The following is a 70,509-nucleotide window of genomic DNA, read 5'->3' as shown; positions in this document are numbered from 1 at the left end:
CTTTTCAAACGGAAGGATTGTTACCGCCACGAGGCGTCTGCTGCGGATCTTCTAGCAGACGGAGTATAATATAAGGTCGATAGGTAAAGGCGGACGTGGGCATCCGTTGAACGAGCTTCGTGGGGACCGGTTCCGGGGCCGGTTCCGTTTTCTGGGCATTCCTGGCCTGGAGTCCGCTCGTGGTGGTGATGTTGCGCCATGCGTTGCGCAGGCCCGCGCCGGACCGAGCGTGTTGTTACGTGGCTGAATGAGCAAGGTGCGCGACTGGGACAAGCGGGGGTCCTTATTAAAAGTCACATCGCATTCTTCTCTCCTCCTGAAGCAATCACCCGTGCGTTTGTCCCTCATCGCTGGCTGCAGCATAGTAGCTGATTGACATCATGTGACCTGTGTTTTTCATCGCCTGTGGTTGTTAATTCTGCTGTTTGCAGACATTTGAGTCCAGCTCGGTTTGCTTTTAAGGGACTAATGGCTTCGCTGCTCTAGGCTTCGTGCGTCCACATCGAGGCTGTGTTCCGGTCGTAGAGCATGAACGCTGGCCGCGGTTCGCCTGGCGCGTTGATGATGTAGCATAGTCTTTGGATCAGCGGTAATGAGAGTGTCGTGGGGGGCAGATAAGGTGTGCTAAAGACGGCACATTAAGGCTTTCAATATGCCTCTGACTTAAGTCACGGAGATGGCTTTTCAGCTGGGCACCGTGGGTACGGGTGAGAAGAGGTACGTGTGTCCCTGCTGTGATTTGGTTCAATGGTTTAGATAGCAAGTGAGCACTGGGGACTCAACTGCTCACGCTGAGTGTGGACAATGTGGCTTTCTAAGCTTTCTTAAATCTGTAAAGCCGCTAATTACGAGGCTGAGAACCACATGAATTTCCTCACTGTGTTTGGCCAAGTGCTAACAGCTAGTGTTTTTTGCAACCGTGTGTTCATTTGCAAGTACTGTGTTTTGTATGTTAACATTATAATAAAAGTCTGTCTGTCTGTCTAAATTGCAGTAATACAATGCACATAAGTTCACAATGTTGTGGACGTTGGAACATTTTGTGATGTTAGTCAGAAGGGGTTGATTTCTGTCTTGAATTGTATCTTGTGGTAGCGGATCTGTCCCAACACATTTCCTTGTGGCAGACCCATAGAGTTGCAAACATTCGCTGTCACCTGCCCATAAGTGGCTGAGGGGCCGATCTCACAGCCCCTGTGGGCAGTGTGTCCTGTCCCGGGCTTTGTGACACTGGGTCTTCTAGTGTTCATTAAAGCTGTGGTAGTTTTGGGGGGCGTGAATGGCTCTTGTGCTGACCTGGGGGGGACGAGCGATGGGGGGGGGGGGGTCGCAGCTTTGTGGAGTTTCCCGAACAGCTCATCCCAGAATTAGTTGACTGACGGAGATGCTGCTGACCTTTGCACAACGCAGGCTTCACTATTCCCCTACGTAACCTGATAAACAACAGCATGGAGACCAAACTGGTAAGATTTATATCAGAAGACACTGCGCATGATCAAAGCTGGCAGAGAAGTGACTTTCTTCCAAGCGTAGCACAAGGCTTCCGCTTCAAAGGGTCCCCTGTTTGGACGCTTGCCACAATTCCACCGTGCCGGCTTCCTGCGCCGCTGCTGTGTTTAACTGTGTAGTGTATTTTATAAACCGGCACATCAAGGGACTCCGAGGCGAATTCTTCCCAGGGAAATGTTTCGCCGCGTTGGTCTCCGGGCGGGACGACCTGAGCAGTCGCAAACTCTGCCTGAATCAAAAGGGAGCATTATTTCAACCACAAAGTCACCACTTTAAGCTAAAAACCTTCCAGTTCTGCGCCGCTTTCAGGGACACAAGCGCCCACAGCCAGAGGAGACCCTGGTCCCTGCTCCCATTAGCAAGGTACGGTCTTAAAAGCGCAGGGGACGGAAGGTGTTGACAGCGGTTGTACCGTGTAACGTTGCTGTTTTGTGGACGTCCTGTTGAGTAAGACGAAGGCAACAAGTCAACAGAGTGATGCAGTACTAATTCTGTGTGTGTGGAGGGTAAGGGTAGGGCAAACGTTAAACCCGTGTAACAGAGCAGTGTTCAACTACAAAGACAAAAGCATTTGCTGAGTAAACAAGAGCTTAAACATGGCACAGGCTGTATTGAGCCAACCAGAGATTATACAACAGAAACTGATTACCAAGTACATGTGATGTACTAACACTAACACCTGCTACCGTTTATTAACTTCTTTCAGACTTAATTTAACATTAACACACGGATGTTGATACTTTGATAGCAGAAAACACATGGTTTTCAGGATTTGGGCGCAAAAAAACAAGTTAATCAATGATTCCTCATCACGCTGGGCTCCTAAAAATGAGAGCATACCGTTTGTTTTTTTTTTTGTTTTTTTTTTTGTTGCCCCCAAACCCCCAGCTGCGTCACTATAATATTGTTTCAGCTATTTTTTTTAAATTAATACACATAGACACTCCCTTTTTTGTTTTTTGCCACTAATAAATGTTATAAATTATACTGTATTCATTTTTTCTGCCAGAACTGAAGAGAATCTTCCCATTTCATAAAAAAGATTTGTCCCTCTTTGGTCGTTTTTTTAAACCTTTTTTGTTTTTTTTGTTGACCGTGACGTGCATATGTTGCTGTAGTCCAGCTGCTCAGGTGTACTTTTCTCAGGAGGAATGCGTCCACACCTTCGTGGCTGTGGACATGAAACTGTGTGTGTGAATGATAGAGTGTGTCAAGTAAATATTCCACTTTTGGGACAAGAGGCAGCCTTATGAGCTGCGTGTGTGTTGGTGTTCGTGTCCTGTGACTGTGCTGTGCTGTGTTCCTGTTATGATCAATACTGTCACAGTGCTTCCAGAACACATCTCACCGTCGTTTGCTGTTCGAGGGCATTTTCTTGCATTTTGATCATGTTATTTATGTACGTTGGGCCTCGCCGCACCAATATTAGGTTTTTGATGATGAAGCTTGTTTGCCATAAATTCTACAGTTGTGTTGTGAAGGGCTTGTTCCCTGGCTCCCTTCGGTCCCTGTATGCCCCGCGGCAAACGCCTCTCGTCCGGGCCCTCCTCCCAATGGCCTGGAGTGTTACCCTCACTGCCACCGAGATGACGCTGTCGAGCGGGGCTTGCGGCAGGAGGAGCTCGGGGCTTTTTAAATTAAAAACGCCACGGGCTGCTATGTGGCTCCTACCCATACCCATCAGCCGTCCCCCCCCCCCTGCGTTTCGTTCCTTTGCCTTTGTGTTTTGCTCTGCATCGCATCCGGCTGGGTGGTACGTCCGGGGCGTTCATTTTGTGTTTGGTGTTCGGTCTGCTGTGGGCGGTCTGTAGAAATACTGGGACCGTATTGTATGAAACCTGAGGAAGCGGTAGAATAAACCTGACAAACTAAGGTCAGGGAAAAGCCAGGTCAAAGTAATCACGCCTCACGTTGTCTGTCACCTGTGGCCCAGTAGCTCTCGTAACTCAATGCAATCTGTCATTTCCAATCCTGATTGTCCCCTTTCTATTATTATTTTTTTCGATTAATCAAAATTCAACGTCCACTTCAAACAACTAAAACAAAACCTTTCAAGCACCTTTGTGAAACCTTTCACGTAAACGGATGGACGGTTGGATAGGATTTACTTACTACGACCTTTCAGGTGGGGCGTTGGTGGGGGGGTTGCCTTTTATTTAAGTGCAGCTCATGACAAAACAACAGCGTTCAGACCGTCCTACAGACGTCTGCCACGAATGAGGGCTCCGAGGGCTCTGTTCATTGAAACCATCTGCACACTGTCATACGACTCCTGGCCTGAACACAACGGCCCAACACGGCCCTGAACACGCACATATCTACTCGTTGTGCTAAATCAACTGGTTAAACAAGAGAGGACATAGTCAGAGAGTTGGTCGGGCCAGCAGTCCAAACGCAGCCCACGCACCTGCTTGCAAGCCGTACAGCATGGGTTGGCGACCACACGGAACGAGTGAACCGCCATCCCGGCACGCGTGGAAATAAAGAGCCCGACGGGTATGGAGAAAGGCCAAACTAGAGCAATAGGGCTTGTGAGAAAGTTGGGCCCATTGCGCAATGGAAGAACCTGCCCCCCCCATCTGCGCCGGTTCGGTAGGGGGCTGAAACAAGCACAAAAGAGGCCTTATGTGAAGTACAGTGACACGGGGGGGTCCAGACCAATACGAGAGCACGCGTTCCTCTTCATCTTAATACGCTTTCAAAGTTTAACTAAGGTAATATTTGTACAAACACCAAAATGAGCAGTAACGCCTGATAATGCTATTGATCCATATCCATGGCTCAACTTGTTTCCTGGGCTTTGAAGCTCCAATCTTGCGGTTTGTCCATAACACTAATCATTCATAGGCAAGTCATAGAGCAGGGGGGCGAGACAATTTATATGTTGTTGTGCTGTCAGAGGTTCCCTGTTTGTTCAAATCTTTTTGAAGCTTCATTTTGTGACAATCACAAACAGCCCTCACTTTGCTGGAATTCCCGCTTACAGCATCCTCCTCCTTAAATTCCCTTTCTGCGGCATGGTTCCAAACAACGATGACCAACACGCCTAAAATCGGCAAAGTCATCTGTGAACGGCAGTCCAACCACCCGGATGCCCTCTGTCAAACATAAAACTGTGGAGTCCTCTTTGTTGGCCTCCACCCTGCTAACAACTGGCCGCTCTGGTCAGCTACAGAATGTTGCACGAGTTTTCCCAACAGCAACAGTGGCTGCTGACACATAGGGGGAAGTAACGTGGAGGGTGTGTTGTGGCTCCTGGAAGGGAACTTGTTTCTCTTAAGGAACCCGTGGGTTGGTTGGTTGTGGGGTGTTCTGGTTTCGTTTTTTTTTGTGTGGGTTTTTGTGTGTTTGTTTGTGTGGTTTGTGTGTGTGTGGGTCCCGCCCATGTTCCCAGGAGAAAGGAGGGAAAGCGCGGGGGTTGTCACTCTTCTACGTAGCAGAAAAGCAGGTTCTCTAGAAGTGAGCGCACATCAACGGGTTGCATTCATTCACCCAGGGGGAGGCTGGTGGCATTCTAGTGGTTTAGGTCTTAATTTAGGTTGTATGGTTATCTGTCTCCATAGCTTTAAGGTTGGTGAACTAGTGCCTTACCAACTCTGACTGTAACCAATGGCAGGACGACTGTGCAGAACAACTGCTTGGTGCTAGTATTCGTATCCTTTTTTACCATCAGTTGCTAACAGATTTTCCTCAAGAACATAGATGAGACCCATGTCAAAACAAGACAAATCGTGCCTTTGGTAGTGGGTGGTTTTGTTTGTGGACTTTTTTTTTGGTTGTTTTTTTTGTGGGGTTTTGTGTTGGTTTGGTTCACTCATGTTTTTTCTTTGTGTTATTGTTCTCCTTTTTTTTTTTGGTGGTTTTGTTCTTTTTTGTGTTGGGTTGTTGTTTTTGTGTCTCTTTTGGCGATGTGTTGTGCGTTGTTTCGTGGGGTGCTTTTGGCGGTGCCTCGGTTGCCTCGATCTCTATTGGGGGGCCGTTAGGGGTTTTATTGAAGGCTTCCCTTGCCGGGAACGGTCACCTGTGGAGTTTCACCCACAGGGGTGCGAACTACAGCTCCCCTCTGAGCCTCAGGGATAGCTTGGAAACGCAGCACGGGTTAGCAGAGAACGGACTCTCATTCATGTGATATGATAATAAAAAACAACAGTGGCAGGGAAGTCTGAAACTTCCCAGAACACTGGCTGACTGTGCGTGGTGTGCTGCAGTACCCGGGTCCCCCTCCAGTCGCCTACATCCAGCGGTGTTGGTGAGGCTGCAAGTGTCTCCGTGGAACAGCAGTTTGGTGCCAGTGATGTTTTTAGGTCACCCTTGGGCCAGTTCTTTCTTCAGTCGGCTGGAGGAGATTCACAATCATGTTCACTCTGACCGGTACATCCATCATGATCACGTCACTTCTCACTCCTCATTCAACAAAATTGTTAATGGCTTCAACAATCAGTCCCATATTGAGAAACTAACTACAGAAGTAAAATGTTAAAGCCACTTTTTTACAGGGTTTCTATTAGAGCTTGCTCCTTGGCCAATTTTATTTTAGTTTCCTCCTGCTGTATGAAGTCAGTTTAAAATAGTAGGTCTTATTTCTTTTCTTTTTTAAAACATTTTTATTTTATTTTTTCTGTGAAAGTCATGTTGAAAGTTTCCCAAAAATATTTTCAGCTTTTGAAAGGAATGAAAAAATATGAAAGGCAGACTCAAGAAACAAAGCATAATGACGGGCGGGGAGCTCCACGAGCATCGAGTCTTTGACAAGGGTCTAGGTTTGGGCACCGCGCTGTATGACAGAGGCTTTTTTGCCTTTTCTGTCCTGCGCTCCAAGCATTGACTTGTTTTGTTTTTGAGGAAAGCGCCACAGCGAATATTGATTCCGGGAGGTTTATCACTATGAATGTGCAATTAAACATCTTAATTCCTTGACAACTGTTAAACATCAGGTCCATGGACCCTTCACCTTCTCCTCCTTCCCTCTCCCATTTTTCTTTCTGCTCCATCCAACGCTCCGGGGTTCGCAGTCCTGGAGACTTAATGTCCTCCAGGTGACAGAGCCTGTTTCCAGGGCTACGTCCGATTCAGTCTGGTGCTCTGCCGGAGCATGGCTGCCTGCTCGTTTCTCCTGGCAACTACTAACTGGCAGAAACCATCGGGAGCTGTTCGACTCGGACCCAGACCTCCTGAAGACCCCCGAGCATAACCCAAGCCCTGCCCACTTCGGCCAACACTGCCGCAGGTACTGATAACCGAGGCTGGAAGGTCCAATCAAACAGACCCTGTCCTGTCCACATGATGATGGGAACAATCTGAATCACCACAAAAAGCTTTATTGCCAGGGTCCTTAGAGCACTTTAAACTTGAAACTTGATTTGACTGGTTTGTGCAGGTGGTGCATGTTCCAAGAAACAAATCACAAACATGAAAATTACATTTAAAGTTCAGAACTATACAGTGAAGGAAATGGGTGTGCAGGTGCTCTAGGATGGGTGTGAAGTCAAATGATCTCACTATCGTCACACACGTTAATATTTATTATCTTTATTTTTCTGGAAAGCACAAATCCCAGTCCCCGTGGTGTATTTGTCCATTTGAACTTCTGCCTTTTAACTTGATAAAATCAGCTAATGGTGCCACCATTTAACAAAAGGAGGGTCATTGGTAGGGACTCAGCAATCAGATTAGCAAGTATCAAGGAACGCCTAATAGGTTTTTTATTACTAAACAACAAACAGTTTTGAACAGTTTGAATCCGTGGACTTACTGGTGTGCTACAACCTTGGCCCCCTGACCACAGTGAAACCATACCCCCCCTCCCTGGCATAGCCCAAAGAAGAGCCAGCCAGCATTCTTCCTCAGAGATTTATTAGATGAGAAGCTGATTTTTGATCCACGCCAGGGCCAGGTTTTTGGGCTGCCAGTTCAACCGAAACTGATTGCTCTTGTTTCACAATGAGCTGAAATGCAAAACCAGTCATCCTGCCTGGTAGAAAATGAGGTGGCACAGCAGGGATTCGAATAACATCACAGAAGTGTTAATGATATTATTTGATGATATGCTTTTCATTTTCCAGGACCTGCTGTTTGGTGTCCGGGAAATAACAACAGGGGTCATCACTACAACAGGAAGAGGATGGTGACCCTACACAACCTATCTTGGCTGTCCACGCTAATGAATACAAAGTGAGTTTTATGGACTTCTTCAGTACAATGCATCTCATTTTTTCTCCAGTTGGTGGTGTCCACCACACAAACATTACTTAGTAGCCAATCGCACTACAAAAAGGCTGGGAATCGACACTGTCGTCACATAGTGCTGAAGTAAGACGTTCTCCTGCATCCAGTTTCCTGGGCAGCTTAACGGGCTCAGTCTTAAAACGCAGCTCCATCGTCGCCACTGCAGCCTGATATACGACCACCATGGTTCAACGTTCACTTTCAAAGAGGAACTTGGAATCGCCGGAGCTTGATCCCATTGTCCCACCACATGACATCACCTTCTTTCGGCTTACATCTACTTCTCACATCTCCCCACGTGAGTCCAGCGCGGGTTCCTGTTTTGGTCTGTTCGGGATCTTTTGTGTCCTCTTAACTCCCATGAAATGGCTCATGCCAGTCACCCGTCCTTCGGTTCCATGTGCATCAGTGTGAGGGTTTGTTTTTTTTTCCTGTCTGGCGTAAGGGATAATCCCGACAAGACAGGAACAATTGACACCGCTTTGTAAGACGGGCACCCACCTAACACTTCTCGCTCCGACTTTTGCCAGTACAAGCAGCGCAGGGCAGCGGCAACACACTCCAAATAGGAAGAATAAATAAATCTGTTCCACAGTTAGAGGAGCTAGTCCCTAACAAAAGGCCACTTTCATTGAATCGCTGTTTTTGGAGGTTGTTGAGAGTCCTGTTATCTGTTTTATTTGCCCAGGTAAGATTCGATATGGAAATCCAAGTGGGGGCCTGGCTCTGGCTGCTGTGGTCACGGGCCCCTAGCCTCTTCCTCTCCTCACTCATGTCGGTGGGCTTGTGCCACATTGTTTGGACTGACGCCAAACACTCAACGGAGGGGTTAAAAACGCATCTCGCTCCATACATGTAAAACTCTAGAGCATGATCCCCGTGTAGTATTTTAGTTTTACCTTGCCAGTTACTGTTCCATTGGCTGCTGCTGGTGCATGTTCTGCTCTATTGTGTGGATGAATTCGCATCTGGTTTTTCCCCTCACTTCTACTTAGTTGTCATTATCACCTCTAATTTAAATGTCAGCAAATGTGTCCAAGGTTATGTTTAACTCCCCCTCCGCCACCCGACAGTTACTGTTTTTATTTTTAATCTCTAAATATTAATTATTTACTGAAGGACCAAGACCCGCACATGAACCAGCCCACTTCCTCTCCCCTGACTTTACATGGAATTTTGTGTTAATGTTTACAGCATGTTTGCAGAGTCAGTGGGTTAGTGATACTATAGCTGTAGGGAAATGTGGGGTGGGACTATGTGGCTGGGAGATCACAGCGTATGATATTGATTGAATTGAATGCTGTCCAACCATTGGGTTACTAGAAGCAGTCTCATGGCGTGACAGTGGCACAGCCCTGTTCCCACCACTGACCCGGTCGGACCCACGCACTGCTGTGTGGCTGTGCTTCCGGCTGTTAGCTGTGCAGCTGATTTTACCCCTTGTGACCCGCGTTTTCCCTCAAAGACCTGGCTCACGTTGAACATTCAACACAGTACAGTCCAGTCTAGTTAGAAGTGAGCTTTAAATTCCTTAAAAATTAAACAATAAATGTATAATTACCATATTTAGGACTGGTTATTATATTAGTATTATTTAATATTATTAGCTTGCAGATTCTCACAGCCAGAATCTCTTAAGGAAAAGCATGGTTCTGATGTTTTTCCTTCTGCAGAGAGATTTTTTCCGCTACCACCTGGTGGTGGTGATTGGCCTTGAAAATGTCCTATTCCTCACCAAGTCTTGTGTGTCCACACCCGTAGAGACCCTCGAAGTCAGCTGCGCATGCTCAGGGTGGGATGGAGCCCGGTTGGATGTGTGTTTACAGCATGTTCCCAGTAGCTCATGTATTGTTTTTGCTTTTCCAGGCTAGTAATGAGACTGGTCTAATCATGAAGAACATGGCCACTTGAAACTGTGCATCATCCTCATAGGATACTTCCCCCTGGTGCCAGCTATAACAGTAACAAGTCGCACGTTGAATCTGACTGTATGTTTTCAGCAATACTCTACAAAACCAAACGACACCTCTTCTCTTTTCCCTTAGACTGTTTCCACTGCGTCCTACTTGTCTTACTGTCACACCGTGCACATCAGGCCTAAGCAAACAGCTAATTCAATGGTGGTATCTGGCTCCTCTGGTTTCCTGTATTTTGTAGGAGTTTGGCCTCTTCGCTGTTTTGTGGGGCTGGTGTCCTGACTTTTCCTGCCCTGCCAGATGGTTTCTTCCTTCACCACAACAGTACTATCTATAGACCCATCCGCCCGCATGGAGTGAAGAACTCTCTCACACTCCACGCCACCTTCAGCCGTTCATAAGCCTTGGTAGGTTATTTTGTGTCAGTGAAGATCAACAGAACTAAACTCTGATTGAATAAGTTGTTTTTTGTTACAAGCCGCTGGAGCAGCCCAGCAATATCATTCTGTCCTTATGTAGTTTATGTATTTTATTAATTTTTGGTTTAATCCTGAATTAAAAGTACCCCCAAAACATGAACACAGATACGCATGGCGCAATAACTGAAGCTCACAGCCCTCAGGTCATTTTCGGTCTCAGCTCACACATTCCTTCCCACATAGTTTTTTCAGATTACTTACTGTTTTTCCCACATTTGGGCAGTTTTAATTAAAAAAAACCTCTTAGTTTCTATTGTTTGCCCCTCTTGTCCCAACATAATGAAGCCTGTTGACTATTCAGGGTTATGAGCAGCAGTAACATTAAACTGCTACATTTATGTAAGTATATTAAAAAGTAAGCTTTATTTGGAATTCCTTCCTATTTTGGTTTTACTTTAACTTTCATCCCCAACAAGAGAGCGGTTGATAAGCTCCTGAAATAAATTGTTATCCTTGTTGTTTTACTTTTTGCCACTGAGAGAGATTAATCATAAAACCAGTTTGCTTATTAGCAGGAAACACCTGCACCTGCTGTTTGGCCTCAGAGACCTACACACTTTGACCAAAAACGTGTTATGAAGGTAAAAACGCAGTGTTTAACCGGCTCCTCTCACGTTGGCTGACCTGAACCGCCGTCTTGCTCCTTCCCCCGGCCGAATCCTGGAGCCGGGCTGGCCTTCCACCCAAGCCTGGGCCGCTGCGTCCCGCCAGCCCACCCACGCCCCACAGGCCGTCTCCCCCACATCAACCCTGCATACCCCCGCCTTCAGGAACCTCCGGCTTTCCCAATAGGCTGTCGTGTTTGTGTACTTCCTGGCGCGCACACTCTGGCCGCGCGCTCAAAATCATGGTAAGAGAACAGATGCTAATCTTAGCGCGTACTAGGTCTGTTACGTCTCGTGCGTGGTCGTATTCGCAAAGAGACCTGTCAGAAGATTGTCCTGCTGCAGGACTTTTCCTGTGTAGCTTTGTTTACAATGACCTTTCACTGTTGAACCTGTAGCTTGTGTTTCACACGCTGTTTAAACGTGGAAACAACCTGCTTTCTTCTTCACATGTAGCTACATGTCGGAGACAAAGCCCAGAATACACAAGCTTTTAAACAGCTTTACCATGTTGAACAGGGAAAGAACTGCCTCTGTAACTATCTCTCGTTTAGTATTGGGATGCCCCCCTCCTTTTAGCATCAGACATTATATAATTATATAATTTATCTTCTATTAGGATGATTAGTAGTTCTGCAATCCGTGTTGTTACCTTTGTTCCACCAGGCTGGCACAAGTAATCTTGATCGCATCCTTGGGTCCTAATACTTGACCCAAGCCCGCATCCGAACATACCTGGCCGCTCAAGGTGGCTGAGCAGAAGCCCTCGGGGACCTGGGGTAGGCTTTGCCCCTCACCGTGGCGACTCCCTGTTTCCGTTCGTGGTGGGATCCCAACCACCAGCACCCTCAGCTTCATCCTGCAACCAGATCCCACTCCTTTTACCTGAGAACCATCACAGGCCACTATGCGCGGCTCGGGCGGGCCCCCCCCTAAACTCGCCCCCCCGCTGTGCCTCAGATCACCTTGGGGGGAGGATGATGAAGAGGTTTGAGGAGCCTGTCCTTAGAGGCATCTGGCCATCACTTTTCATTCTACTATAACTCACTTTGGCCAGATGTGGGGTTGTAAAGCCTTTTTGTAGTTGAGTCCCGTTTCTACTGGAACCCCGTCCGGCGTCTCTTACAAGACTTTCTGTCTGCTTTCAGGTAGCATCAGCATCCTAACTACCAATTCCTTCCCAGTCAACTGTCCACCTGAGCCCCCAATAGGCCATGACCAAGGCATCCTCAGGACACAAAGGCCATTCCGCCGCACCCAGCCCCAAAGTCTCATCTGATCCTGCAGACAGACCTCACCCTCTACAAGTTAGTACCTGGTCACTTACAACTGGAATCTGAAAAATAAAAGTTAACTTTTTTTACATCTGTCCTGACTAAAATCATATGTATATTCACATAACTAAATACAAATTTGCCCCTGTGTATCACTAGTAATCCTAATTAATGTCTTTTGCACCACATCATTTTTTCCTGGTTGAGACAAGAACAAGGAGGATTCTTGTTTGTTCCTCAGCAGATCTCCCGTACTGAACCAGCCGTACTAAACCTGGATGCCAGGCTGGTCAGATTCATCTTAATAGCCATGACATATAAACAGAATTTTAATTTATAGGGGTGACGCGGCCAAAAGATGTTGTTTGGTCTACAAGTCTTGTTTTTGTTCTGTTTTTTTGGAGGAGAATGTCATTGGTTTTCTTTTTCTCCTCTATTCACTTAATAGATAAAGTTTAAGAGGTATATTTTTTTATATTGATGAAAACGTTTTGTTATCGTAACAATGTTTTTTTTTTTTTTCTTAAAAAATTACGCTTCCACACAGGAAGTAAAAAAAGTTTGAAGTCTCTGCTTCGTTGTGTAAAGACACAGTGAAGGTGAGTTTCAAAATTATCTGAGCGTAGATAATGTGTGGGTTCTCTGGGCATTGTTGGGTCAGGGGCGTGACCTTCACAAGGGGCCATCTGGGTTTATGGCTTGTTTTGATGACCCTGAAAATCTGAGAAAGGCCAGTGTGCAGCTGTGGAAAACATGGTGCTACAGCAGGATTCAGAGCAGCTGCATCAGACGGGAGCTCGAGTTTGTACCCATTACCTTGGTTTTTTCATCTTGTTCTATTATTAAAGAGAATGGCTTTGATCTTTGGCTTTAGTGTTGGGGGTTCCGCAAAGCTACCACGTAAAGGCTTGTTAGGTGTGAATTTTCCAGGATGATCTTTGCTTCATAGAGAGTTCAATTTTTACTTTGCTCTAAGTTCTATCTTGGACGATGAGTTGATACTGAGTAAACCGTGACTCAAATAACTAAAAACCTTGTTTTCCAAATGTAGGTTTCAGCATGACAACATGCTGGAACCAATGAACTGGACACCTTTATGTTCATGGCAGCAGATTAAAGTCAATCAAACTATTACAGTTAATCATCCGGATCCATCCAAACTTTTTTATTTCATGTTTAAACATAACTTGAAGGATTAAAGTGCCAAGAAGCAAACAAATAAAAGTGTCACATTTGAGATTGAGTGTTTACACTTTTATTATTATCATTTTATATTATCACTTTTCATTTATAGTAAAAAAAAAAATATATTGAATAATAATAATAATAACTGTTGCTGTAAGTTTTACATTTAAGATAATTTCTTGATAAATTAGCTTCTAATTTGTTTATTTTAGTTTAGTTTATTTATTTGTGTTCAAATAGTTTTTGCACCTAAATCATTTCATAATTCCTTCAGTGAAACAGATTCATCATGCAGCATGTTTTAGCAAAAAACACACGATTAGTCCCATGAAATCACAGACAATCACTATGAAGTGTCCACGTGGCTCCACCTTCGTCATCATCATCCTCATCATCATCATCAGAACCCTATTTATCTCTGTTCCAACCTAAAATGACACCCACTCTGAAGTCCCCGTGACTCTGTGCCTGCCCACCCCCACCTCTGCACAACAATGAAATCCAACAAACACAAACATTTTCCAGTTTCACGCTGACGGGAGGAAAGAGGGCTCGTATCCCGTTACCATGGAGGTGACGTACCCACACGTCCTGCCTGAAGTTACTATCTAGGCCGACAGCCACCGGGTAAATGCTCTCCCTGCTCTTCCTTTGCAAAGCGTGCCTGCGGATTCAGTCACAAGCACTGAGGCCTAGAGAGTGTGCGTGTGTGGTGTGGTGGTGTGTGGTGTGTGTGTGTGTGTGGTGTGTGTGTGTGTGTGTGTGTGCGTGTGTGGTGTGTGTGTGTGTGTGTGTGTGTGGTGTGTGCGTTGTGGTGTGTGTGTGTTGTGCGTGTGTGCGTGGTGTATGTTGTGTGTGCATGCGTGTGTATGTGTGTGTGGTGTGTGTATGTGTGTGTGGTGGTGTGTGTGTGTGCGTGTGTGTGCGTGTGTGATGCATGTGTGGTGTGCATGCGTGTGTTGTGTGTGTGTGTGTGCACGGTGTGTGGTGTGTGTGTGCGTGTGTGTGCGTCTGCATGTGTGTTGTGTGCGTGTATGCGTGTGTGTGTGCATGCATGTGCGGTGTGTGGTGCGTGTGTGTGTGTGTTTGTGTGTGTGTATGCGTGTGTGTGTGGTGTGTGTGTTGTGTGTGTGTGTGTGTGTATGCGTCTGGTGTGTATGTGTGCGTGCGTATGTGCATGTATGCGTGTGTGTGTGTGTGCATGTCTGTGTGTGTGTGGGTGTTGTGTGTGGTGTGTGTGTGTGTGTGTGTGTATGCGTCTGTGTGTGTATGTGTGCGTGCGTATGTGCGTGTATGCGCGTGTGTGTGTGCATGCGTCTGTGTGTGTGTGTGTGTGTGTGTGTGTGTGTGTGTGTGTGTGTGTGTGTGTGTGTGTGTGTGTGTGTGCGTGTGCGCGTGTGCATGCGTGTGTGTTTGTGTCTGCGTGCGCGTGTTAAGAGGTGGAGACTGATGCCTCAGCACAACGGGGTCGATGATGCCAGGCAGAATTACTGGACCTTTTTTCCAATTGAACCTAATCCAATTCCAACTCGTGCCGCTGCCGCTGACACGTCAGCGCGTCACCGCGTTGCTGGGGGTGTGTGATGGTGGTACCTGCAGACGGGTTAGACGCGTTCGCTCTGGGACAGTGGACAGGAGGGACGCTGGGTGTCTGCATGGCGTGTGTCGCTGTCCTGCATGTGTATGTGCATGTGGACTGGGGGGTTCATGCAGCTCACCTCAGCGTCTCCAGAGCCAAACAACGGATCTCTGCAAAAGCTGCTGCCATTTCTGCTTTTACCGACCAGACCTGAATGTGGGCTTTTCTCATTTTTCAGCATTTAAAGGATCATTGCGGCGTTTTCTGCTGCGTGGCTGATTGACGATGACCAACCAGCTGCGTCAGTCTCACTCAAACTGAGTGAAAGGCGCCGTGTGGTCGCTTAAAGCTGCTGCTGCTGCATGCGATTTAAGAAAATTAGCGAGTTCTGGGATTCGTAAAAGCAGATGTTCATCTTATCACTAAACACTTAGTTGGATGATTCTGTAAAACCTGTGACAGTTTTTACTATTCTAACTTCCACACGCTACTGGAGAGTTAAGGTTAGACAACGAGTTAGCAAACAAAATACAGGACTTTGGTGTTTTGTTTGGAGCAGAATCATCCAACATGAGAGTTATTTCTTTAATTTAAAGGTAGATTTCTTTTCATTGACTTCAGTAATGTAACGTTCTCTTTTCAGTCCTGCTGGTGGTTTTCAGAATAAAAGCTTTATTTTCCACCAGAGTCTACTGCTACTGAAAATGAAGGTTCCAACTGTTGTCGTGGTTCTAACTGTGCTTTCTACCACCCCTCCCTCCACTTCACCTCTCCCTGGCCAGGATGATCCTAACTCCCAGAACAAGCTGGAGGACCCGGTTAAGGCCCCTCCCAAGGAGGACGACTCCCTCAACATCCACAACTCTCTGACACCCAAACACGAGAACCACAAGGTCCTGGGCGAGGAGAACTCCTCGGAGGTAAACTCACTGCAGAACAACATGATGTAAAAACAGCACCTCCCCAGCAACCTGACAACACGTCAAGGTGCGCCGGCAACGGAAGCCCCGCCCCCTCCCCGCTTCGCACCCGTCCGTTGCCGGGCGCCTCTTACCGGTCAACCAACCAACAAGCAACCAGCCTGACCACCAACCAGCCAGCCAACCCAGCGCAACACCTCTGACACGGCAACACTGCCACCGAGCGGCTCCGGCCGCTGCAAACACCTCCTCACAGCCTCCACCGCCCCCGCTGAGCGTGACCCCGCCCCCACTGAGCGTGACCCGCCCCCGCCGCCGCCGCCCGCACCCCCCCGGCCTACGCCCTGTCTCGCAGCCCCTCCCCTCTTGTTGCTGTCACACTACTCCCTTTTATCTTCCCTACCTGCACCACACACACACGCACACACACACACACACACACCACACACACACACACACACACACACACACCGCACACACACACGCACACAAACACACACACACACGCACACGCACACGCACACACACACACACACACACACACACACACACCACACACACACACACACCACCACACAGTGAAAATATTGAAACCATGCTTATATGTTTACACACACACCCTCCCCTGCCTGCATTGGTGTATTTTGTAAAAAGAAAGAGTCATAAAGAATCTAAAACATACGTAAACGTCATTGTAAAAACGTGAAGATAAAGCTACTGAGAGGTTTTGATGTTTGTCTGACTAATCCAGTGAGTATGTATAAATATTGGAAAAAATGCTCGGATTGATTCAAAAGAAGCAACACAATGTGTCTTGGTTTTCATTGATGTGATTTCTAATCCTTTGATGTACTTGTTTTTTTGGTTGGGTTTTTTTGTACTTTTTTGGGATTTTGAACAGAGAATAAACAATCGAGATTCCGACCGTTGTTGAAATAAACCTTTTTAACATGACCTCTGGGTCTCGTCTTTTCCTCAGCTTCTTCTTCCCCTTTTCTTTCCCCTGAGCTCCAACAGTCTGCATGGCTTCAAGCTCGGCTCTTTACCTGCACATTTACACTGGGTCAGGCGTCGTTACGTTCATTTGAGGTTCTAAGAACTAAACCGCGTGCACTAAAGGAAGTATTTACACCATGTGAAGTCATGTGCTGTAGGAACCAATCAGTAGCACAGTGAGTGACGGCAGCAAACAGCAGGCAGCCGTTCGCTGCTGCTGCAGGTTTCCTGTCTCCAGAGACGCTTCCAGCTCACGTCCTCACGCGTTCACGGCTCTGATCTTCATCATCTGTGTCAAACTATAGAACAACTACAACTTTGTGGCTCCAACCTTGTTTGTGGTGAGACTTCACCGAGTCCTGGGTCTGATAAGTGTTTGGGTCGCGTTCTGACCTTCACAGTAACGTTGCTGTAGCTGTAGCTTTGGCCTTTACTCCAGACATTTAACCCAGACCAGCCTTTGATTGGATCAGTTCATGCTTCATTCAACCTGAATGTTCCAAACCTTCTGAAGCACAGCTTATCTTCAAACTTCAACTTTTTCTGCATTTTATTCTGACAGATATTTTAATGAAGTACTATAATAACACGGCCTCCTGCTCAGTCCTCCCACACACATGCTCCTTAGAACCTTGTGTTCTACTCTGTTGAATGGAACAACTCAGCACACTCATACACACGTTTACATTCACACAGTCACAAAGCATCTGTCGCCTTTCACTGCTGTGATGCGTTTGATGCCTTCATTAGTCACTCGCACCTACCTGAGGCTGAGCTGATGGTTGCCACGGCGACAGGCAGGTCACCACGGCTCAGGTCAGTCAGACCAGCACATCTGAGATAAGTACTAGTTTAAGCTTGTTGGAGACAAGAGTCTTTTTAGAGCTTTAACTTCAAAATAGTTGCAGCAGTGTCCAGTCAGAGCTGTCCCCCTGTTGTGTAGGAACAAAACCTCCAGTGTCAACGTCCAAGTGCTTTTACGATAACAGACGACCTGTGAAATAAACGCTTTCACCCACGTGACAAACAACCTAGAGCTTCTCATAGTAGTGGGTTAAAGAGCAGGATTGTGGGGGTCCTGGTGGGTGGGGGGGGGGGGCTCTCCCTTCCAATGAATGACAAGAAAGGCGTGAGAAGGCAGAAGATGATACACTTATCTCCACAAAGCAGCAGCAGGCGAGAAGCCGTGATTATGAGCCCGTTTTATTCACACACAGACTCAGACTGAAGCGTGAGGCCAGAAGAACCAGCAGAGACCGAGGCAACAAGTGGCTTCACATTAGGACCAGAGACGGGAGCGAGGGGGAGGTGCCGTCACCCCCAGAGCATCAGCGTGGCTGATATCACAGCGATGCAAAGGAACGTGAAGCGCTGCTTAATGCTCAGTGAGACCGAACCACATACTGACCCAGTGACTGTGTCTGACTGTGTTTTCCGTCCAACCTTTTGAACGCACATTCTTTTCCTCCTCTCGCTTTTTGTATCTTATTCATTTGCTACTAGCAGTGATTTCAAACATTTTTACGCAGTGAGGGTGTCGTTGCCATGGAGACTAATTTTGGTGGTACAGTGCATACGGTGTATGCAGTGACCTATACACACACACACACACACACACACACACACACACACACACACACACAGGTGGATGGACGAGGCACATTGAATGACTTCCGATTTACTGTCGTCTCGTAACAAACCGTCACCGCTTTAGCCTCCATCTCTGCCTTTTTCCCGTTTCAAGGCTTTCCTGTTGAATCTGCTTTTCGCCCCACTGGGCCAGAGGCAGATTTACTCTGCACAGGTCACCAGTAAATCTGACGCACAGAGACAGACACTTACTCACACACCAGTTAACCCGACTGCATGTGTTTGGACCCGTGCAGACAACACAACAACATCAAGTGCTTTTGCCTTCAAAAATTAAATGCAGGTTAAACTAAAAATATAGAAACACAAGCAGCAAAATGTAATCAACTACCCAATATTAAAGCATATAATATATACTGTACAGTATATGTATATTTAGCATTATCTGGTGATACTTCCCCCAAACAATAAAAGCTGTAAATGTTTAGCAAATTCATTAGAGTACAAAAAAAGGAAATGTGGGTAAAAGAGAGGCTGTGAAAAAATAATTGGAAACCAGAGAACACGGTGAAGGCGTGTCAACATGCTCTCCCCCTTTTCTCTGCTGCTCCGAGTCAAACCTGCTGGGACTCGGATTCCTCCGCAGCCTGTGATTGGTTGACAGCGCGGTGGAATGATGGTTGGGATCCTGAAGGAACCGAGCCCATTGGTCGGTGCAGGTGCAAACAAGCGATGAATTCACACACATGCAAATGCACACACAGAGTCACGCGTGTGTGTAAAACACACACACACACACGAGGAGGCTTGGATGAACACAGCACGTGCACCTACACACACATGCACACGGTGCCTCACAAGCTGCGTGAAAGGAAACAGGAAGAAACCGGGGGGCGAGGCGGACTGAATGGCTCTGGCGCGGCCTGGTTTACTAATGAGACTCTGAGGAATGCTGCTGATCAGAACAGGACCCGTTGGCTTCTTTCTCATGGAAATCTAGCCATACATCACCAGTTTAGTCCCAGTTCTGCAGAACATGCGCGCGCTTTGGCAGCGAGGCAGCGCTTTGGCAGCGGTTCTGAGCGCTGACAGTGATGTGACCCAACTGTTTGCCTCAGCAGCCCACAGCTCGGTTCCCTTCACTACAAGTCCTGGCGTATTCATTATTTGTGACGGTTGCTGTGCGTGTGTTTATGGGTGTTTTCCGTCAGTGACCAGTTTGTTCCCGCTGTAAGGTGACCATCGACCTGGAGCTGCACCTCCCTAAGAGGTCCAAACCTTCCGCTGGTGCCTTGGCCCAATACGACATCTACCTCTACAGAGTCCCCCAGACCGACCCACGGCCACCCAGGACCAGGAGCCCCCGTCTGAACGGGCCCAGCAGAACCCGGGGCCGGGTGCTGCGGTGGAAGGACCACGTGCGTCCTGCTCCTCCCTGTTCCATTTGCAGCCGCCCGTCCGCGGCGCCGGGGCTCAACCAGCTCCGCTGGCCCAGACCGTGGACTCCCAAACCCTCCGCCCGGTGACCAGCTGCTCCTTCGCATCGCATCATCCCTGCTGTCAGTGAAGAGTGAATGCTGCATGTTGTTGGGAACAAGCGGAACATTCAGGGCAACTAAGAGTGCTTCATGTTGGATTGTGGGTGAAAACGGGTACATGATGTGTGAGTGTCCAAAGTCAATTAGAGCTCATTGGATTGTTCTGTGTCCCTCACCATCGACGCTGTGTCAGTGTTCTGGTCCTGGTTCCGTGCCTCGAGTTATAAAATATGATGTGTGTAAAATGTAAGAGGTGTGATTTTCACTGTTGAAGCCAGAACAGAGATAAACGAACAAGTGTCCAGACTAAAAACCATGAGAAACAATATACCAAACAAATAAACGTATTTATAAATACAGTGAAATGAATGTAACCATATACACACACAACACATGGAGACAAACTGCGTGATGAGGTATCGTCACACACTGATCAGAATGTGGCTGGTGCTGATGTCTGTTTGAGAGGCAAACGCTGCCACCCTGCTGATAAGAAGCCAGATCCTCCATCAAACGTGTCGTCCTGCTGATGAAGCGCCTGATGCTAAGATGGAAGACGCTGACTGAGGAATGCAGCTGTGTCCACGGACCAACACTCCCTCTGAAAACCTCCGTCCGTCACAAACCACCGCTGTCCGTGTGCCCTTTACATAAAACCAGATGTCTGGATATGATGTACACGTTTAAAACACACATCACCAGTGTTTGTGGCTTTTAGAGAATAGACGGTCTTCACGACTTGACAACAAAATAAATGATAAAATAACTACCTTCTTTTTTAACTAAAAAAGAACATATACGCTAAACCGATAACTACGGTTCGTGGTTTAAAATGATCATATGGTAATTTGATCTTTTTTATTATTCCTTACATTGATAACCTGTTTTAATGAACTGGATCCCTCGTGCTAAAATACATCCATATCTTTTTGTAATTTAAAAAAGGACGTGGCTTATTTCGTTGGAGTGAGACCTCCCGTTTGTCTTGTAGTCTTCGTTGGTAGCACACAGCTAAGTGTTAGCACAGCAGCTAACTGAGACACAACGTCTAACTATTACTTAAAATAACATTGTTGGCATCGTTCCGAACCCACTGATTAATGAGGCAACCGTCGCCGGTCTGACCCCTGACTCGTTCCCCGCAGCGCTCAGCGGGCTCACTTGTCACTGTTTAGCTTGTGTTTACCGTTAGCCAGCTCAGCTAGCTATGTACGTAGAGCTCAACAGCATCCTGAACTCAACTCCGGACACTTTCACTCAGGTAATTTTACTTCTTTCATTCATGCACAGAGGTGATTCATGTCGCACGTTGCTTTACGGGGATATGACTGTTGAGCTAATGTCAATATGCACTAGCACGCTTCCAACCTTTAGCTTTAGCGGCTACACTGCGCGTGCGTGTTTTGTGACATGGTTCTGTTTTACAGGGTGAATTCATCCTGGTGTCGGACAGACGGAGCGATGCCTCGTTTCTCATTCACCACTTTCTCTCTTTTTACCTACGAGGTGAGTTGTGACACCCGTAAGCATGTTGTGAAAACATGAAACACGTGTGTAATAACTGCGGGTCTGAGCAACAGCTGATTTGTCCGTGGTCCGTTCCAGCGCGGTGCAGAGTGTGTTTTCTGGGCCTGGTGCAGTCGTTCAGTCACTACAGTGCAGTCAGTCAGAGGCTGGTGAGTCCCACTCGTCATGATGTGTGTTTGACAACAGCATTATTACCACTGGGCATCACATCGATCCTCTATGTGATAAAGAACCCTTCACTTCAGCCCCTGTGAGTCAAAGTCTGGCTCTTCTAGGCTGAGTGTGTTCTTTAATCAGTGCGTGTTGTTGGATCTCAGGGTGTAAGTCTGACACAAGCAAAGGAGAAAGGTCAGCTGATATTCTTTGAAGGACTGAAGGAGTCGCTGTCTGTTTTGGTTCCTCGAGATGCTAATGGAGCAAGTCCAGCCATTAACTTCCTCAGGTACAAGTAACTATAATCACCTTTCTGTCTCATTACATACACATTTTGTGTATGTAATTACATACATTTAAATACACACATGTTGTGTATGTAATGTATAGATAGATAATCTATGTAATGTGTATGTACGCTTTGTTTTAAGGCTTTACTTCCACATCTTATCATCAGCAGCAGCACTTTTTTCCCCAGACCACTTTGTGACATGTCTTTCATTACCTGTATTTCCCTCATGTCTCCAACTTAAGGGATCCCTCTGTCGGCCTGCGGAGCTTATATGAGTTCGTCCGTTCCAGTCTGAGCAGCTTTAACAGTAGGGAAAAGGCGGCAGATGGGGCAGAAGAGTGGGGACCTCCAGTGCTGCTGGTGGATGATCTCAGTGTTCTCCTGAGTTTGGGAGTCAGCGTTGGGGCTGCGCTGGACTTCAGCCACTACTGCAGCGCCACCGTTTGCTCACAGCTACAGGTCAGACTGACGTATATCAGGTTGACGATTCTCATGCAATCTAACTGATCAATTTTGAATGAACTGTGACTGTAGGGGAACATGGTGATGCTTGTACGTTGCGATGGGGAGGAGGAGGAGGAGGATGAAGGCTCAGACAGACTACTGAAGGGTTTAACCCACCAGTGCAGCCTCAGTCTTCATGTGGAGGGTCTTCCAACCGGCTACTGTAGGGACATACACGGACAGGTGTGTGTCAGAAAACGTGGAGCCCTTCCATAAAATGCATCTGCAAGTATTCATACATCGCTGCTTGTTTTCAGGTGGAAGTGTGTTGGAGGAAGAGACGAGGAGAGGGGCTGCACACGCAGAAGAAGCTTTTTCAGTACAAGGTCCCACGACAAAGGAGCCTCCTTCTTTGCTCGTGGGACCTCCAGCACTGTTCTGTAGCTGCACATTCATCAGGTTTGCTTGTGACACAGTGGAGGAACCACATCATTCTGTTATCTGGGTCCGGCCTGGTACCAGACCGCAGCCACCTACCGGATGGTTTTCAGCAATTAAAGAAGAAACTGTCCTGTATATGAAAAATGAATAATCGTTTGTGCACCTGAATGGACCTGCATTGCCAATAAAGCACAAATAGACAATGAACTTTCACACTATTTTTTTCTACTAGTCATTGTTGTCTTTGTGCACAGTTGTAGTCTATAGATTAAAACGAACTAAACTATCGTTGTGTATCTTCCTAATTTACACAAAGTCCTGAGCTTGTTCTGTCATGACGCTGTCCGTCCACTAGAGGTCGCGCCGTCCTCGCCTTTGTCGACGCGGGTTGAGAGGTCGGAGGGGAGAGGTGTGTTTGGGATTTGACAACCCATAGATTCTAAGTGCTGCTCTTGAAGCACCGTCGTCGATTTCGCCCAGGGATTAACGCAACCGTGAGGTTGTCGAGGAGGACGTGAGCAGTACCTGCAGCGCTGGAGTTTTAGAGGTGAGCCTGTCAAGAATCCACTAACGTGTTCCGAGAGCTAGCACTAGCTTGCTAGTGTCTGAAAGCATGGGGTCTGTTAAAGTGGCTGACTGCTGTAGAGCTTTAGTTGCTCCACTTGCTGGGTTTCGAAGGCACCGTCTGTATTTTGTAACATTACGACACGAGTCTATGTAGTGAACAAACACACAACTTAGCTCCGTGACTGTACAGAACCAGCTAGCGTTAGCGTTTATTTACCACTAGCTGCCACGTTCATGAGGCTTGGTAGACGGTTCTTCTGGGCTCAAATGGTCCGTTTTTATGTTCCACGAGCTTTTCTGGTTGAGCCGTAATGTACGCTCATATTTTAAATCTGAAATAATTGATGAGCTAACGTAGCTTCACGCTTGCAAGTTATATTAGCTACTAGCTTGATGCTGCCACAGCTCGTTTACATGCACTGGAAACGCGAACCGTCCGAAAGGTTCGGTTTGTTCATGTGTGTGTTTAATCTGTGGAAAACATAATTCGGTGTAAACACAATGAGCATCGTTCTCAAACCTTCACCATGAAGGTCCTCATAACGTCTGCCCACCCAAGCTAACATTAGCTGCCCTCATTAGCCTCAGTTAGCCAGGACAGGTTTCTGAGCAGGGACACGGGTTTGAACAGGACAGACGGCTCGTGTGTGTGTTTACCTGGAGACGTGTATGAATATCGGCCTTTATTGTAACGAGTTCACCTGATCTGTTCAAACGGAAGGATTGTTGACGCCACGAGCGTCTGCTGCGGAGCTTCTACAGGACGGAGTATAAATAAGGTCGATAGTAGCGGACGTGCATCCGTTGAGCGAGCTTCGTGGGACCGGTTCCGGGGACCGGTTCCGGGTTCTGGGCATCCTGCCTGGGAGCCGCTCGTGGTGGTGATGTTGCGCCAGCGTTGCGTCAGCCCCGCCGGACCAGCGTGTTGTTACGGGCTGAATGAGCAAGGTGCGCCGACGGGACACAGCGGGGGGTTCCTTATTAAAAGCACTCCTTCCTTCCTCCTCTGAACAATCAGCCCGTGCGTTTGTCCCATCGCTGGCTGCAGCATAGTTACTGATTGACAGCATGTTGACCTGTGTTGTCATCGCCTGTGGTTGTTAAATGCTGCTGTTGCAGACATTGAGTCCAGCTCGTGTTTGCTTTTAAGGGACTAATGGCTTCGCTGCTCTGAGGCGCGTGCGTCCACATCGAGGGCTGTGTTCCGGTCGTAGAGCATGAACGCTGCCCGGTTCGCTGGCGCGTTGATGGATGTGAGCATAGCTTTGGATCAGCGGGGTAATGAGAGTGTCGGTGCAGATAAGGTGTGTAAACGCACATGAAGCAGTTCAAATATGCCGCTGGACTTAAGTCACGGAGATGCTTTCAAGCTGGGCACCGTGGGGACGGTTGGAAGAGGTACGTGTGTCCCTGCTGTTGATGTGGGTTCATGTTAGATTAGCAGTAGCACTGACTCACTGCTCACGCTGAGGTTGTGGGACATGTGGCTTCTAAGTCTTTCTTAATCTGTAAGCCGCCTAATTAAGATGCTGAGAACCACAATGATTTCCCACTGTGTTTGGGCTCAGTGCTAAACAGCTAGTTTGTTTGCAACCGTGTGTTCATTTGCAAGTAACTGTGCTTTTGTATGTGAACTATTATAATAAAGTCTGTCTGTCTGTCTAAATTGCAGTACATACATGCACATAAGTTCACAATGTTTTGACGTTGACATTTTGTGATGTAGTCATAAAGGTTGATTTCTGTCTTGAATTGTATCTTGTGGTAGCGGATCTGTCCCAACACATTCCTTGTGGTCAGACCCAAATAGAGTTTGCAAACAATCGCTGGTCACCTGCCAAAGTGGCTGAAGGGAGCACGAGCTCACAGCCTGTGGGAAGTGTAGTCCTGTCCGGTTGTGACACTGGTCTTCTAGTGTTCATTAAAGCTGTGGTAGTTTGGGGGCGTGAATGCCTCTGTGCTGACCGTGGGGGGACGGAGCGATGGGGGGGGGGGGGTCCAGCTTGTGGAGTTTCCGAACAGCTCAATCCCAGATTAGTTGACTGACGGAGATGCTGCTGAGCCTTTGCCAACGCAGGCTTCACTATTACACCTACGTAACCTGGATAAACAACAGCGATGGAGACAAAACTGGAAGATTTTATATCAGAAGACACTGCGCATGATCACAAGCTGGCAGAGAGTGGACTTTTCTTCAAAGCGGAGCACAAAGGCTTCGCTTCAAAGCCCCTGTTTGACGCTTGCACAATCCACCGTGCCGGCTTTCTGCGCCGCTGCTGTGTTTACTGTGTAGTGTATTTATAACCGCACATCAAGGGACTCCTGAGGCGAATTCCTCCCAGGGAATGTTTCCGTTGGTCCCGGGAGGACGACCTGAGCAGTCGCAAACTCTGCCTGAATCAAGAAGGGAGCATTATGTCAACCACAAGTCACCACTTAAGCTAAAAACCTCCAGTGCTGCCGCTTTCAGGGGACACAAGCGCCCACAAGCCAGAGAGAGACCCTGGTCTGCTCCCATTAGCAGGTACGGTCTTAAAGCGCAGGGACGGGAAAGGTGTGACAGCGGTTGTACCGTGTAACGTGCTGTTTGTGGACGTCCTGTGAGAAGACGAGGCAACAGAGTCAACAGAGTGATGCAGTACTAATGCTGTGTGTGTGGAGGGTAGGGCAACCAGTTAAACCCTGTAACAGAGCAGTGTTCAACTACAAAGACTAAAGCATTGCTGAGTAAACAGAGACTTAACATGGACACAGGCTGAGATTGAGCCAACAGGAGATTAGACACAAGAAACTGATGTACCAAGTACATGTGATGTACTACAACTGCTACCTGTTTATTACCTTCTTTCAGACTAATTAACATTAACACACGGATGTTGATACTTTGATAATGCAGAAAACACAGGGTTTTCAGGGATTAATGGGCCAAAAAACAAGTTAATCAAATGATTCACGCTGGGCTCTAAAAATGAGAGCAGACCGTTTTCAGCTGCGTCAACTAATAATATTGTTTCAGACTATTTTTTTAAAATTAATACACATAGACAATCTGTTTTTTGCCAATAATAAATGTTATAATTATTACTGTTATTCATTTTTCTGCCAGAACTGAAGAGAAATCTTCCCATTTCAGTAAAATAAGATGTTGTCTCTTTGTCGTTTTTTAAACCTTTTTTTGCCGTGACGTGCAGATGTTTGCTGTAGTCAGCTGCTCAGGTGGACTTTTCCTCAGGGAGGAATGCGTCCACACCTTCGTGGCTGTTGAATGAACTGTGTGTGTGATGAGAGGAGTGTGTCAGTAATTCCACGTTTGGGACAGAGCAGCCTTATGAGCTGGCGTGTGTGTTGGTGTTCGTGGTCCTGTGGACATGTGCTGTGCTGTGGTTCCTGTTATGATCATACTGCACAAGTGCTTCCAGACAACTCTCACCGTCGTTTGCTGTTCGAGGGCATGTTCTTGCCAGTTTGATCAGTGTTATTTAGTGGTTAGCGTTGGCCTCGCAGCACATATTAGTTGATGATGATTTTTGCCATAAATCTACAGTCTGTGTGTGAAGGCTTGTTCTGGCTCCTTCAGGTCCCTGGATGCCCCGCGGCACGCCGTCCTCGGCCGGCCGCTCCATCCCAATGGCCGGGAGTTGACCCCACCCACCAGGATGACGCTGCGCGAGCGGCTGCGGCAGAGGATCTCGGCGGCTTTTTACCGCCACGGGCTGCTATGTGCCTCCTACCCAGTACCCATCATCCTCTTCACCTCCGCCAGCATCCTCACCTGCTGGTACGTCCTGTTCTTTCATTTTGTGTTTGTGTCTGTCTGCTGTGGGGCGTCTGTAGAAATACTGACCGTATTGATGAGAATCCTGAGAAGCGTAGAAGAAACCTGACAAACTAAGGTCAAGGGAGCAGTCAAAGTATCAGCGACGTCACGTGTCTGTCACCTGTGCCAGTAGCTTCTGTAACTCAATGCAATCTGTCATTTACCAATTCCTGATTGTCTTCTATTATTTTTTTCTATGAATCAATTCAACGTCCACTCAAACACTAAAAACAAACCTTCCAAGCACCTTTTGTGAACCTTTCACGGTAACGGATGGCGGTTGGATAGATTTACTGCTACGGACCTTTCAGGGGCGCCTTTTATTTAGTGCAGCTTCATTAAAACAACAGTGCAGTTCAGCCGTCTACAGACTCGCACGAATGCTGCTCCGAGGGCTCTGTTCATTGAAACCATCTGCACACATGCATAACGGACTCCTGCTGACACAACGGCCCAAACACGGCCCTAACACGCACATATCTACTCTTGCTAAATCACTGGTTAAAAGAGAGGACATAGGTCAGAGAGTTGGTCGGGCCAGCAGTCACAAACGCAGCCACGCACCTGCTGCAAGCGTACAGCAGGGGTGCCGACCAAACGGACGAGTGACCGCCACCCGGGCCGCGTGAAAGAAAAGAGCCCGACGGGGATGGAGAAGGCAGAACTAGAGCAGAGGGCTGTGAGAAAGTGGCCCAGTGAGCATGGGAGAACTGCCCCTCCATCTGCCGGTCGGGAGGGGGCTGAAACAGCACAAAAGAGGCCTTTGTGAAGGTACAGTGACACCGGGGGGGTCAGACAAAGACGGAGAGGACCGCGTTCTCTTCAGCTGATAAGACGCTTCAAAGTTAATAAGTAATATTTGTACAAAAACACAAAATGAGCAGACGCTGATAATGCTATTGATCCATAGCATGGGCTCAAATTGTTCCTGGGCTTTGAAAGCTCATCTGCGGTTTGTCCATACACACATAGAGCATTCATAGCAGTCATAGAGCAGCAACAATTTATATGTTTGTGCTTCAGAGGTTCCCTGGTTTTTCAAAGTCTTTTGAAGCTTCATTTGTGACAATCACAAACAGCCTCACTTGCTGAATTTCCCTTACATAATCCTCCTTAAAATCTCCCTTCTGCTGCCATGGCTCCAAACAACGATGACCACGACGCCTAAAAATCTGCAAGTCATCTGTGAACGCAGTCCACCACGGATGCCCTCTGTCAAACATAACTGTGGATCTCTATTGTCTGGCCTCCACCGCTAACACTGGCCGCTCTGTCAGCTACAGAATGTTGCAGAGTTTCCCAACAGCACAGTGGCTGCTGACACAGAGGGGGAAGTAACAGGTTGTGTGGCTCTGGAAGGGAACTTGTTTCTTAAGGACCCGCCCATTTCCAGGAGAAAGAGGGAGCGGGTCTCTCTACGTAGCAGAAAAGCAGGTTCTCAGAAGTGAGCGCACATCAGACGGGTGCAGTCCTTCACCCAGACTGTGCATCTAGTGTTTAGGTCTAATTTAGGTTGTATGTATCTGTGTCATAGCTTAGGTTGGTACTTGCCTTACCAACTCTGACTGTAACAATATGCAGGACGACTGTGCAGACACTGCTTGGTGTCTAGTATTCAGATGCTCTTTTTTAGCCATCAGTTGCTACAGATTTTCCTCAGAACATAGATGAGACCTGTCAAACAGAGCAAATCGATGCACTTTGACGGGTCTTTTCATTTTCTGTGGACCCCCACCTCCTCACCCTCTCCCCCCTAGCTATCCATTATTGAGGCTTCCCTTGCCGGGAACGGGTCCTGTGGAGTTCACCACAGGGGTGCGAGACTACAGCGTCCCCTCTGAGCCTCAGGGAGAGCTTGGAGAACGGCCAGACTGGGTGAGCAGAGAACGGACTCTCATTCATGTGATGATGATAATAAAAAACACAGTGCAGGGAAGTCTGAAACATTCCCAGAACACTTGGCTGACTGTGCGTGTGTGCTGCAGTACCGGGGTCCTCCAGTCGCCTACATCCAGCAGGTGTTGGTGAAGGCTGCAGTGTCTCCGTGGGACAGCAGTTTGGTGCCAGTGGATGTTTTTAGGTCGCCCTTGGGCCAAGTCTTCAGTCTGCTGGAGGAGATTCACAATCATGTTCACTCTGACAGGTACATCCATCAATGATCACGTACACTTCTCACTCCTCATTCAACAAAGAATTGTTAATGGCTGCAAACAATCAGTCCATATTGATGAAACTACAGAAGTAAAATGTTAAAGCCACTTTTTACAGGGTTTCTACTTGCTCATGGCCAAATTTTATTTTATTTTCTCCTGCTGTATGAAGTCATTTTATATTATTTTCTTTTTTAAAACATGTTTTATTCTGTTGAAAGTCATGTTGAAAGTTCCAAAAATATTTAGCTTTTGAAAGGAATGAAAAATATGAAAGCAGACGCAAGAAAACAAAGCATATGACTTTGGGCGGGGAAGCTCCACGAGCAATCGATCTGTGACAAGGTCTAGGTTTGGGCACGCGCTGTATTACAGAGCTGTTTGCTTTCTGTCCTGCTCCAAGCATTGATTTGTTGTTTTGAAGGAAAGCCACAGCTAATATTATTCGGGAGGTTTATCACTATGATGTGCATTAGAACATCTTATTCCTTGACAACTGTTAACATCAGGTCCAGGGACCTTCACCTTCTCTCCTTCCTCCCATTTCTTTCTGCTCCAACAGCTCCGGGGTTCGCAGTCTGGAGACGTTATGTCTCCAGGTGACAGACCTGTTGCCAGGGCTACGTCGGATGCAGTCGGTGCTGCCGGAGCATGGCTGCCTGCTCGTTTCTCCTGGCAACTACTGGCAGAACCAGCGGGAGCTGTTCGACTCGGACCCAGACCTCCTGAAGACCATCCAGAAGCATGAACCCAAAGGCCTGCACACTTCGGCCACACTGCGAGGTACTGATAACGAGGCTGGAAGGTCAAATCAAACAGACCCTGTCCACATGATGATGGGAAAAATCTGAATCACAAAAAGCTTTATTGCCAGGTCCTGAGAGCACTTTACTGAACTTGGAATTTGACTTGGTGTTGGCAGGGGGTGCATGTCAAGAAAAAAATACAAACATTAAAATAAATTTAAGTTCAGAAACTATACAGTGAAAGGAAATGGGTGTGCAGGTGCTCTAGGATGGTGTGAAGTCAGAATGATCTCACTATAGTCATCACACGTAATATTTATTATCTTTATTTTTTCTGGAAAGCAGCAAATCCCAGTCCCAGTGGTGTATTGTCATTTGAACTTCTGGCCTTTTACTGGATAAAATGCAGCTGAATGTTGCCACCATTTAACAAAGGTCATTGTAGGGACTCAGCAGCAGATTAGCAGTATCAGGAAACTAAGAGGTTTTATTACTACAACAGAACAGTTTGAACAGTTTGAATCCTTGGGAACTTACTGGTGTGCTAAAACCTTGCCCACTGACACAGTGAACCAGACCCCCCTCCCTGGCAGCCCAAAGCCAGCCCAGCATTCTTCCTCTAGAGATTTATAGATGAGAAGCTTATTTTTGATCCACAGCCAGGGCCAGTTTGGCTGCCAGGTTCAACCTAACGGATGCTCTTGTTCACAATGAGCTGAATGCAAAACCAGTCATGCTGCCTGGTAGAAATGAGGTGGCACAGCAGGGATCGTAATAACATCACAGAAGTGTTAATGATGATGAATTTGATGATATGCTTTTCAGACCTGCTGTTTGGTGTCCCTGGAAAGTACACAGGGGTCAGTCACTACAACAGGAAGAGGATGGTGACCTACACAATCACTATCGTGCTGTCCAGCTATGATACAAAGTGAGTTTTATGGACTCTTCAGGTACAATGCATCTCATTTTTCTCCAAGTTGTTGTGTCACACACAAACATTACATTAGTAGCCATCGCACTACAAAAGGCTGGGATCGACACTTACGTCACATAGTGCTGAAGTAGACGTTCATCTCTGCATCCAGGTTCCTGGGCAGCTTACGGGCTCGTCTGACGCAGCTCCATCCGTCGGCCAACTGCAGCCTGAGATACGACCACATGGTTCACGTTCACTTCAAAGAGGAAATTGGAATCGCGGAGCTGATCCCCCTTGTCACCACATACATCATCCTCTTCGCTTACATCTACTTCTCCACACGTGAGTCCAGCGCTGTTCCTGTTTTGGTCTGTTCTGTGGATCTTGTGCCTCTTAATCCATGAAAAGGCTCATGCCAGTCACCCTGTCCTTCGGTGCATGTGCATCAGTGTGAGAGGTTTGTTCCTGTCTGGCGTAGGGATAATCCTCACACAGGAACATTGAACACCGCTGTAAGACGGCACCCACCTAACACTTCTCGCTCCGACTTGCCAGTACAAGCAGCGCAGGCAGCGGCACACACTCCAAACAGGAAGAATAAATATCTGTTCACATTTAGAGAGCTAGTCCCTAAACAAAAGGCCACTTCAGTGAATCGCTGTTGTTGGAGGTTGTGTGGAGAGTCCTGTTATCTGTTTTATTCCACAGGTAAGATCGATATGGTGAAATCCAAGTGGGGCCTGGCTCTGGCTGCTGTGGTCACGGTCCTCAGCTCTCTCCTCATGTCGGTGGGACTGTGCACATTGTTTGGACTGACGCCAACACTCAACGGAGGGTAAAAACGCATCTCTCATAACATGTAAAACTCTAGAGCATGATCCACGTGTAGTATTTTAGTTTACCTGTCAGTTACTGGTTCCATTGCTGCTTGGTGCAGGTTTCTGCTCTATTGTGTGGATGAATTCCAGCTGTTTCCTCCACTTCTACTTAGGTGTCATTATCACCTCTATTACATGTATGCAAATGTGTCAGGTTAATGTTTAACTCCCCAACCGACAGTTACTGTTTTTATTTTTATCTCTAAATATTATATTTACTGAAGGACAAAGACACGCACATGACCAGCCACTTCCTCTCCCCTGACTTTACATGGATTTGTGTTAATGTTTACAGCATGTTGGCAGAGTCAGTGGGTTAGTGAGGCTATAGATGTAGGGATGTGGGTGGGACTATGTGCTGGGGAGTCACAGCGATATTGATATTGATTGAATGGCTGTCCAACCATTGGGGGATTACTAGAAAGCAGTCATCATGGCGTGACAGTGGCACAGCCCTGTCCAACCACTGACCGGGACCCACGCACGTGCTGTGGGCTGTGCTTCGCTGTTAGCTGTGCAGCTGATGTTTACTCCCTTGTGACCCGCGTTCCCTCAAAGACCTGGCTCACGTTGACATTAAACACAGTACAGTCATTTCTAGTTAGGAAAGTGAGCTTTAAATTCCTGAAAAATTAAACAATAAAATGTATAAGTTACAATATTTAGGACTGTTTATTATTATTATTATTATTAATATTATTAGCTTCAGATTCAACAGCCAGAATCTATTAAGCAAAGCATGTTCTTTGATGTTTTCTCTGCAGAGAGATTTTTCCCTACCTGGTGGTGGTGATTGGCCTTGAAAATGTCCTAGTCCTCACCAAGTCTGTGGTGTCCACCCCCGTAGACCTCGAAGTCAAGCTGCGCATTGCTCAGGGTGAGGATGGAGCCGGGTTTGGATGTGTGTTTACAGCATGTTCCCAGTAGCTCATGTATTGTTGCTTTTCCAGGCCTTAGTAATGAGAGCTGGTCTATCATGAAGAACATGGCCACTGAACTGTGCATCATCCTCATAGGATACTTCACCCTGGTGCCAGCTATACAGGTAACAAGTCCAGCGTTGAATCTGACTGTATGTTTCAGCAATAATCTACAAACCAAACACACCTCTTCTCTTTCCCTCTAGACTGTTCTACGTGCGTCCTACTTGTCTTAACTGTCAAACGTGCACTCAGGCTAGCAACATGCTAATCATGTGGTATCTGTCTCCTCTGGTTCCTGTATTTTGTAGGAGTTTTGCCTCTTCGCTGTTGTGGGGCTGGTGTCTGACTTTTTCCTGCAGATGTTCTTCTTCACCACAGTACTATCTATAGACATCCGCCGCATGGAGGTGAGAACTCTCTCACACTCACGCCACCTTCAGCGTTCATAGCCCTTGTAGGTTATTTTGTGTGAGTGAAGATCACAGAACTAAACTCTGATTGAAATAAGTTGTTTTTGTTACAAAGCGCTGAGCAGCCAGCAAATATATTCTGTTCCCTTATGTAGTTATGTATTTATTTAATTTGGTTTAAATCCTGAATTAAAAGTACCCAAAACATGAACACAGATGACGCAGCGCATAAACTGAGCTCAGCCTCAGGTCAGGTTACGGTCATCAGCACACATTCCTTCCCACATAGTTTTCAGATTACTGTTTTCCCCACATTTGCAGTTTAATTTAAAACCTCTTAGTTTCTATTGTTTGCCCTCTTGTCACAAACCTAATGAAGCCTGTGACTAGTTCAGTGTAATGAGCAGCAGTAACATTAAACTGCTACATTTAGGTAGAAGTATATTAAAAGTAAGAGCTTTATTTGGATTCTTTCCTATTTGGTTTACCTTAAATGTCATCCACAAGAGAGCGAGTGATTAAGCTCCTGAAATAATTTTTATCTTGTGTTTTTACTTTTGCCAACTGAGAAGATTAATCAATAAAAACCAGTTGGCTTTATTAGCAGGAAACACTGCACCTGCTGTTTGGCCTCAGACCTACACCGACTTTGACCAAAACGTGTTAGTGAAGGTAAAAACGCAGTGTTGTAACCGGCTCACTCTCACAGTTGGCTGACCTGAACCGCCGTCTGCCGGCCGCGAAGCCGGGCTGCCCTCCACCCAAGCCTGGGCCGCTGCGTCCCCGCGAGGCCCCCCCACCCCCACGGCCGTCTCCCCACACAATCCACCCTGCAGACCCCCGCCTCAGGAACCTCCGGCTTTCCCAAGAGGCTGGCGTGTTGGTGGTACTTCCTGGCGCGCACACGTCTGGCCCAGCGCATCATCATGGTAAGAGAACAGATGCTAATCTAGCGCTTAGTCTGTTACGTCGTCGTGCGTTCGTATTCGCAAAGACTGTCAGGAAGATTGTCTGCTGCAGGGACTTTTCCTGTGTAGCTTTGGTTTAAATGACCATGTTCACTGGTTAACCTGTAGCTTGTGTTTCACACGGCCTGTTAAACGTGGAAACACCTGCTTCTTCTTCACATGTAGCTACATGTCGGAGACAAAGCCAAGAATACACAAAGCTTTAACAGCTTTTAACAGGTTGACAGTGAAAGAAATGCTCTGTAACTATCTCTCGTTAGTAGTGGGATGCCCTCCTTTTAGCATCAGGACATTATATAATATATAATTATCTCTATTAGGATATTAGTAGTTCTGCATCCGTGTTGTTTACCTTGTTTCCAGGCTGGCACCGTAATCTGGATCGGCATCCTTGTCTATACTGACCCAGCCGGCATCCGAACATACCTGGCCGCTCAGGTGGCTGAGCAGAGCCCTCTGGGGGAGCCTGGGGGAGGCTTGCCCCCTCACCTGGGCGTAGCTCCTGTCTTTCGTGGTGGCGATCCCACCAGCACCCTCAGCATTCATCCTGCACCAGATCCCACTCCTTTACCTGAGAACCAATCACAGGGCCACCATGGCTCGGCTCGGGCGGGCCCCCTCCCCCACTCGCCCCCCGCTGTGCCTCAGATCACCTGGGGGGAGGAGGATGAAGAGGGTTGGAGGAGGCTGTCCTTTAGGCACTGGCCATCACTTTTCAGCTACTATAACATCACTTTGGCCAAGAGGTGAGGGGTGTAGAAGCCTTTTGTAGTTGAGTCCAGTTTCTACTGGACCCCCGTCCGCGTCTCTTACAAAGACTTTCTGTCTGCTTTCAGGTACATCAGCATCCTACCAATCATTCCCGTCACTGTCCACCTGAGCCCCCAAGAGGCCATTGACACAAGGCATCCTCAGGACACAAGGCATTCGCCGCCACCCATCCCCAAAGTCTCAGCTGATCTGCAGACAGACCTCACCCTCTACAAGTTAGTACCGAGTCACTTACACTGGAATATGAAATAAAAGTTACTTTTACATCTGTCTGACTAAAATCATATTGTATATTCAACATAACTAAATACAAATCTGCACCTTGTATCACTAGTAAATCCTAATTAATGTCTTTTGCACCACATCATTGTTTTCTGGTTTGAGACAAAGAAAAGGGAGGATTCTTGTTTGTCCTCAGCAGACTCTCCCTTACTGAACCAGCCGGACTAACTGGATGCCAGGCTGGTCCAGATTCATCTTAATAGCCATGACATATAAACATGATTTTAATTTTATAGTGTGGACGCGGCAAAGATGTTTTTGTCTACATTCTTTTTGTTCTGTTTTTGGAGGAGAATGTCATTAGGTTTCTCCTCTATTTCATGAATAGATGAAGTTTAAGAGGTATATTTTTTTATATTGATGAAACGTTTTGTTTATCGTAACAATGTTTTTTTCTATTACGCTTCCACACAGGAGTAAAAAGTTGAAGTCTCTGCTTCGTTGTGTAAGACACAAGTAGAAGGTTGAGTTCAAAGATGATATGAGCGATAGATATGTGGGTTATCTGCATTGGTTGGGTCAGGGTCGTGACCTTCACAGTGGGCATCTGGGTTTATGGCTTGTTTTGATGACCCTGAAACTGGGAGAAGGCCAGTGTGAGCTGTGGAAAAACATGGTGCTACAGCAGGATTCAGAGCAGCTTGCATCAGACTGGAGGCTCGAGTTGTACCCATTACGCTTGGTTTTTCATCTTGTTCTGATTATTATGATGGCTGTATGTGGCTTAGTGGTTAGGGGTTCCGCACACCTAACGTAAAGGCTTTTAGGTGTGAATTTCCAGGGATGATCTTTGCTTCATAGAGAGATTCAATTTTTATGTGCTCTAAAGTTCTATCTTGGACGATGAGGTTGATACTGAGTAAACCGTGACTCAAAATAACTAAACCTTTTTTCATCCAATATAGTTGATTTATTTCCCTCAGTGCAAAACAGCATACTGCGTTTTTAAAGCTGTGAATCTTGTACTGTCAATTTTCATTGCACTGTTTTGTCTTCCAGCACTTTTTTTGGATCTGCCAAATCCAAATGTAAACATTCAATCACTTAAGTTGTAAATGGTTACAGCGCAGAACAGAACCTTTCCAGGCACTGCTGTCAAATCAAGCTTCCTGCTTCATGTTCCCCCAGACCTGTCAATATTTTAGATGACAAATGAATGTTGCAGGGAAACAATCCACATTCCATTAAATGCACTCACATGGTGGAGATCTTAGTGGACTGGATTTGTTCTCTGTCCATCCAGGGTGGCAGCTCTGGGTCTGGCAGCTGGCGTGGTCTTGGTTCTGCTGCTGTTCTGTCTGTACCGGGTTCTCTGCCCACGTAACTACGGTCAGAACGGCGTTGCTCATGGGCGCAGACGCCGAGGAGACCTGCCCTGCGACGATTACGGTTACTCACCGCCTGTCAGCGAGATCTCACCTCTGCTGCTGCGGGGCCACAGTATGGTGAGACTGCACGCACACACACACACACACACACACACACACACACACACACACACACACACACACACACACACACACACACATACTGGTTTATTGGAGACAGTTGCTCATTTGAAACCGTGATGACTATATACATGGATATGGAAAGCGTTTGTCTTTATGCAAGAATCATCCGACATCTGCTCATAAATGACGTTGAAGGATCAAAGTGACAGCGTGCTGGCAAAACCCATAAACCTTCAAGGACAATGTTAATTTGACCTCGTTTATGTCGTTATCTAAATTACGTTATCAGTTCATTCTTGCAGATTCTTCCTGTTCTGTGTGTGAGTGCTACTTTTCTTTCATTCTCCTTCCAGGACATCGAGTGTTTAGCAAGTGATGGGATGCTGCTGGCGAGCTGCTGCCTGGCGGGTCAGATCCGGGTGTGGGACGCCCAGACAGGAGACTGTCTCACTGTCATCCCAAACCACGGGTGAACATTTTCCCAGAGGGAAACTCCTCCACTCCTCATCTGGGAAACTTTTAAGCAGAGGTTTGATGTCACTGTGTTTTGAATTTGATTTGAATCTAACTTATGACTGTGTTGGGTTCAGGTTAAGACGGTGCAGCAGCAGTGGCTGCTGGGAGCAGAGGGATGGCTGGGACCCCATTGGTGGAGCTGCAGAGCCAGAGACTTTAGGCTGTGAGGGCTGCGATGCCTCAATCAGTGGCGACGGCCTGACCGAGGACGAGGGCTTCCCACTGAGACGCCGCACAGCAGCGGCCCGCCTGACTCTGTTCACAGATCAGCCCGATCTGACTCCACTCATTGATACCAACTTTACCTCCCAGCCGCCCTCACATGTCTCTACTCCACCCAGAGGAGGGTTTGACTTTGGAGGCTTGGTGGAGCGTGCCTATGTGGAGCACGAGCCCCCCTCACCCTCCACCTACCCCGCGCCTCCCTCAGCCTCCTCCTCGCCGCCTTCAGGAGCTCCGCTTCAGAGGACACCCAGCCCAGGGGAGTCGGCAAACGCCTTAACGCAAGAGAGAGCCTTCAAATCAGGGACACAGGCCACGGCAGACTGGGAGAGCTCTGTGTGGGCCATGGAGCTGAGAGGAAACCTGATAGCTGCTGGGAGGAGCAGCGGTAAACTGGAGGTGCATACAGTGAAACACTTGATGCTCCATGTATTCACACAAGATGTCTTACCTTTGTAGGCTTTGCCTTGTTGAGGAATAGTGTTGTTATTCATCAGCTGGTAATTAGAATAATGTAGGACATTGGAGCATAGAGCAGCAGTGCTTCGTGGAACATGAGAAACCTTGTGTTGTGGTTCCAGCTGTGGGATGCGGTGGAAGGCTCGTTACGCTGCAGCAACGACGACAGCGTCTCTGGGATCACAGCCCTCGCCTTCCTCAACAACCGGTAGGCTCAGACCACAGCCAGTGACTTGCGTCTAAATGAGGTTCAAAGATAAAAGCTATTTTGTGTCTGCTGTATATTTGTCACGAGCCTGTGTTTCCCTCTGCCTGTTTAGAATCGTAGCAGCTCGATTAAACGGGTGCTTGGATTTCTTCACTGTTGAGATCAACAAACCTCTGGGTGCGCTGCAGTTCAGAGGTGAGAATTGATTTCCTGTTAAACCTCATCACAAGCGAAACCATGTCAGCCCTATTCTTACAGTTCTACCGTCTGATAAAAGTGATTTAGTTTTTGTGTAATGAAAATCTGATCCTACAAACTGAACTAACTACAGTATATTTCAGTTCAGTCTTGAGCCTGAATTCACCTGACTGTCCTCTGTGCTCCCTGTGAAGGCGCCCCCGGCAGAGGCAGCATGCCTCCCTCTCCTTGTTACAGCAGCGAGGATGTGATCAGCTGCCAGCTCACGCGTTCGGTGCAGTGTGCTCACCAGAAGCCGATCACGGTGCTGCGAGCAGCCGCCGGAAGGGTCGTGACCGGCAGCCAGGACCACACTGTCCGGGTAACAGCCTGTCGCTGGCGCGCTGTAGCATGATGTGCAAGTGCAGTGCTAACCTGTTCTGAAAATACAAGAAGGGGAAATATGTGACGCTGACGCCAGCCTGCGGTCACCTTTGGTCCTGTCAGACAGAAGCCTGCTGAACCTCCTCCTCTCCCTGTTTGTCAGGTTTATCGCCTGGAGGACTCGTGCTGCCTCTTCACCCTGCAGGGTCACTCTGGAGGGATCACAGCCATCTACATAGACCAGGTCAGGAAGCTTCCTCTCATCAGCTGCAGTGTGGCTTCTGTGTCCATCCATCCACCTCTGGCGCGGAGTATTTGGGCGTAGGAAGGAATCTGCCTCACATTTGTTGGTGACATCTGTGCTTTGTCCACTTAGACCATGGTTCTGGCCAGCGGTGGACAGGACGGAGCCATCTGCCTATGGGACGTCCTAACAGGAAGCCGCGTCAGCCACGTTTACGGCCACAGAGGAGACGTCACGTCGCTTGTCTGCACCAACTCCTGTGTCATCAGCTCGGGGCTGGACGACCTCATCTGCATCTGGGACCGAAGTACTGGCATCAAACTCTACTCTATACAGCAGGTGTGTTTCCCGAGACAAGCTTGTGTTTCTCTAATTGTTGTCTTACTGTGTATTCGGACCATTTTTGTGTGACACTTTTTCCACAGCAAATTATAAAATGTTTTTTTTTTTTTTTTTCATCAAATGGCACATTTTTTTATTACATACTATATTGTGTTTTTTTCATATTTTTTATGACACTTTCTTTTCATTACATACTATACTGTCACCCTTTTGTCACTTCACATTTTACAATACTATGACCTTTTTTCCACAACCGAATACTATACTAATACTATACTATTCTATACTATAACCTATGAGCACTATGAGTATCTAAGACACCACATGCTAGAGACATCGGCAGCTTTAGACCAGTGGCTCTGACATCCCACCTGATGAAGACACTGGAGAGACTGGTAGTGGGTCACCTCCACTCTGACACAAACTGCAGAAAGTCCAGCTCTGTCTTGGTTTTGTCTGGACGCAGTGCAGGAGGTGGGCGAGAGAAGGGTCGAAGCAACACTAACATCAATACTGGCCCATTACTGTCACCCACTGCAGGAGTCACTGTCTGCCCTGGAGAGCAGCTTAATTGACAGACTGAAGTAGAGATTCCACAGATTCCTCCTCTCTGCTGCTATCAGATTCTACAACAAATAATGTCATTTAACTACGTTTACGTCACTCACTCACTGAAATTAGTGGTTATTTTCTAAACCTTTACAATATATATATTTATAATGAGCAATAATCATTACACTCATTAACTTATTCATTTCATCCTTGTACTGTGTACGCTTGCATCTCAGTCTCTCCATCCCTAATTTAACGTGTCAGCTTAGATTTTTCTTTTTCATTGTTCATTCCTAATATTCTGCTGTTTCCACACTGTGGAACTAATAAAGCTTTTCCAATTCTTCCACTTCTATGACACTCATTCCACCACATACTGTACTGTGACCATTCATCATTGCATATGAGACTTTCATCACATACATGGTTTATGTCAGTACATCTTTCACCTTTGACCTTTCACCTGCCTCTGCTCCTCACAGGAGGTGGGTTGCGGGGCCAGTCTGGGAGTCATCTCCGAGTCTCTCCTGGTCACTGGGGGCCAGGGCTGCGTCTCTTTCTGGGACCTCAACTTCGGCGACCTGCTGCAGACTGTTTACCTCGGCCAGAGCAGCGACGGTCAGAGTGTCCGGCAGCTGCTGGTGCTTGACAACGCCGCCATCGTCTGTGACTTTGGCAGTGAACTTAGTCTGGTGTATGTGCCATCAGTGCTGGAGAAACTAGACTGAAGAGGAATGCATAGCAGCAGGCCTTTGTTGACAGCATCATTTTTCTTTTCATCATTTTGACTTTTGGACTTTTTACTTACCTGTCTCTAACTTGCAGATGAGACCTGAGCACTTGACCGGTTTCTAGGTGCATACAGGGCCCATTTTACATGGTAATGTTTTATTTGCAGTGGAATGAGGAAAGCTAGTCTGATCATCCTGCTGCATTTTATCAAGAGTGATGTTTGCTCGTTGCCCATGTGTTGACATCTATAGGGTTAGTTAACATTGCTCAGTTTGAGGATCCAATAGCCACCAGTCTGTGCTTTGTGTGCATGCACGTTTGTGTGGCTCTGCCCTCCATGCTGCTGACGTAGGTGGGGCTTCAGTGAGCCCACCCAACCAGAGAGGAACATAAATCTGTCTTGTGTTTTTAAATATTCCTGCTGCCTCGTTCACCCAGTGAAGTGCAGCTACAGCTCGAGTGGTTTATAACCTGCTGAGACGAGTGTGTGTGCGTTTGAGATTTGAATGAATTTAGGCTCTTTTTATGGCAAAACACTGCGGAGAACAAACATTTGATAAGTTGTGAATGAGGTGTGTGTATGTGTGTGAGGGAAAAGTGATGATTACTGTATAAAGTCATCCTCCAGAGCAGGGGGCTGTTTTTATATGTATAAGTCTATTTATTAGCGATACAGTTTGAGTGAAAGGCTAATTCCAATTCTTATACCATAATCATGCAGAGGTAGGTGATCACGTCGTCCGCAGGGTTTTGGAACTGGTTATAAATTGATTATTTGTGACGTTGAACTGGAAACACTGAAGTGTTTGTTGTAGAGGCTGTAGGAGACTGTTCTTTTTTGTTTGTTTTTCCCAGCTCCGGCCTCTCCTCCTGGGGTTACTGACGCTCTGTGCTACACCTTCATCAGGCTACCTCCATTTTCACTGCTTGAATTTTGGATGACAACACTGACGTTGTCCTGCACAGGCTTTCATTGGCCGACGTCATGTTTACATTGGCTTATGTATCTTTTTTTGTAAATTGTGCCCTTTAGAGATTTATGTCAAAAATCACTGTTTACTAAAACTAGTTAACACAGTTTCGGTTTTGGCCACAAACATTTACAAATATCATTGTTTCATATCCTACAGTAAATCAGGTTCTGATGCCCACTTAAGTGGCATTTGTCTTAAAACCTGTCTTTGCCTCTTTCTGCAGCCAGTAAGTGAAAATTTAAAGAAATAACAAAAGCAGCAGACGCTTGTTGGACTGTGTTGTTTTAAATCTGTGCTGCACATGTGAGATTCAGTTGCTAAATGATGTTAATTGATTGATAAAAATTACTTCATATATTCTGCATATTATTAGGTTCTCAAGTGCTGCCTCTCGTCATCTCACTTAGTATTTTAAATATTTTTAAATGTTTGATTACATTTAATTGGCAGATTATGCTATAATGTAAGAGTGAGAAGTGAGATTTTAGTCATTTTTAAATACAGCTCACAGATATTATTCCTGTATTTTTCTTCATAATAATGCAGCAATCAGTGCTGTTGTTCAGCACAGTTTAAAACTTGTTAATGTCAATCTAAACATGATCATTCTGGCTTTGGCTGTGCTGCTTTTCAGACGAGAGCATGAGAAACAGCGTGTTTACCACAGCCTTCCACCATTAAACTAACTGATGTAGGACTAGTCAACCACAGTAACAGTTTTAACATCATTCATGAAGGGATGACTCATTGCAGGGCTGTAAGAAGGTGTCATGTTTTTTTTTTTTTAAAGTGTCGGTGTTAATTTAAAGAATTATTTATTTTCTCTAAGATAAAAAGTTTAACATTAAGCTTTAGAAGTTAAACATTTCCAATCCTTAAATTATTCTGAATTTAAATACTGTGATTCTGTTGTTAAAGGAAACCTATGTCCACAACTGATCTGGTCCACTAGAGTCAGTGCTTCACTCTGGACACCTGATTAGAACGTAAGCCTCCAGATAAAGATGTTTTCTCCCCGATGAACAACATACAGAATGTTTTCCTTCCAGTCTACTGTATCTGTGTCTGTGAATGTAGCCCCAGAAGGTGTGATGAACAAATCCGTTAAAACATAGCGACTAAATCCTTAATGCACTACTAACCCTCTGACGTGTGCGCTCACACGTTAGGCACTTTGCAAACATCAGCATAGGAAACGTGAACGTGCAATTCGTAAACCAAGTTCATACCTGCAGCTTTAGCAGATGCACACATTTCCAGGTTTCAGCACAGGGATGCGGGGACAACGTAGCTGACATGATGCTGTTAAAGTCAAGTATTCACATTTGTACTTTGCAGACAGCTGTGTCACATCTGCATCTCAGAAACCAAAGTTGGCGACTTCCTAGACAACTGTAACTGTTAATTTATTAGCTTTGTTTTCTGCTGTAATGGAATTGGAAAAATGCCGTTTCTAGACTGTAGACTTTTTTTTTTTAACTTCTGTTTATTAATGTGAATTTAAGGTAAGGCAAAAGATCAACATCTTGCAAAACAGTTAGTTCCTGACAGCACTGGGCAAACAAACAGAGATGAATATTACTCTGGTGTAATAATTCAAAGGAAGTGTTTCTCTAAGTCTTAATGGTGCGACCATTTCATTCCTTGTGATAATCTTCTAATGGCTGTCAGTCAATGTTCAGATTTATGTGGCTGTTGTTGCATCGATGATACTTTGCACAAGTAGTTAAACTCTTATTCAGTCTGAGAAACCAGTAAAGATGTTAACATGTGGCTCGTTTGATTTCCAGACACATAACTTGTCTCAGTTTGTTTACTCATATTCAGCCCTGTTGAGCTGAAGGTGGTGATTCACAGAACCTCAGCTCTCACCTTTATAAAGGCTGTATAACAACACAAATACAACAAGCTGTGTCTGGAAAAGGAAACGGTATCAACATACTGTCAGGTAAAACCTGAATCAGTGCCGCACGCAGGTTTGGATGGTGGACAGGAGTAAGGTCTTATGAATGTTTCGGTTCATCTCACATGAACATGGCCTTTTAACAATTCATATTAACTTGGTCGTACAGTTTATATGGTTCTGTCAGTTAGAGTGGGTCATGCATCTTGCTGCCGTTCAGCCTCAGACATCACTCATTGCTTCTCACTGAACACTCATTATGTGTTTGCGGATGCAGCTGTTACCTGACTTTTTTCCTTCTTCTCCTGCGGCTGCATCCTCACACGCTGTGGTCCACATCTGACTCACCATCAGCTGACTGCAATAAGAACAGACTTATTTCATGGTTTAGACAAAGCTGTGGCAAAAACACATGGTTTGCTCCCTCGAGCCTCCTCCCTTCATTGGCTGGTAGAAGCAGTAACTTATTACTATTTTGTAACACAAAAAAAGCAAGATGACTTTGTACTAATTTTTAAATAAAGATGCTTTGATACCACAACAGGTGTCTGTCTACTGAATTTATTTTAATAGTTTTTACAGTGATTAGTGGGAAAATTCCAGATTTTTGGATTAGCCTAAGTTTATTTAAAGTATCTACAAAGTTACAGACAAAGAAAACAATCAACTGGTTAAGATGTGTCGATTTGTATGCTGCTCTGTTGGCTGAGCCACAAGCACTGATTGGACTGGGTTTTAAAAGAGTTTCCTGCTTGCTTCTCCATGCAGTTGTTATTCCAGTCATTAAAACAATCACTGGGGCAGAAGGGAGCAACCTAAACCTCCAAACCCCAGTGCCTTATCGAGCCTATTCCTGCCAATGTTGAGACTTCTTTGGGGCCCAGCTCTGGTGCTGGAAGTGCAGAACAAATTCCATCCATCACAAACGAGGAAAAGCAGCAAACGACAACAGGAGGAATGAACAGACGTAGACAAGTGCATAGTGATCTGGTCCTAAAAGCCACCAGCGATGGAAGGAGAAACGTGTGCATCAGATTTCCAACCCCTAAAGCTGTGGCCGTACACCCACTGGACTCCTACCATCTGCCACCAGGCACATCTTGGTACTCAGCACTGCTAAAGGTCTCCAGCACTTCCAGGATTCATTTTTTTTTTTGTCTTAGAAGGAGGATTAGAAAGCGCGTCAGGCCTCTGCTGACACCTGGTGGTGGAGTGAGTGAAAGGCAGCCATCAACGCTTGCCCAGGCTCCAGAGTGGGTCCAGGCTGCTGAGCGGGTCGTCTTCTTGGTCCCGAGTCCCCTGCAGACCCTGACCCTCCACGGGCTGTAGGAAGCTTTGCTTGGTCACCCGCTGCTTCCCACGCCCGCCTCCATCCATGGAGAAGGCCTCAGGCGTCAGTGAGGCCAGCAGCTCCAGAGACGACGGCGCTGGAGCAGGGCAAGCAGGAGGCGGGCTGATGCTGGGCGCAGCCTCTGTGGCTGTCTGGTGGTTGGATGCTGGGGGAGAGCAACTGGACATGGCCTCTAGGCCGTTGGGTGGAGGCGGCGATCGTGTAGGGGAGGAGAGTGGTGGGCTGAAGGAGGAGGGCAGCTGCAGATCTACAAAGGGAGAGGGGTCCTGGAATGGCTGCATCTCAGGTAAAATGGTGCCAATGTGCTCCTCCAGGCTACAGGAGGCCTCCATCGACGGATCCGTGGCACTGGGAGGCCGGATGCTGAGCTTGGCGATTGTAGCTTGAATGGAGCTGATGGGCATGTCTCCTCCCAGAACAATGTCCTGCTGCGACTCCTGTCTGGTGTAAGGCTGCAGAGACAGAGTTAAATATTACAGTGACTTATCCAAAACAGGATGAAATGTTTACTCCAATACACTGAACAGATGAGGAGGAACTTGAGTCATAAAACATTGGTTGTTGTATATGTGAAACAATTATTATAAAATGAGTGATTTCGTTCAAAACTCAAACTGTTGATTAACTAAGGACTAAGGTTTGATACATGTGATGTCTGAGCTAAACCTAAAACACTGGCAGCTTTATCACGTGGAGCATGTGAATGTGAGTTAGCGTGTGGCACCTTGGTGGCTGCAGAGTTGGTGTTCTTGCTGCAGGTGGCGGTTGTGATGCCGTGGCGCTGCAGGACCTGCTCAGTGTGTTTCAAAACGGCTTCAAAGCACAACTTCAGGTGGAGCTGGAGGCACAGGACAGTGTAAACATGAAGATGGAGCTCTCCATTATTGTGGTCACACTATAATGGCAGCATGTGTCTCAATTCATCAGGTACATCTTCTTATTCAGTTTGTTGTACTTTGTGCTAACAGAGCCAAATGTAACTGTGTTAACACACAATAGAGCTACAACAGACACTGGACTGGACTTTTTCACATGATGAGAATAGTAAATATGGAAATCTTTATTTTACTGGTGTCACATTGAATTAACGTAACTTGCTGCCATCTGCAAAAGCACTCAACTAAAACCTCTGAGCACATGTTTTCTGTCTGTCTGACCTTTTCCTGCAGCATGTTCTTCCTCTGTTGTCTCATCTTCTTCACCAGCACTGGGAGGTCTGGGATACCGTTTCCTGCCTCCAGCTCCTGCAGAGCGGCGTAGAGCAGGCAGAAGGCGCCGGTGCGTCCCACACCCGAGCTGCCACAGAGGGTTTAAAGGTTCTTAAGCCATTCACAACAACACTAAAGTGAAAATAATAAGACATGAACACTACAGAGTCTGGACAGGAGAGGTCCTCATTAAACCCTTTAGAAACACACACTGCTTCAAGTTTTCATGTTGTGCTCCTACATCTAACTGGAGTTTCTGAAGGAATGAATTCTTGAGTCACCATGATTAATGGAAACCTGCATGTACGCTGGCTCTGTTTCTAAGTTCACCTAAACTTTAAACATTAACGAGAGCAGAGTTGATCCTGACAGAGGGCAACAAACCAAGGCTCCCTCACCTGCAGTGCACCACCACAGGTGTGTGTAAGGGCCTCTGGTGGAGGTAGTGTCCGTGAACCTCCTGGATGAAACGCAGCAGGCTGCTCTTGCTGTCAGGAAGACCCCTGAGGACAAGTATTAAGAACTGATTGAAGCACCCCCACATCTATTCAACGCTACACTTGGTTATAGTAGAAGACATACAGCTCAGGCCACGAGGTGAACTGGAGGTGGACGACTGTGCGCTTCAGGCTTTGGTCGCGGTACTGCAGGCTGATCATCCGCTCCACGTGAGTCGATGTTATCTTCTGTGTAGTTAGGCTGAGGGTCATCGGTCCCTGAGAGAGCTGCTGACCTCGCTCTGTTGGGAAGTAGCGAAGAACCTTTCCCTGCGGACGGATGAGAAGAACGTGAAGCTTTTATTACGTTTAATAAGCTGTTAATATAAATGCTTTGCTATGTTAACTGCGTGGCCGTGACTACCTTTTCCAGCTCCTGCTCCGACACCAGCATGACTATAAGCGACACCTTCTGCTCATACACCATGAGCCAGAAGTCTGCTGCTGTGCCAGTAAGCGGAGCCTGTGTGGCGATAAGGCGTGGGCAGTACGGAGACAAGTCTTCAATATAACTAGCGTTGATGTAGTCGTCTTTGCCCGATTGGAGAACTACGCGGTTGAAGTCGTAGGGCATGACATCCTGGTGACGGTTTTTCATGGTGTAGCAGCGGGCGATAGCGATGGAGAGCTGTCGGGCGTCCTTCTCCTGCTGATCCTGGAGCTCTTTCCAGCGGGCGTCCAGCACTGACAGACCACCCTCGGACTCGGAGGGGTGCTCCAGACAGTCCACTTGGGCTCGGTAACGTTCCAGTTGACTGTGAAGTAGGGCAACACGCTCTGGAGCCTGGTATGGGTCACCCTGGATCAGGAGAACTCCCTGGGAGCTCTTTCTTCGGCGTTCGCCATCCTGCGGGTCAGCTTTGGTGGGTTGTAGGACGTTGGTGGGAGCCTTGGCGCCCCCTGGCTGGCTCTCTGGGCTAGATGAGAGGAGGTCATCTGTGCTTGAGTTCTGACGATGAAAGAGCGATGTAGAGGAAGCGGCAGTGGAAGGAGAGGGAAGAGTGGGTGGAGCTGTGCCTCCAGGTGTAGGGGCTGGAGTGACTCTCTGCTGAGCGTTCAGACCCAGGGAAGGGCCTGGAGAAGGAGATGGAGAGGGAGAAGGTGAGGGAGAAGGAGGGACAGCATTAGGCGCTTGAACTGTTGGACCTCCACTAGAGGGCTGGATCATGTGTGGAGCAGGTGGAACATGGGGACTAAGGGGCCTTATGGCCGGGGCGGTGCCTTGCTGTGGAGCACCTGGAGCTGAAGGGTAAATAGCTGAAGGCTGTGGATGGGTCATAGAAAGAGGAGCCTGCGGCTGCTGTGGAGCTGCAGGCTGTGGGGCCAAGGGCTGCTGAGGCATCATTGGAGCCCCCCCAGGGAAACCAACTGCCATAGAATGCGGGGGCTGAGGCTGGGGTTGACTGGACATCTGCATGGGTTGCTGGGGAATATTTGGTATAGGTGGCTGTGCAGGCTGGGTAGTGTGAGGTGGAGGTAGTGCACTAGGAAGCATTTGAGGTCCTCTAGGCAGGAGTACCTGAGGACCAGGGACCATGTGTGGCTGAGAGACAGCAGGCACCTGTGGGTGAAGAGTGGGATGAATAGGCTGGGTAGTGGAAGGCATGTAATTCTGTGAGACTGGGGGGACTGTCTGACTTGTGGGGGGCATATGAGGCCTGGGACCTCCTGGTAACTGCAGCTGTGGGTGGGGAGGAATCTGCTGAGCATTAGTGGGTACTGAGATTTGTTGCTGTTGTGGCAGGACGCGTTGGTGAGGGAGTCCTGGGGGCATCTGTTGGTTGGGATGTGGCAGATACGGTTGAGATACTGGAGGTGTGAGCTGAGAGTTTGGCGGTATTTGTGGCATCTGGACCTGCGGTGGCCTCGGCATGCAGCCCGGCAACATCTGAGGGTGCTGTGGAAGGAAACCCTGTGGGCTCTGGTAGCCCTGGGGGATCTGCGGCTGGGGTGGAAAGCCATTTTGTTGATGTGGCTGCAGCTGACCTGGGAACGCCTGCTGGTACTGGGGAGGGACCCCAGGCTGATGTGGCATATATCCATGAGGGTAAGCTTGCTGGCTGTGAAGAGGCTGAGGTCCAGGAACAGCTCTGGGTCCAGGCTGGTACCCCTGAAGCAGTGTTTGCCCTATGGCCTGAGGATACTGCTGCTGTTTCTGCTGCTGTGGTTGAGTTGCAGGAGTCTGACCCGGGCCTAGAATGGGCATCCCTGGCTGGGGGATATAAGGGGGATAGGCTCCTATCTGTGGGGCCACAGTGTAACCTGTTGAGGCCACAGTGGGGACAGGACGATGTGGTGTAGATGCGTAGCTTGGAATAGGGGCCTGGATGCTGTCCACGGTGGTGGTGGACGGTCGGACCGGTGCAGGAGCAACAGGGCCTGGCTGAGAAACTTGAGGAGGGGGTGGACGATAACCTGACACGGCTGCCTGAGCTGGTATTTGTGGGGGCATTTGAGGCAGTGACCCATGAGGCAGAGCCCCCTGTGCTGCGAGACCTCCTGAAGTAGGGAACTGAGCTATACGAGCTAGGAGCTCTGGAGGCGGCAGGTTGACAGGGAAGCGAGGAAGCCCAGCACCTGGTGCACCAGGCCATGGCAGAGAACTGCTGCCACCCAGGTTAGCGCCAGGAGGGATGAAGGCCTCTGGACCAGGCAGACGAGCAGCAGCAGGGGGGAGGGACGGAATGTCAGGAGGGAGGCTGCGGAGCTCCTCGGGTAGGTCTCCCCCCAAAGCCAAGATGGCTGCACTGAGCTGGGCGAGCTCTGGGTCGTCCATGCTGGAGTCAGAATCTGGAGCCCTTGGCTTCAAGGGGGGTTTAGCTGCTGTGGGTCGTGCTGGGGGCTTTTTCTGTGTCTCTCTGAGCAAACAAAGAGCAAAGGGAATACAATTGTTTTTTAAAAATCTGATTCAAATTCAGCAGAGGAGTCAAGGAGTCAATCTATTCTAACTTTCTGACAAAGCCATAGCCTATCTAGGATCTCCAAACTTTCATTGTGAGTATAGGGGGGAGATGGTGTCATTGAGGGTTCTTACTTTTCCAGGACAAGCTTCCTCTCATCAGCCCTGGTCTGACACAAGGCCTTAGCTCTTTCCAGCAGACGCGATGCTTTGGCCTCCAGGTCGTCGTAGAACTCCTTCCCTTCCTGTGACTTCTTCATGAGGTCCTCGTAGGCTTCGTAGGAACCCACCAGGCCCTGGACGGTGCTGTTCCACTGCTGCTCCGTCTGACTAAGGCCTTTGCGGACTGAGGCATACTGGACATTAGCTTCTGTCAGTGCCTTCAGGATGTTCTCCTGAGCTGCCAGGTTCTGGTCAATGTACACCTTGACCTGCTCGTACTTCTTCAGCTGCTCTTCAAATATATGCTGGGAAAATACAAACAGATACAGGTTTTAGAACAAATAAAAATACTGTGGCATCATCACATCACCAAATAGCAGCTTAGATTTGTTTAGCATAAAACTACCCATGGGGGTCAAAGCTTTTATCACTCGGCGCCAAACCAGGAAGCTCGACACACACCTTCATATCAGCTCGCTCTGTGGTGACGAGGGTGGACGTGATGTCGTCCTGCTGAATAAGATCACGAAGCTGTTTCTCTAAAGAACTTCTCTGTTCCCTCATCTCCTGCACTTTCCCCAGGATCCGCTTCATACACTGTAATCCTGCTACTTCCTCTACATGAATGTAAGAACAGACACAGGGTTGTAATCATAACACTTGACACTGACACACTTAAGCAACATCCAGGGAGAAGAACGCTTTCATTTAAGCTACTAAATAAGGAAAATCTATGCATGCTCTGGAAAGCCATAGAAAATGACACCCAAACCACGTTCTTCTCACCTTCGCTGAGCTGAGGGTGGGGCAGGGCCTCTCTCAGGCTGTCTAGTGGCCCCCCCAGCAGACGCAGGTTGCTGATGTGGAGGTTCATTGCCCGGTGAAGCTCTGTGTTGGTGAAACTGGCCTTCTCATGGGCTTCCATGTATTTCTCCAAGTCCCTTCGGATCTCAGCCAGAGCCTGGCCCTGCGCCGCTGTGTGCACCTCACCTGCAGCAGGGCCACCAACCTCCTGCAGGGCTCGCTCGCCAGCCTCATCCGCCTCCAGGACATCTCTGATCTCCTTCAGCGAAGACTCAACATCAGTGAACACACCAGAGAGCACTGCAGAGGAAAAATGGGCTTTATTTATACAGAAATACACACACTATAACAATTAAATACTGAATAAATAAATATAATAATACAATATACGGCAGAAATGATTGGGTGCAGTGCTCACCCTGCATGGACTGGATCAGGCTCTTGACGGTGTCAGGTCGGACGCTGAGAGCAGCACACTTCTCCATCAGGACCGGAGGAATGTGACTGTACATGTCCAGGTTGTCCACAGACTCCGGCTCCAAGCCCAGAGAGTCCATGAACTGCCTGCAGGAGGCGACACGGTGATGGTAGTGTTACTTTTTGTTTTTAAGAGATTTGAATGTAGTTATCAACTGTTGAACTCACTCAAGTGTTTCATTCTTGCTCTCAATCTTGGCCATGACATCCCTTAGCAGCTTGGCCTTTTCCTCGCTGGGAAAAAAATACAACCACAAAATTTAGTTTCCTGTATAAAACTGAACCGAACTCATGCTGTGTGTTGTAAGCGTCTACCTGTACAGGGAAGAAGCCTCGTGGGCAGCCATGGGCACCAGCTTGGCAAACAGGTCTGGTCCAGTTACACTGGGATCAGTGGGATTGACTGGTAGAGCTTTGACCAGTGGGGCCCCTAAAATTCAAATAATATTTTGGAAAAATGCAGCCAGTCACCTGCATCATGCACTCGTAATAAAAGAGAACAAACTCAACACACTGGAAGTTTCCTTCACCTTTGACTGAGGCCAGAGTCTCAAGAGAGGGAACAGTCTCATGATAGATGAAATCATTGTCCTTTTTAGCAGAATTAAACCTGCGGGATGAGTCATATGTTTTTAGAGTCATTGTTGTGACTCTAAATGAAAAACACAAAACCGTGACAAAAAAGAAACATTACTCACTTTCCACCAATTACATCCATGGTGAACCTCAAGGCCTCCTGCACACTGTCTGGTTGACCCTGGTTGAACCGATACAAGACCGAGAAGAGTTACGTTTAGGAAAACACTGGGAAATCACAGAAAGAATATGCTGATGTGAAGATCAGTACTATTCTACCTTGGCCAGCTTGATAGCTTCATTTAGTTTGTCCAGGGAGCTCTGCAGGTACGCCAACTGTTGAGATGGAAAAGATTAAATTCTGCTATTCAGAAGTAGCTCTGAACGATGATTTTAGTCTGTGGTGAAATGAGAAACTTCTGTCCAGCTTTTCCCACAGTAATTATGCATAAATTGGTTTATTCTGCTTTCATGTGTACAAACTGTTAATTATTGTTGCCAATGATGCAAAAACAGCTGAAACTTTCAAAAAGCGAATTAATCCGTGTCCTACCCGTTCTCCAAACTTCTGCTGCTCCTCTGCCTGTTTTCCCATATGAAGCTGTTTTGGGATACGATTGTGTACTTCAGTAAAAACGCACAAACATGTTCACAAATGCATTAACACAATGTTTCTCCACTACACTCACATGTGCAATAGCAGCAAAGTAGAAGATTTTCATCTGAACCAGTTTCTTCCAGTCCTTCTGGATCTTGCCCAGCATGGAGGCCGTCTCCGAGTTCTCCAGGGCTCTGCAGGCCTCTTTATAGTAATCCACCACCTACAGCACCACGTTATCTAGTCAATGTAATAATTCATTGACATAAAATTAAATCTACTTTTCAATTAATGGCACTAACCTGAGCACTGATGCGTGCGACCAAAAAGCTCTTCCTGTTGTCCAACATAGATTTCTCCAAAAGACACTCCTGCGCTTGGCCCTGGGAGGAACACACAGGATGATCACACATGTTGCTAGCACAGCCTGCACTGTATGCGTGTACCTCTCTAGCACATGTCACCTACCAGCATAAGGTTGATGTTGAGGTTAAGAATCTGGTGACTCATATCCACACTGAAGTTGTGGCTGAAGTGGTCTCTCAGGTAGGAGAAAGCCCCCGCTGAGCACTGGAAGTGTGTACACGACACCTTCATACCCTGGGCAGAGAGCAGAGGCTCAGTGGGACTGTGTTCATACATGGGGACATTTGTTATGCATGTAGTTGGGTGTGTCACCTCCTCAGACACCCTGTTGTCCATGGCTCCCAACATGGAGTGCAGGGCCCCTGAAGAGAATCCAAAGGTAAGTTCACTTAGGTTTGACTGGTTTTGTTTTTACATTGTAGAAATACCGGTTAGTCCGCCACACAAGCTGACAAACATTAACCTCGGCTGTTTCCCCTCACACCTTTTTCCTTTAAACATTTCTACAGTGCATTTGCTGTGTGTGCTAGAAAACCTGTCACTGTCACTTAACACTACGGCTCGCTTGGCTCTTCACATTTGATTTTCCGGAAAAAGACTTTCATACTAGAAGTTACTCTGTGATTCAACTCACCAAGATTGTAGAGGATGCAGGCTTGCTCATAACTGATGTCATCATGGGTGACTGTTTTTCCAGAGAAAATCTCAGTCCTATGAACAAACATTCAAACACATAAGTCCCCGTGCATGCAAGTTCAGTTTGTCTGTTCACAAGAAACCACATAAATCATATGCTTAATATAAAAACAGAATAGTGTCACTGCAACAACCAAAAAGGAAAAGATAAAATTTTGATGTTCTTTAAATGGAAGGTCAACATCAGCCTATAGATAATATGACTGTGGCCATAGCTTGTGCAGGGAGTGGGAAAGCAACAGGAAGTCATTATCTCATAATCCAATCTCTAACACTAACCACAAATTACCGGCTCAAAATACCTACACTGTTCAGTAAACACCTCTGAAATGAAATCATGAGCTTCTTCATGGAATTACACTGGTTTGTAGAAGGTTGCCTTCTCTAGGACTAGAACTCTGCGTTTGTTTTATCTTACCATGAAATAGGCACAGCAGCCTCCTGGCTTGATCCCATTGGTACACGGCTCTGGAGGTAATGCAGCTGGCCAAAATACTTCCTCAGTGTGCTGCAGCCCTCGAAGTCCCTGGTCACATTCACGGCACTCTGAGGAACAGACACAAACTCTGTGTTTACACTTGATCTATGATTCCTTTCTGATTGTTTTAGATGCCATTTAAACATAAAAACTTGAGTTACATTGGGATGGATGTACCATCTGACAGTAACATTTAACTAGACTAGATCTAATTCCACTCAACTGATATTAATATGTCCATCACAAAGTTCCTTACAGTCAATGAATCCTTTCTAATTACTGATTGGCTTTACATCTTGAAAGCTGGATGGAAGCTAGAGGATTGAATTTTCTTTTACAATATATACATCCTGGTGGTTTAGTGGTGACACTCCTTCTGGTGCATGAGGCCTTGTTCTGGCTCTATGAAGTGTGAAGGCCATGCTGTCAACTGTTGCTTTGCATTTATTTGACTGAGGACATACCTGCCGGAGTGTCTCCAGTTTCTTCAGCTGTTCATTGTAGTTGTCAGGATTCTCTCCATAGTTTTTCAGGATGAACTACACAAAAAGTCACACAAACAACAGATTGAATATTGAGAAACTTCAAATTAGGCCCAAAACAGAACAAACCAACAGAAAAACCATTATCTCGCATACAATGTAACAACTGGCAACATTTACATTGGGTGGTTTGTCAGGTTTCTATGACACAGCCTCTTTCATCAATAAGCCATTACATTAAGATATTTTCCACTTAACAAAACCCAGTTTTAAACCCTGTTGCAGACTCAATATCATTACTCGTTTACTCGCCACATCATCAGGAGCATCAAGCTACTAAAAAAATGCACAGCATCCTTTGATGTTTACTAAAATGATATCCCATAATTTCTATTAGATCAAAGCAGATGTAAAAGATGTTCAAATTGGATTTTTATGCTCCTTACGGATGCGGCCAAACTAAAGCAGAACTCTCACCGGCATAGAACAGAGGACCTGCAGTGACAGCAGGGCAAAGATCCACTCATTTATCTGCATCAGGAAGGTGCTAGAACACAGGTCACCTGATAAAGCGGAGACTGAACGATCAACTGTTTGGGCTCTGAAGCGGATGTTTGGGCTGAGATATAGGTCGTGTTTTCACTGTTTTACCATTGTCACAATAGAATGATTACAACTCACTATATCTTTAAACGCAATAATTCACATGGGACACAACTCTTTATTATAGTTAACGTCAGTCTACTGTGATAATACATTTTGATGCGGTCTCACTGAAAGCATTAACAGCTGTTTCATCCCGGCCCCCAATATAAAGTATCCTGTGACAAATCAGTTTCCACTGCTTGAAGTCAGAAAAAGTCTTTATCTCAGGGAACATTGTTTACTTTTACTGAAAACGTCACTAAGGTGGTGAAATACTTGAGAATTGCTCACATTTCGTCGCTCTGTTAGTTAGATTCGCTTCTCTTCTGTGGCAGACACCCTGAATTAGTGGAGGGGCCGCTGCGCCCAGGTGCATGTGACAATGAGCTCAGTGTTTACGTCCGCGTAGCAGCGAGGCCGGGCCGTGAGCCCGACTCGTCGTTTTACAAAGTGAGCCCTGACGGGGTTGAAGGAAGCGGTTTGGGCTCGTGTCGGGGTTGTTAGCTACTTGGCTAGTTTAGAGCTAATTATCGCCGTAAGTTGCGTGGCTGTCGTTAGCTAGCTAAGGCTAACGTTAGCGGACAATAGGCGGTGGCCAGGGGTTTAACAGTCAGACCCGAGCTAGCGGGACTGCTGCCCGTTCTGGAAGGTTCTGCCGTCCGCCACAGGCAGCGACAGCCGGCGGCTGCTTCACCCGGGGCCAACGCTGGCTCCCCGCCCCGGCTATGCAGTCGTAATCCTGGTTCAGCTGACTTTCGACCTCAGCCCTGTTGCTCCTCTCCCCACCCAGCTCACCTGTCTCACGGACAGACTGAACGGGAACTCCCCAGCCTCCTTCAGGTCCAACCAGATCATCGGCATCCGGGGGACCGCTTCCATGGCGGCCGAGTCCTCACGGCACCGCGAGCCGTTACGAGGGTTTCACCACGTTGGTAGTTTTACGGACGTTAGCGCTGCCAGATAGCTCCTCTACCAAGCTACTGTGTCATGTATCCATTTACACTCCAACCGGAAGCTGGAAACGTACATGACGTAGGCTTAAAGCGTCCCCCGTGGGCTTCTGGGAAACGTAGTCGAACAGGCCTCATTTCGTTGAAGATGCCGACCGTTTAATTATATTTTAGCTAATAATGCAGCTATTTATCAAACAATACGAAAACGCGTTAACGTTTTATTTTTCTTATTAAAGCAAATGCATCAACATTATTTGTGCCAACACAACAACTTCATAATAAAAAGGAATTCAGGCTACCTCTAGTATTTATTGATATTATTTTGTAGTCATGAACGAACTGCAGTACTGACGTTGTTCTGAAGTAAGGACATAATAATATGAATGGGAGAAGAAATATACAGTTTAGTCTTGATACGTGTCTAAAAGATTAATGTCCAGCTATGAAAGATTTTATAAGTACATAGTATGATTTTTTTCAACCTTTCTGATTTGATTATATCTACAAGTCTACGTAAAAAAATCCACAGCGGCTTCCTCTCATTCTATTGTCAAATCTATATATAACATTCATTTATAATTTACTGCTCACAGGCACAGTGTGTGATACTACTAATGCAGCTTCATTGAATTTTCTCTTCTCCACGATGGCAGTAGTCTCTAACCATGAAAAGAAGAAATGTGTTAAAATGAATCTCATTTAGACCGAAAACTATAACATCTGAAACGCACATGTAGTTTCAGTATTAAAGGAAAAATGATAAATGGGATTCATGCTATAATGCTTCACATACTACAGTCACTGCATTACACTACCTACACTAACAGTCATGAATGAAAAAGGTTCTGTAATAATGCAGCACTAAATTAGCAATATGATGTTTATCTCAGTCGGAAGTGGGATTTAAGAGTGTGACTCATGTCATCTTCTGCCTGTAGTCACTAAAAAAACATGGTGAGAAGCCAATCTTGGTCTGCAGATTGTGTTCACAGTAAATCTGACATGACATGGACGTGTTGGGAGCTTTGAGACATAATTCAACCACATGTAACTGACAGAAAGAGACCACATCCAAACCTCTGGCTACAAGTCTGAAAGGTGTGAAACAGGCAGAGCAGGATGTGAAGGACGATGAAAAGGGAGACCGACCACCTGGTGAGTTCTGCTGTTACTACTGACCAGTTCCAAATACTGTCTCTGTGTGTCTGACTAATGTAGCCGCATTAAAAGACAGATATGAGGGCATGTGTCAGAAGCTCAGCAGATCTAACAATAGAAAATACCTGTGTTTCACATTCATCCGTTTGGCTGCAGTAGTATCAGCTTTTGTAAATATACAATGATTGCAACGTCTAATGAGAGGCAGGTGAAGACTACAATGAAGATCATTGAAGTCATCTTCACTCAGGGATCTTTCAGAAGCTTTCAGACAGTAGGTCCATACTGAATAGAGTGAATAGCCTGAAGCTGGACTGCCCAGTCCATCACTGCTGCATCTCCCTGTGGTCAACATCCTCCCTCCAAGGTGCTGCCATGTGTGAGCTGGACAGTTCAGAGGTTCATTCCATTATATCACATCTGCTAGTCAGGGTGAAGGGAACATCAGACGAGGCATGGATGAGAGTTTCTTCTTTTAACTATACCTTCTAATGAAACATGTCTTGGACTTCTCCTAGATGTCTATTCTTACCGAACATTAGGAGCGTGTGGTATCTGGCTGCAGGGATTTCCCTGTTTCTCATTCTTCTCTCCATCCTCTCTCCATCCTTCATCCTTCCCATCCGTTCTCCCAGAGGGACAGGAGGGCTCTGTGCAGCTTCCAGCTTAAAGCTTCGTTTTCTGACAGTTGTTAGTAAAATAATTAATAAAACAGACACTATAAACTCTTTATAAGTTGGAATCTCAAATATCACGGTGTTGCTTTTAGAATTTTTCATTTTCTGAGAATTTGACTTTATGTACACACTCTTTCCCATTGTACCTGCTTTGTCACAGCCATCTTATTCACCACTTCTGTGTTTTCCCTTCGTCGTTGTGTATTACCATCTCTCACCACAGGGGGGCGCCTTGCACCCGTGCAGAATGGCATGAACATGTCGAGGATGCCGGCGCTGCGCTGGGCAGATGAGTAAAGCTACAGGGAGGTGGCTGAGCTCCCGCTGAGCTACGGCGCAGACGTCCAAGTTTGACAAGACGCCCACCGACATCGCCATGGATACCAGCATCAGTGCTACAGGTGGAGGCGAGGGGGTAGGGATGAGGAGAAACAAGTGTTTCAGGAAAGGAAGACAGGCAGATGCTTAGACTGAGTAAAAAAACAACAGGGAGGGAGTGACAGCGATGAGCCAGGAGGACAGACAGTGGATAGAGACACAACAGGGGACAAGATACAATAAGACTCAAATGAGAGGAAAGAAAAAGGGAGAGATGCACAATAAAAAGCAGAAGAGATAAATCGATGAAGGCAGAGAGGAGGAGACAGGGAAGGACAGACAAGTGTAGAGGAAAGGAGACAGAAAAGCAGAGACGAGTCCAGCCAGGTCACCTCTATTTCCTTTGGCATCTGTAACACATTATCCTGTGGTGCAACGTTATAAAACAAGATAAGAGAAGAGGAGACATTTAATAAAGGCACAAAATGACCAAGCACATTTCAGCCCCAGCAGGTAAAAATGAAGACAGCGAGAAGCCGGAAAGATGGACCGATGGACAGATAGACGAAGGTGGGGAAGACGAGGAGACATAGGATGAGAGGGGAGGAGAGCGAGGGAGGACGAGACGGACGGAGATTAGGGGAGAACAAAACCCAACGCAGAGGAGGGGGAAGCAGGAGGAGAAGCCACAAGGAGAGGAAAGGAGCGAACGAGGAAGGAGACAAAGGAGACGAACGCGTGAGACATGTTTCCACCTCTGAACCTCTGATTTCATCTCTAAATTCAACTAAGCTCCAGTCAGGCTCTCAGCAGCTACGGTTGCTATGGTTTTAGTGGCTACGCAGCCTCCATCTGTCCGTCAGCCATGTTACAAACTGTTCTTAGCACACGCTCACGGTGAGACACCATTTCACACAGGCTCTGCTTCAGGAGCGTAAAGAACCGGTCCAAACTGCCAAGGCCTCCCAGCAGAGGGACCCGGGCCTCCAGGGGCTCCGTGGAGGTTCTGGCCGGCCTCACATAGCAGGGCCTCAGGCCGGAGCAGCTGTGTGACCTGTGCAGGAGGCTGCAGACGCCCACGCGGTGGAAGGACTGAATCACCCAGAAGCCTGTTCTCCGCCTGGAATCAGCGCCCTGCTGTGCTCTTAAAGCTGAAAAGAGTGAGAGAGAGGAAACAACACAGAATTAGATTTTATCAGCCTGTGACTCTGACCGCATATGTTAAACATGAGCTTGGTCTTTTTCAATCTTGATGTGTTTGAAATCTGCTTAAGTTGATTCAGCACAGATAATTAAGAGAGCACTCCATACGTATGAACACATGCAAAGAGGACTGTTAATCAATGTTTATGGAAACGATAACACAGATTAAAGCATCTGGACTCTGGACCTGCAAGAAGAGTCCAGATGCTATGACTCAGCTTCCAGACGGACTCACATCCCGATTTCCTTCCCACAGATTGCAGCTGGAACTGGTGCTGCTCAAATAGACCAACATGGTAAATGTCGGACTGGATTCACAGCCTAATGCCTGAGGAGGCGAAACAGACAGCGCAGAGCTGCTCACAGCAAATCACAGCAAAAGACATTAAAGGCTTTAAGCGAACGCATGAGTGGCACATTGAGGACAAACATAGATGACAGATGTCGCAGCACAGACGCTCCAAGAAACAGAAAACACCGTGCGGTACCTCAGCAGATAAAACCAAAATGTGCTATTTAATCATCTGATGATTCAAATGAAAACGTCCGTAAAGCTTCAGAAGGTGAGGTGGAAAAACCAGCCCCTCTGTTGCCTTCACTGCGGGCGCTTTGTTTATGATGCTCTCCGTTCTCCTGACACGTGGAGCCGCTCGGATCGCGACATGTCACTGCGCCTCTGTGAAGAAACACAACAAAGATAATCACAAAGCAATTACAGTAAGAGCTCTTCATCCACTCTCCTCAGGGTGACCTGCAGCGAGCGGATCGGATCTCGTGTCGAGCTCAAGGGCACTTCAGCACCACGCGTCCATGTTGACGAGTGCTTGGGATCTTCTGTAGGGATCAATCTGTGGCCTTCATGGTTTCACAGCCAGCGCTCTGTCATGAGTCCAGTTACAGACACCAGGAGACGAAAGCATTGCAGCATGTAGAAATGCATGATCGCACGTGAGCCTGAAGCAGCTGTGGTTCAGAGCAGACGCATGTTCATGTAATCACTGGAGCTCCAACACATCTCCAAGCAGTAGGTGGGAACTGTTCAAGTTCTCTGCCAAGATATGATCCAGCACTTCATAAAAACACTATCTGTAACTTGTTGCCATTTAATACGAAATATATTAATATTTCATGTAGGTGCCACAAACAAGAAACCTGTGAAATGTCCTCTAACTCGACAGACAGACCTGAGATCAGCGTCTAAGAAAACAAATAGCTGCATTACCCCAAATGTTAATATATTCCTCCAACGTCTCCTGTGAGGTTCTGAGCTTTACAGCAGTAACACTGCTGGCATACTAATAACTGGCAGAAATATGTGTACCACAAAGTTACGTAATTTGTTCTTCACAGAGGAAATACAAGATGAACGAGTGAAGAGTCCATCACACGTCTGATCAGAATGTGATCAACTATTTATGAGACTAAGACATCACGTTTTATGTTGTCTCATTAATATTTTTTTCAATTTTGCTTGTTCATGTACATCCTCCGTTCATTGACTCTTCAGCCGGTGGAGGCTCTTATGCTGCAGCTGCAGCTCTTCCCAGTAATCCCAGTCATTATACTGGGCAGCTCCCAGCAGCTAACAGATGGACACTGTGTCGTACTCAGATCTGCCGGTGAAACCATGATGTGTGATCCTGAGACGGCTTCTCGGCACTGAAGTGATGCTCTGAGCTGCATCTGAGAGCAGCTCCTCGGGCCTCAGCAGCCAGTGAGGACGGCCGGAGTCAAGCATCCACTCGCTGCAGGAGACACGAACGTCCCGGCTCTGGAAACGGTACCAAACTATTATGCAGCATCGTCAGTAATCCTGCTCCTTCATTGGCAGCGGAAGCGCCTGTTCAGTGACCATTAAATTAAGTGGGGGCTGAATGGTGAAACGCGGTGCTGGGGAGGGAAGCAGCTCAGCATACGGCGTGTGAGCCAAGCAGAATAATCCAATTATCAGTGTTTTTCTTTAATATGAGTCATGTGGCATAAAGCAGTATTGATCCCTGCCGCTGTGTACGGCTGCTTCAGATTGGATTAGAATCTTTGTTTGGCATGAGCTAATGAGATTTTACAAACAGAAAATGAAGGCTTTTATTGCAAAATGATTTGTTTCTAATGTGACTATCGCTCAGAAGCATCAGATTTTCACCCCCCTAATAAAACAAGCGCTATTTGAATGTGTTGAGGTGCTAGTTTCTGCAGCAGATTGTGCTCATCACCAGCAGCTGCCTGCATCGTCTCCTGCTTCGTCTTTCGCTCTGGACTGATGTTGCATGTGTAGCTCTGCTCTGTTCCAGCGCTAATCAGCGAAGGATGACATCCACACTGCTTCTCAGGCTGAGAACCAACTGTGAAGCTTCAGCAAAGACGTAGGTTGTCTCTTACATAATAATCCAGAAAGCGCAGGCTGCACATTCCTTCTCTGTGGGATCAGCTCGCATTTTAAATTCTGATCCGCTGGCCTCCTACAAAAACCTGTGGATGTGAGGCATCAGCAGAATTATTGGGCGACACACAGTGGATGCGCACATTCTCCACTTTGAGAAATGATGCAGGTTTTCTGGGAGCTGTGCAGGAGATGATTGCGTATCAGTGCATTGGGCGCGGGCGTCACACAGATTGTTATTCTGCGTGGCGTCCTCCAAGGGCCGCGGCTCAAAGAGCAGCCTGGGCCTGGAGCCTGGAGCGTGTGTGTGTGTGTGTGTGTGTGTGTGTGTGTGTGTGTGTGTGTGTGTGTGTGCGTGTGTGTGCGTGTGTGTGTGTGTGTGTGTGTGTGTGTGTGTGCGTGTGCGTGTGTGTGTGTGCGTGTGTGTGCGTGTGTGTGTGTGTGAGACCATGTGTATACGTGTCTGTGTATGTGGGTGTGTGTGTGTGTGTCTTTCTGTGTGTGTGTGTGCGTGCGTGCGTGTGTCACAGAAAACCAATGGAGACACCTGCCGGCTAGCGCTGCCAGCTGCTGATAAAACAGGAAGAAGAATGTGTTTGGCCTCCAGCACATGCAGCGCCTTGAAAAGGCCAGAACGCTTTCCTCGTCCATTTTCATTGTTTGTCCTTAACGTCTGCCAGCTTCACATCTTGTCGGAGGCGCCCGATGAAAGGAAACACATTCAAAGAAGGAGCCGAGCACTGTGATCACTTTTATTACAAAAAAGAAAGAGCTGAAAACAGGAAGTCTCCACAGACAATACAGAGCTGCTGGAGCAGCCGACCCACGGCCACGACACGTTACCGGTGAACATGCACGAGAGGACACGCATGCAGAACGCAAAACACATCACCAACAGGTGCCATAGGTAGGAAAAGGCCACATCAGATCACAACAACGTCACGCTATCACGGAGGGGTCGGGTCCACGTCCCGGCCCGGCCCGGCCCGGCGGGAGCGGCGCCAGGGGCCGCTGTCCCATGGAGCGCAGACGCCTGCGCCGGATCTGCGCTGAAGACGGTCTCGGTGTCTTCAGCGCCAGCGTCTGCCCGGCAGACCGGGCGTCTGCGCGGCCGGCTGCGCGGCCGGCTGCGCTAAAGACGGTCCCGGCGTCTGCGCCAGCGTCTGCGCCAGCGTCTGCGCCAGCGTCTGCACCATTGGCTGCGCTGAAGACGCGCCAGGTCCCCGCGTCTGCGCGACCGGCTGCGCTGAAGACGGTTCCGGCGTCTGTGCCGGCGTCTGCGCCGGCGTCTGCGCTGAAGACGCGCCAGGTCCCGGCGTCTGCGCGGCCGGCTGCGCTGTAAACACTCTACACTATAAGGCGACAGTTGAGAAGGTTGAGCCACAACATCAGTCTGTAAAGGGCTGGACGTGAAGATGCATCGTCTGGAGCAACGCGCTGCAGACGCGGCGCACCAACTGCCAGTGCACCACCGCAGGCAGTGAAATGCTGTTCGCTGGGATGAGCGCCGCACACGAGGGACACTGACACACAAACATGGCGGGAGTTTCTCTTTTTTCAGGTAGGCACACGGTACAGCACAGTAAACCTGTTTTTCTTCAACACCTCTTTTGGTCGCTGACATCTAAAAACGTGGACGCCGACGGCGCCGGTATTTTTCACCACACACACACACAACAGTAACATTTACCAACCGCAGGAGTGGATCTGCCTCATCTGAAATATTAAAGGGATCCTTCGTATGACTGAAGCAGAGCTTCTCTCCAGGACGTGCAGTAAGGCATCACTTTCCTCCTCACCTGAATCATTTTACTCTCTGTCCACGGATCAGGACAAAAGATGCTGACAAATGAAATCCACAGTTTGTCACTTTCACTACTAGAAACACTGATTGTCTACGTTATCAATAAAAACCTATGGAGGTAAACATGGGATGTAAACACTGTTTTTATCCAACTGGCTCCAAAGATGTTTGACCCTGTGTGAGAAAATACGTCCGCACATGAGATGGAGGAGAAATGAGGTAGTCCACGAGAGCCGATGGGGGGATGGGGGTGAGGGGGGGTGGGGGTGTGGGGGTGAGGGGGGTGCAGCCGGCTCCGGAGCATCGCTCCAGCTCGCGCTCCGGCTCATGGAGGCGTCTGCTCGTCGTCTGCTCGTCGTCTGATGGTTGTGGCTGTTTCTGGCAGGGAGGTGCTGAATTCTGGGTTTCTCTAATTTCAGTCAGATCCGAGAGCCGCTGCGTCGCTGCGTCACTCATGGGGTTTTGGGCCAAAGTGCTTTTCAAGAACCCGACCTCCGCTCAGACGATGCGGTAGTCGAAGGTGTCCTTCTCGGTGTGGTCTGTCCAGTTGGAGGAGGGCATGCTGCGGTACGGGTCCAGCAGGATGCGGAAGCACCGCACGATGAGCAGCGCCAGGAAGATGAAGAGCAGCAGCACGAAGACGAAGGCGGCCTTCTGCTCCAGCGTCAGGTAGGACGGCACGTGGTGGCCGCCGCCCGACGACAGCGTGCTGCTGAACAGGCCCTCGGCCATCCTGGGCACGTCCATGCTTGAGCGTCGGGGCTCCAGCGCTTTGCTCTGTGCTGAGGCCCTGCAGGTGAACTGGGTGTGGTGCGTCCGACCTGTGTGAGAATCCAAGCAAACGCGTTACACTGTGCATCAGGCCTCAGCAAAAGCACGGATCGGCAGCGCGAGCGGCTTCTGCATGGGCTCCGTGTATTTTTGGACCTCTGGGTTTTGAAGCACCAGGAGGCTTTCAGCCGCTCCAGGGATTTGAACTGCTACTTTGCAGAGTTGGTTATACAACATTTATGGGCGGCAGCGAGGCCGGTCTGGAGGTGGATCTGTCACCGGCTTCATTAACGCGCAGCCTCCAGCCGCGTCCCCTATGACTAATGCTAATATGCAGCCAATCTGCATCGGCCATTTATATTCATTGGCAACGCTGCCTTTTAGACGTCGCCACGCATGAAGAGAAATGAAATTCTCCTCTCAGACAAGGTTACATGAATGAGGCATGAAGCCAAACACGCTGATGGAGCTGGAAAAGCAGCAGCCACTTCTGCCCCAGAGCCTCTGAAGTGCGTCGGTGCCACTAAAACCCAAACTGAGACTTCATCTCATTATTCAAAGCTCCTCTGTTGCCTAAAAAGTCATTAATGAGTCACAGTTACACAAGGCGACGTGTTGCTTCATCACCAAGAACGTTAAAGGCCATAATTATTCACTGGAGCGGTGGAGGAGCATTAATGTGAAAGGCAGCATCTGCACCGCGTCCTGCTTCCGTTCCAGCAGCTTGACTCAGTCTGAGGAACAGGGGCTCGAGGCTCAGCGTCTCCACCAACAAAGCAGCTAATGCATTGTTGCCTTTGCTCTTTTGCTGTGGTTTGTTGGCAGTAAATACGTGGAATAGCAGCAGCCTTATCCTATAATCCAATTACCACACAGCCAACCTGTGCCCTGGAAGTACAGCAAACGCACACGGGGCGACAGGAGTGAAGGTGAAGGCAGATCATTTCTGCCCCGGAGACTTCTGGCAGATTAATCTGCCCTCAAATAACCTTGTGCTGTTGCTTCATGTACAGGAAAAAGCACCAAATGCATTAAAATTCCCCTTCAAACGCCGCGACCTGGATTCAGCTCACCGCCCCAAAGCAGGCGGTTCCTGTCAAGCTGGGCTCGGGCTTCTGATCGCTGGAGGCGAAGTGATGTGAATGCAGAACGCTGTGAATGCAGAGCTGATGGAGGATTTTACATATGACGCCAGCTGAGCCGGGTCGATGGACTCCAGCTCAGAACCAGCCTACAGCGCTCAGTTCATCACAATATTCCAGGTGAACGACCTCAAAGTGGGTCTTGTTGGCGAGCCAGTGGATCAGTGGTTCTGCTCAGAACAGAGACGCAGGTGAGTGGATCAGGGTGTAGCTGGTTCTGTTCAATAAGCCGGGTCGGACCTACTTTCATCAGCGTGGTTTGATGCTGCGCCTCCTGCGGAGCGGACTCACACCCAGACGTTTCTGCCTTTCTCCGTCTCCACAGGAACAGACGCCATGAATTTATTTAGAAAACCTTCCATTTCTCACATTACGCCAACATTTCCTCTCCGTTGCTGCGCCTGTCCCTCACTATTAATTACAACCCTTCAAATGAAATAAAGTAAACAGGTGACTTAAAATATCCCTAATTCTTCTCTTTTCATCTGGACACAAGTTCATTTATGTGGAAACAAGGCTGAGGTGACAAGTGCAGGTTTTAAAGGAGGGAATAATTAGACAGAGCCCAGCGCACGCGGACCTGAACGCTGCCTTAATTGGTCCCAGTCATTTTGAAATCATCCCCGTGAGAAATATGAGAAGGAGCCAAAGCTTTTCATTGTGCTCGGGTGGTGCTTGTGTGAGCGTGAAGCGCTGTCACGGCGTGTGTGTGTGTGTGTGTGTGTGTGTGTGTGTGTGTGTGTGTGTGTGCGTGTGCGTGTGTGTGCGTGTGTGTGTTTATGTGTGTGTGTGTGTGTGTGTGTGTGTGTGTGTGTGTGTGTGCGTGTGTGTGTTTATGTGTGTGTGTGCGTGTGCCTGTGTGCGTGTGTGTGTGCGTGTGTGTGTGTGTGTGTGTGTGTGTGTGTGTGTGCGTGTGCCTGTGTGTGTGCGTGTGCCTGTGTGCGTGTGTGTGTTTATGTGTGTGTGTGTGGGGGGGGGCTGGACGCTCTGTGGGCGACTCCCAGGAAGCAGACGCACACAGGCGCCCGGACGCTGATCAGCAGCCTGGAAAATCACACTTAAACTCACAAATCCCACCTCACCGCCGTCGCTGGGAGGAAAGAGTCCAAAGAGGCCGTTTCTGTGGTCGAAGTCTCTGCTCCTCTCAGTCACGTTACGCAGCATCGTTCATGTAACGACGCCCAGCGTTTCATCAGCATGCAGCTCTGTGACCGAGGAGTCAGCGCTGACAGCCTCACTGATACAATGAACACTGAATCCTTCCCTGACAGCTTGAGAAATAGACGCCTCCCGTGTCTAACAGAGATTTTCACTTATAAAAAAGAGCAGCTTCAGGAAAAAGGGCTCCGATGACACGGCAGATGTGGAGTCTGTTACGAATGGATCAGAATTAAATAAGAGCGCAGGTAAAGACAAAACTCATGGATCGGTACTGTGACGGCGAGGATGTAATACTACTGTGTACTAATACACAATAGTGTATTGTATTGTGTGATAATGGAGAATCCACTCATAGAATAGTATGTAGGTAAAAATACAGCTTGAACATGTGTAAAGATTGTTTTAAAATTAAATTATTAGCATTAAATGTTACATTTCACCAAAGCGTGTGTGTATATAATAATCAACCTGACATAAACAATTAAATACAGAGAAAAGCGCGAGGCCTGAATCACTTAAACACAGTTATTCATGAAATAATCTCAAATGATTTTTAAAAATGTTTAAAACGACAAAATATCAAGTGAAGTTTGTGAATCAGGATTGTACGTGGAGTAAACGTATGAAACCAACCAGGGCTCACGTTCATTCTAACACGACGGTAGTTGGAGGTTTCAGGTTCACACCCGCAGTCCAGCACCAACGCTGCACAAAACGATGAGCCGCCATCGAACGAAGCGCTCCGCGCACCTGGACCGGTTCAGGTGCGCGGACCGCGGCTCACGTGGACACATCCGCGCAGACGTCCGCAGACGCCGCTTCCTTCCGACGGGCACCGCCGTCCCCCGCTCAGAACCGACCGCTAACGGCACCGGCCTCGCGCCGGAGGTGAGCGCGCTCGTGCGAGCGTCAGCTGCAGGTGGAAGTAAACACTAACCTGTTGTTATCAGCGCAGCTCGACAACGTCCGTCAGCGGCGGCTCTTCATTGCGCCGGATCCGACCGATGTGTCTTTGACCGAAACAGCAACGACAGCGACGGACGCGCGCCTCCGACTGCAGGGCTCCTCACTTCATGACAGAAAAAGCCTCGCTGTGCTTATTTTCCATCTGTCTTCGCAGACTGAGCCGTGCAGACCTCACCCTCTGCTGCTCGCTTGTCCGTGTGCGCGCGCGCGCGCGCGTGTGTTTCTCCTCCGCTCGCCCTGACGCGCGGCGCATCCCCGCGGACGCAGGCAGGGATGTGGTGGTACCCCGTCGCTACTGGCAACCTGTTGCCATAGCAATCCTCCAGGTAGGACAGGCTGTGTGGGAACTGGATACGGGCGAAGGCGTGGCCCTCGGTTGTCATCAGTAATGACAAACAAATACAACGTGGAAAATGAATCAGGTGAAGCTCAGTGAAGTAGATCTAGAACCGTGTGTGACATTTAGGATATTTTTTCTGTAACGTTATTACAACACTGTCATTTTCATTTCAGAACAAATTGTCCACGTACTCTTGCCAGTCGCACAAAATCTAAATCTATAAGAACCTACACCATAGCAAATACTAGTTGCAGGTGTGACGAGCATCTTAATCAGGACAAACACTCATCCCTTGTTGATTCGTTGACCAGTGTGAGAGCCTCAGCTGTGTCACCCTGACAGACACAAATCCCCACAGAGCTCAGGGAGGACGTGACAGTCAGAGACGGGGTCAGAGAGTGACTGAGGAGACAGAAATGTGAGTTTACATAATGTCCACAGACCAGAGCCGCTGTTCGTGTGCTGGGAAACATCCCCGCCTGGTGGACGAAGGAGGAACTGCACGTGCTGACTGACGGCAGGAGGCCAAAGAGGAGAGTGGAACTTGTTCTAAACGCGGAACCTCACTCCTCTTTGGTTCCTGTGTTGTGTTTATCCCTCAGAGAAGTAGCAGTAGTAGTATTAGTACGAGGCCGTACACAGACATGGAGTGACGGTGGAGCGACCTACCGCTTCCGGCTCTAATGCTACGATAAGCACAAAACCCCAGGATGCACACATTCATTTCTACTGGCATAATACGTAATTATCAGCGTGAAAATAGAACCTGTCCTGTGAAATATGCATCAGTCGTAAATCAACATTCCATCTTTTTCATTTATTTCTACGTCACTTCAGATTTGCAGCGACCTGCGAATACTGTGGCGCCACTTGACATCTCCTCAACATTTTGCTTTAATGAGATTTTTCGAGCTTGTAAATGAGGTCAGAAAACGATAAGTAACTGCGGCACCAGGTTAAAATTAGAAATGCTTTTAGTTAAGCATGAGTGACTTTAACCTCATCAAAATTATAGTAACTCGTGACCTGATTCCTGCTACTTTGCCAGAAAAGCGGACGAGTCCAGTACAAAGTACAACTATATGAGACCAACACACGTTTAACACATGGAAAATAAAAATACACACGTTATTGACCGTACGTGTCGCGGGAGGGGAGTTTCCGATTGGACAGCGAGGCTGTGGCGGCTGCTGATTGGCTGTTGCTGCCGCCATGTCAGTCTCTCAGCCCTCGACTCAAGCTTCAGGAGACAAAGACCCGAGAAGCAGGACTTTCTGCACTGTTTCACCCTAAAAGGCCAGTTAATGGACACATGTGCCGTTTGCAGCTGTGACACCTGAATAACAGTCACAGCTCACCTGAAACACACCTGGACTGACAAACGCAGCAGTTCCACTGAGGGCCCTAGTTTCCACAGGCATTTTGAAGGACGCTGGTAAATCTTGGATGTCGGACGCGTGTGGTTTTCAGGCCAAAGAGCAGGTGTAAAAATAGCAGCCAGCGAAAGGAGGAGGTGGAAGCAGATGTTCGACAGCGGAGCCGCACTCGAGCGCAGGCGACTAAAATGAAAGCCATCAGCTGATGCAACACATTAGAATTAAACCCCTGACTCAAGCACAATATAAAAAACCAGCAGCTCCAGAGTCAGTGGAGAGGAAACCCGGTTCCTCCAGCAGAACCAGGCTCAGGGCGGCGGCACCCTTTAAACCTTTAACCTGCTTTACTTAGGTTTATTTGGATAAAAGCACCATTAAAGAGCCGTATTCTCAGTGTTGGTGTTAACGTAACTACTGTGATGAGTCAGCGCTGAATGTTTAACTCTCGATGACTCATTCCGAGTTTTATTTGGAGAATGAAACAAACTCAACCAAAACTCACATTAGTGAAACGATTTTTTTCCATCAGAATAACATTTACAAATCTTCTCACTTCAAACTGTCCAGAACCTAAAGAGAATCGGGTCACGGCCAAAGCATGCGATCGGCTCAGACTCTGCTGCGCTGACGTTTCAGGTGTTTTTGTGGAAACGTGTGCACAGAGGAGACACCTGAGCCGAGTCCATGACGGCAGCGCCAGTACACGTCTGGATGAGACGCTGACAGAACAGGGCTCCAGGTGCCGATCCGATCAGACAAACGGGTCCAGTGGGGCTCAGACAGGACTGAGAACAGGAACAGAGCGTCTGAGCGAGTCGGGCTGAAAACTGATGTGTGGAACACGGTCGGACTGTGACTGGGGAGCAGCGTGTTAGTGGTCAGCAGAAGCAGGAGAGGGTTCTAGCATCAGAGCAATCTGGACTCTGCACATTTATCACAGGCCCGCGGCCAAACACGGCTCCTTCTAGAGACTGGACCAGAGGGTGGTCATGGATCACAGGCAGCAAAGGCCCAAAAACCAGAGACAGAAGCACGATAGAAGGATGAAACCAAGAGGCACCGGGCTGAGGATCAGACTCTGGTTCAGGAGCAGGTGAAGCATCATGTTGACCCACAAGCATAAAGGTTAAAGCATCCGGGGCTGTAATGAGCCGGACTGAAAGCAGGAAATAAAACATTATTACTGTGGTAAAAGAGTAAATGAACAGTCGGCAGTAGTGAAGTCTACGAGGCTTAAAGCAGGAGGTCCCGTTTGTTGAGGCTTTGATTTTTATGCACAAGTAACAACATGTCTTTATGTCTCAAAATGTTCCCTTTGCTCTGATTTCTTTCTTTCAGCTCACAGTGTTCTGACATGACGCCCGTTTCAAAGCCTCAGTACATTAATCACTCTCTGTCGAGTACAAAAGAACACGCTGTGCTCTGTCTCTGACAAAAACACGTCTGACTTAATCTGAAGTATTGGAAATAAAACAAAGATCAGAAAAGCTGAAGAATGAGATAATGAAGGCAGAATGTTGGGCCTCGGAGGCGCTTCCTGTTCCTGTGTGGTCTCGTCAGGTCCAGCACCGGGAACCTCCAGTCCTGGACTCTGACCCGTCAGAAACCTGCTCCATCAGAATCACAAAATCACGAGACAATGACAGCGTCGCCTCCGGTGGCTGGGAGGCCGAACTGCAACTCAGTCATCCAACAACAGCGCCTCGAAGTCCAGAGAGGAGGAGTTCTGATTCTTTAAAGGCCTGGGCTGCAG

General features: G+C 47.6%; 4 protein-coding genes and 1 long non-coding RNA gene across 5 annotated transcripts; 3 read left to right on the top strand and 2 right to left on the bottom strand.

The window, feature by feature from the left end:
• Positions 1 to 13,264: 13,264 nt before the first annotated feature.
• LOC114843671 (uncharacterized) lies at positions 13,265 to 15,837 on the top strand. Its single transcript, XR_003783612.3, has 2 exons — positions 13,265 to 13,820; positions 15,555 to 15,837. It is a non-coding gene; the product is annotated as an uncharacterized LOC114843671 (long non-coding RNA).
• Positions 15,838 to 20,772: 4,935 nt separating this feature from the next.
• On the top strand, positions 20,773 to 22,815 carry LOC114843709 (elongator complex protein 6-like). Its single transcript, XM_029130523.3, is given in 8 exon segments — positions 20,773 to 21,077; positions 21,244 to 21,322; positions 21,422 to 21,492; positions 21,661 to 21,785; positions 22,031 to 22,247; positions 22,323 to 22,475; positions 22,550 to 22,621; positions 22,623 to 22,815. Coding segments are annotated over 8 exon segments (825 nt in total). The 5' UTR covers positions 20,773 to 21,023; the 3' UTR covers positions 22,677 to 22,815.
• A 2,442-nt stretch (positions 22,816 to 25,257) lies between these two features.
• Positions 25,258 to 43,813, top strand: LOC114842646 (sterol regulatory element-binding protein cleavage-activating protein-like). Its single transcript, XM_029128361.3, is given in 24 exon segments — positions 25,258 to 25,764; positions 26,818 to 27,018; positions 28,815 to 28,932; positions 29,043 to 29,200; positions 29,770 to 29,990; positions 30,779 to 30,884; positions 31,042 to 31,214; positions 31,581 to 31,707; positions 32,515 to 32,627; positions 32,701 to 32,795; positions 32,982 to 33,080; positions 33,793 to 33,945; positions 33,947 to 34,012; positions 34,415 to 34,797; positions 34,888 to 35,037; positions 36,348 to 36,549; positions 36,909 to 37,024; positions 37,146 to 37,692; positions 37,875 to 37,960; positions 38,073 to 38,155; positions 38,353 to 38,519; positions 38,685 to 38,765; positions 38,898 to 39,104; positions 40,142 to 43,813. Coding segments are annotated over 24 exon segments (4,077 nt in total). The 5' UTR covers positions 25,258 to 25,585; the 3' UTR covers positions 40,388 to 43,813.
• Positions 43,814 to 43,815: 2 nt separating this feature from the next.
• ptpn23a (protein tyrosine phosphatase, non-receptor type 23, a) lies at positions 43,816 to 55,533 on the bottom strand. Its single transcript, XM_029128360.3, has 24 exons — positions 55,303 to 55,533; positions 53,845 to 53,919; positions 53,321 to 53,448; positions 52,841 to 52,917; positions 52,519 to 52,568; positions 52,309 to 52,440; positions 52,143 to 52,223; positions 51,932 to 52,063; positions 51,796 to 51,843; positions 51,522 to 51,578; positions 51,365 to 51,423; positions 51,197 to 51,276; positions 50,982 to 51,096; positions 50,835 to 50,900; positions 50,608 to 50,753; positions 50,172 to 50,489; positions 49,848 to 50,002; positions 49,359 to 49,690; positions 46,689 to 49,182; positions 46,410 to 46,594; positions 46,226 to 46,330; positions 45,777 to 45,915; positions 45,344 to 45,457; positions 43,816 to 45,071 (listed from the first exon to the last, which is right to left on the bottom strand). Exons 1-24 carry the CDS (start codon positions 55,384 to 55,386, stop codon positions 44,499 to 44,501), a joined length of 5,745 nt encoding a protein of 1,914 aa, XP_028984193.1. The 5' UTR covers positions 55,387 to 55,533; the 3' UTR covers positions 43,816 to 44,498.
• Positions 55,534 to 61,934: 6,401 nt separating this feature from the next.
• Positions 61,935 to 67,309, bottom strand: LOC114843598 (cortexin-3). The gene is made up of 2 exons (XM_029130292.3): positions 67,012 to 67,309; positions 61,935 to 63,821 (listed from the first exon to the last, which is right to left on the bottom strand). Exon 2 carries the CDS (start codon positions 63,745 to 63,747, stop codon positions 63,499 to 63,501), a length of 249 nt encoding a protein of 82 aa, XP_028986125.1. The 5' UTR covers positions 63,748 to 63,821; positions 67,012 to 67,309; the 3' UTR covers positions 61,935 to 63,498.
• Positions 67,310 to 70,509: the final 3,200 nt, after the last annotated feature.

The sequence above is a fragment of the Betta splendens genome, chromosome 16 (genome assembly GCF_900634795.4).
Source record: "Betta splendens chromosome 16, fBetSpl5.4, whole genome shotgun sequence".
In the NCBI taxonomy this organism is placed as follows: domain Eukaryota; kingdom Metazoa; phylum Chordata; class Actinopteri; order Anabantiformes; family Osphronemidae; genus Betta; species Betta splendens.
The sequence above is the reverse complement of the archived record's forward strand: the minus strand, read 5'-3'. Positions and strand labels throughout refer to the sequence as shown.

What these genes read in the sequence shown, in the direction of transcription:
- LOC114843598 (XM_029130292.3), bottom strand. Translation starts at nt 63,747, where the DNA reads ATGGACGTGCCCAGGATGGCCGAGGGCCTGTTCAGCAGCACGCTGTCG.
- ptpn23a (XM_029128360.3), bottom strand. Translation starts at nt 55,386, where the DNA reads ATGGAAGCGGTCCCCCGGATGCCGATGATCTGGTTGGACCTGAAGGAG. An exon ending in GCTGCTGTGCCTATTTCATG is followed by an intron (nt 52,918 to 53,320) that starts GTAAGATAAAAC and finishes GTTTGTTCATAG; the next exon opens with GACTGAGATTTTCTCTGGAA. An exon ending in AGCAGAAGTTTGGAGAACGG is followed by an intron (nt 51,579 to 51,795) that starts GTAGGACACGGA and finishes CCATCTCAACAG; the next exon opens with TTGGCGTACCTGCAGAGCTC.